Source organism: Oreochromis niloticus, linkage group LG14, assembly GCF_001858045.2.
Source record: "Oreochromis niloticus isolate F11D_XX linkage group LG14, O_niloticus_UMD_NMBU, whole genome shotgun sequence".
NCBI classification, from domain to species: Eukaryota; Metazoa; Chordata; class Actinopteri; order Cichliformes; family Cichlidae; genus Oreochromis; species Oreochromis niloticus.
The window spans coordinates 8051910-8122533 of record NC_031979.2 but is presented as its reverse complement, the minus strand read 5'-3'; the positions used below and the strand labels follow the sequence as shown (position 1 = coordinate 8122533).

The window sequence follows — 70624 nt, the reverse complement described above, 5'->3', positions numbered from 1 at the left end:
TCTGGAAGAAAAAAAGAGGACGTGGGAAGAGAACTATAGATTAGGGACCTGCTAGAGTTGCTATCAGATGTCCCATGATACATGCCAGTTTTTTCCACAGAGTATCCTGTTTGTGCATGAGATTCTTTAGTTCAACCACATGCACAGTTTTCAGCAGTTAACCATCAATATTCATCTCTTCAGTGACATTCTGGATGGATGCAAACTGCATTTCGTTGCCCTGTACCTGTGACATGTGCAATGACAATAAAGTTGAATTCTATTCTATTCTATTTGTGTCAAAGCCAGAGAGTGAAAGAGCGAAACCAAAGGCTTGGCTTAGTGGTGTCAAGTTTTATTTTCACTGCAACATGAAAGCTTCAACCACAGCATGACCGGTGGCTGACTTACTAGAAACTGTGAAAAAAACACATGCAGAAATTGCTGTCTGTGAACATTATTTACTTTGCCAACCACAGTAAATAATGCATTTAGCATTTTACACAGCGTCCCAACTTCTATGGAATTGCGGTTGTATAACTGTGAAGGTTTGTCTGCCATCTATAATCCAGTTTCTGAGATCCCTTCCCACAGGATGTGAGTGGGCGTTAAGGGGGGCCTTAACGCCCACTCACATCCTGGGCCACCTGACCTCAGAAAATCACATGATAGGGTGAGGTTAGGTTTCACAATGAGCTCACCCGAAACCTCTGCTGATTGTGACCTACACCCATCTTCAAACCTTGGCTCTTGTGATTAGGTAGAGGATCATTAGGGGGTCCATTGTCCCTCTTGGGGGGACACTCCCACAGGGCTTAAATCTGGGACTCTCCACCATTTGACCCTAGAACTGAAGAAGCTTATTTCATCTGCCTGAAACACACTGGCTTCCACAAAAGGCCTCTCTAACCTTATGGCTGCATTGGTCCAATATAGAATATTTTTTAATGCTACTTGATATTGAGGTTACTAAGGTTTCAGTTGAAACTTCTATCAATAAATGTTTCCTCAAAATAAATTTTAGTTGCAGCCCTGTGACAGACTAGTGACCTGTGTACCCGGCCTCTCACCCTATGGTAGTGTGACCAAGTGGTCGGCGGGGTTATAAAAGAAATAATAAAATGACAACGCCACCTAGGGGAATTTCACCCCCAGGAAATATATTTAAGAAAAATAGATAAAAAAGAATAAAAGGAGGCCGCACAGATTCAAGGATGCACACTGAGGCAGGTTGGCTCCAATATTAAAACAGTTTTATTTATAGTAAAAATAAATAAAATATTTAGAAACCAAGATGTAGCGTCATTGTTGACAGTGTCCTAAAGTGAAAATAAAACAAACATGGAACTTGGACTTACCAGCAGCCGTGGACCCAAAAGAAAATCACACAAAACGAAAATCACTGCAGCCCACCCGGTGCTGTACAAAAGAAAGTGTGAAAACGACCCACCACCTAAGGTCCCAGGGCCACTGGTACGTCCTCCGTTCACTAAAAGAAAACACAGAAAAATATGTTAAAAGAATAAAAGGACACTGAGCGTCAGGCTCGCTACAGATGATAAAAAGAACTAAAACACACTTTAATAAAAGAAACCACACACACACACACACACACACACACACACACACACAGGAAGGCTTGTGCCCCACGGGTCCACTCGTACTGGTAGTAATGGTCCCAGCCTCAATCGCGAGCTGGTCTGGCTCCCCACAGGCTAAGACCAGCAACGGGGGCAATTTAAAATCCCCGGCACGACACTCGGGCAAAGAATGGCTTCAGCCCGATCACAGAAGCGTGGGCACACGCCACAGTTCAGAAATAAAATAAAATAAAACCAGGCGAACCAGGAAATGGTAGGCCTACTTAATAAAACAAGATAAGACACGATAAAACAATTCAAAACCAGACAAGACAAGACAAGACAGCAGGCTCCACTGAGGAGGAGCCCTCACAACAACGGCTAGGCAGATGTCTTGATTCTTCACTTAAGGCTGAGTGAGTTGCCACGGAGGTGAAGGCAGCGCTCAAACCCTAAAACAGATAAATGTAACCTTAGCCTCTTGTAGTGGTGAATGCTAATAAAAATAATTTTAACAGCTTACCCCAGGACCGGAGGCGCTATACTCTCACTGGTGGAGGATCACACAAGCACCTCTCTCCGCAACGCCGGAACAAAACAACCTGCCGCGCTACAACAGGCCGCAAAAACTATTACAATACATTCCAATACTGAGAGGGAATCTGAGGTTAGCAAGAGCATACCTGTGGCTGTCATATGATCTACTCTTGCCGATCAGTCCGTCGCAGAGTGTCAGCATTTACTGCTGCTTTGCGCTGAATGCATGGGAGGAATAATCCAAAGAAGCACCGGCTTAGCTTTATACCTGGTGCCAGCCTGCAATCAATATGCAGGTGGGTTCCCAATTGACCTAGTTTTGCCGTAAGAGCGAGCGCAGGAGAGAGCGAGAGCAGTAGAGCGAGCGAGCGAGAGAGAGAAAAGAAAGGCGAGTAGCCCATCCGGCTACAGTAGCTAGAATAGGCAACCCTGAATTGGATAAATAGAAGTGGCTGGATGAAGATTTTAGTTGTCACTATGTGAGCCCACCTTATGGCACATCATTTAGAGAGGGAGCTGCTGCTGCTTCACTCTGTCTGGCTCCTTCTAAAATTAAGCCCATGTGTTTCATTGTGGTAATTTGTGCTGTCTAATTGTGATAGATATAGTGTCACATATAAAACTCTCCCACTGCCTGTTACAGCTGCTGACAGCTAAATCAATCTTAGCATGTTAGTTATGCTGTACTCGCCTTTCTTCTGAAAGAAATTTGTGAAGAATTGACTTCCTTTACTTGCTGCCTTTTCTCCTTTTCCTTTTGTTTTGATTCTTTGATTTTGCTTTGATTTATTTTATCCATGTACAGTGAAAATTATTTCATTTAGTTAGGTTAAATCTCCAGTAGTTAAATTTCTATTGGTACAGTTGTACAAATGTTAGCTTGTGTATGTCACAATAATGTTGGGCTTCTTCCCTAAAATATGTCAAAGTGTATAAAGATTTTAAATAACACCGATATCTGTTGTTTGTTTTCTTTTGTCTAACAACAAAATGTGCTTAACTGTCCTGTAGCTGGTGTGGTGTCTCCTGAAGGAAAAGGTTATAAATTGACCAAAAATTCTTTTTCTACAGTTAAGGCTGAAGATTCATAACAACATGCAGAAATACCAGTAAAGTTCACCACTGTTTGACTGGTGTTTGCTATACATCGTGCATTATGCAGTTTTCTGTGATGTCAGAGTTTTAAAAAATGGTGGCATGGAACAATTTAGGTTTATTTTTGAATTTTGTGCTGAATACATATGCTGTTTAACTTGGTCAACATGTGACCATGCACAGAGTGGTCAATAGAAGAAGGCTTAACTCAGCTGACAAAGCTGCAGATGAAGATGCAGATACATGGTGTGGGACTGTGAGCACGGGGCCCACTAAAGGATGTTGGAACCTTGTGCTACCTTCACGAAGCCTTTGACAGTTTGATAACTAACATGCACACAAATAGCCTGCTGGAGGTCATTCTGTGGGAGTCTGGCAGTGCTCGTCCTGTTCCTCCTAGTAGAAATGAGCAGATATTGATCTTGCCCTTTAGATTGAGGCCTTTCTATGGCCCTGCCCAACTCTCCTTGTGCAACCTCCCATCTCCTGGTATCTCCTCCACATACTCAAGACTGTGCTTGGAGACACGGCAAACCTTCTTGCATGGATGTGCCATCCTGGAGGAGCTGGACTACCTGTGCTACCGGAATTGGCTGCAGGCATCTGGGCTACCAGCAGTGACAAGGACAGTAGCTAAAAGCCAAACTAAAGAAAAATCAGTCAGGAGGGATATGTAGAGAAATAGTCTGTGGGCAACACCTACAAACATTCCCTTTTCTGAGGAATATCTTATTAATGGCTCTCCACTGCACCTGTTGCCGCTTTTATTTATCATCACCATATGTGATCCCATATGGAAAAGAAATAGAAAAAAACTTAAAAAAGACTCGCATAAGATGTGGCCTACTTCATATAGTGAATCATAAGGCTTATATGATTTACTCATGAAAGTGGCCACTTTCTCATTACTTTCATATATTGTTAAGTATCCAAAACATACAAGTTTCATTTATATAATTTTTCAAGGGATCTTATATCTCTTTTCACTCTTGTATGCTTTTCATACAAGTTTCACACAAGACAGATACAAACTTTATAAGATTTATATATATCTTTTTCATATGGGATGACAGTGCACAAGGGTCACATATTTAAATGTTTTCCAGGAAAAGACTCCAAACGAGACACATTCACTTGCTTTGTTTGTCTGTGTCCAGTCTAATCATGTATCATCACGCAGCCACATTTAAGAAATTGTTTCCTGTTCTTCTGTTTAGTTTTAGCAGGTTATCAGGTTATCTACTGTAATTGATAATTGATAATAATTGATTACACAGCAGTGTAGAGTAGACTTTATCACAGTAGATGTCTTTCTGAAAGTCCTGTAACTAAGTTTAAGAATATAATCCACCCACTGTTATCATCTTCAATAGAGCAGAGCAGCTACCTGAACACTACTCCAACAGAGGTCGATTATCTTGTTAATAATTTTACCTCCTCACTACGTACGACTCTGGATACTGTAGCTCCGGTGAAAACTAAGGTCTCAAATCAGAAGTACCTGACTCCGTGGTATAATTCTCAAACAAGTAGCCTAAAGCAGATAACTCGTAAGCTGGAGAGGAAATGGCGTGTCACAAATTTAGAGGATCATCATTTAGCCTGGAGAAATAGTTTGCTGCTTTATAAGAAAGCCCTCCGCAAAGCCAGAACATCTTACTATTCATCACTGATTGAAGGAAATAAGAACAACCCCAGGTTTCTCTTCAGCACTGTAGCCAGGCTGACAAAAAGTCAGCTCTACTGAGCCAACCATCCCTTTCACTAGTAATGACTTAATGAAATTCTTCACAAATAAAATTTTAATCATTAGAGAAAAAATTACCAATAATCATCCCACAGATGTAATATTATCTACAGCTACTTTCAGTACCATTGATGTTAAGTTAGACTCTTTTTCTCCAATTGATCTTTCTGAGTTAACTTCAATAATTAATTCCTCCAAACCATCAACGTGTCTTTTAGACCCCATTCCTACAAAACTGCTCAAAGAAGTCCTGCCATTAATTAATGCTTCAATCTTAAATATGATCAACCTATCTCTAATAATCGGCTATGTACCACAGGCCTTCAAGGTGGCTGTAGTTAAACCTTTACTTTAAAAGCCATCTCTAGACCCAGCTGTCTTAGCTAATTATAGGCCAATCTCCAACCTTCCTTTCATATCAAACATCCTTGAAAGAGTAGTTGTCAAACAGCTAACAGATCATCTGCAGAGGAATGGCTTATTTGAAGCGTTTCAGTCAAGTTTCAGAGCTCATCACAGCACAGAAACAGCTTTAGTGAAGGTTACAAATGATCTTCTTATGGCCTCTGACAGTGGACTCATCTCTGTGCTTGTCCTGCTAGACCTCAGTGCAGCGTTCGATACTGTTGACCATAATATCCTATTAGAGCGATTAGAGCATGCTGTAGGTATTACAGGTACTGCGCTGCAGTGGTTTGTATCATATCTATCTAATAGACTCCAATTTGTACATGTAAATGGAGAGTCCTCTTCACACACCAAGGTCAATTATGGAGTTCCACAGGGTTCAGTGCTAGGACCAATTCTGTTTACATTATACATGCTTCCCTTAGGCAGTATCATTAGAAGACATAGTATACATTTTCACTGCTATGCTGATGACACCCAACTCTATCTGTCCATGAAGCCAGATAACACACACCAATTAGTTAAACTGCAGGAATGTCTTAAAGACATAAAAACCTAGATGGCCGCTAACTTTCTGCTTCTTAATTCAGATAAAACTGAGGTTATTTTACTCGGCCCTGAAAATCTTAGAAACATGGTATCTAACCAGATTCTTACTCTGGATGGCATTACCTTGGCCTCCAGTAACACTGTGAGGAACCTTGGAGTCATTTTTGACCAGGACATGTCCTTCAACGCACATATTAAACAACTATGTAAGACTGCTTTCTTCCATTTGCGCAACATCTCTAAAATTAGAAACATCCTGTCTCAGAGTGACGCTGAAAAACTAGTTCATGCATTTATTACTTCCAGGCTGGACTACTGTAATTCATTATTATCAGGATGTCCTAAAAACTCGCTGAAAAGCCTTCAGTTAATCCAAAATGCTACAGCAAGAGTCCTGACAGGGACTAGAAAGAGAGAGCAGATTTCTCCTGTTTTGGCTTCCCTTCATTGGCTTCCTGTTAAATCCAGAATTGACTTCAAAATCCTGCTCCTCACATACAAGGCCTTAAATAATCAGGCCCCATCTTATCTTAATGACCTTGTAGTACCATATCACCCTATTACAGCACTTCGCTCTCGCACTGCAGGCTTACTTGTTGTTCCTAGAGTATTTAAAAGGGAGGAGAACCTTCATTTTTCAGGCCCCTCTTCTGTGGAACCAGCTTCCAGTTTGGATTCGGGAGACAGACACTATCTCTACTTTTAAGATTAGGCTTAAAACTTTCCTTTTTGCTAAAGCATATAGTTAGGGCTGGACCAGGTGACCCTGAATCCTCCCTTAGTTATGCTGCAATAGACGTAGGCTGCTGTGGGATTCCCATGATGCACTGAGTTTCTCCTTTCCAGTCACCTTTCTCACTCACTATGTGTTAATAGACCTCTCTGCATTGAATCATATCTGTTATTAATCTCTGTCTCTCTTCCACAGCATGTCTTTATTCTGTCTTCCTTCTCTATACGATTTACTGTACAATATAAAGCACCTTGAGGCGACTATATATATATAAATAATAAAACTATATAAATATAAATAAAATTGAACTGAAATGAATTGAATTGAATAACATGTCTTTATCTGTTTTTTCAAACTGATCATGTTTGTTCAAAACTTACAAACTTATTAAAGGTAACAGAAAACAAACCATCTTGCATCCATCATTGTAAATTCACGTGGGCCTAGGCCCTGTAATGTTTTATACTTTTTATTTATTTCATGTAAAATTACACTCTTTTTTTTTTTTAAACAGACCATATCTCAGTTTTATGTGTACAGCTGAACAGTGACTGAAAATGTCTTATATCAGTGTAAGATGGGGAAAATCCCCAAATTACACAATACTTAAAATAACTTGCAGTAAAAAGTCTAAAAATTGAACTGACTTGTCTGTGAAGGTTCTCAGTCATCCAGGTCATCGTAGTCAAAGGAGTTTGCAAAGAAAAGCGTCTGGACTTCTTTGAGTTGCTTGAAGACGTTTCACCTCTCATCCAAGAAGCTTCTTCAGTTCTAAGGTCAAATGGCCGAGAGTCCCAGATTTAAACCCAGTGGGAGTATCCCCCCAAAGAGGGACAAAGGACCCCCTGGTGATCCTCTAATCACATGCGCCAAGGTGTGAAAGCGGGTGTGGTACCTAATCAGCCAGGGTTTCGGGTGAGCTCATTGTGAAACCTGGCCGCACCTTGTCATGTGAATTCCTGAGGTCAGATGGCCCAGGATGTGAGTGGGCGTTAAGGCGTCTGGGGAGGGAACTCAAAACTGGATTATAGATGGCAGACAGTTGGTGTCGTAAACCGCCACCTCTGTTCAAAGATGGTCGCTCACAGTGGACATAGATGGCCTCTTTCACTCCTCTTTCAAACCATCTGTCCTCTCTGTCCAAAATGTGAACATTGGCATTCTCGAAAGAGTGACCTTTATCCTTAAGATGCAGATGGACTGCTGAGTCTTGTCCTGTGGAGGTGGCTCTTCTATGTTGTGCCATGCGCTTGTGGAGTGGCTGTTTGGTCTCTCCAATGTAGAGGTCTGGGCATTCCTCGCTGCACTGTACAGCATACACCACGTTGTTAAGTCTGTGTTTTGGAGTTTTGTCTTTCGGGTGAACCAGTTTCTGTCTGAGTGTGTTGCTGGGTCTGAAGTACACTGGGATGTCATGCTTGGAGAAAACTCTCCTGAGTTTCTCTGATACACCGGCTACATAGGGGATGACAACGTTGTTGCGTCTGTCTTTCTTATCCTCCCTCGCTGGTGTCTGATCTTCTTTTCTGTGCCTCTTTGCTGACTTTATGAACGCCCAGTTAGGATAACCGCATGTTTTGAGTGCTTCCTTTACGTGTGTGTGTTCCTTCTTTTTTCCCTCAGGCTTAGAGGGAACATGTTCTGCCCGGTGGTGTAGGGTCCTAATTACTCCAAGTTTGTGTTCCAGAGGGTGATGGGAGTCAAAGAGGAGGTACTGGTCCGTGTGTGTGGGCTTCCGGTAAACTTCGATGTTGAGGTTGCCATTCTCTTCAATGTGCACGGCGCAGTCCAGGAAAGGCAAACAGTTATCCTTTGTGTCTTCCCTGGTGAACTTGATGTTTTTATCCACGGCGTTGATGTGCGCAGTGAAGGATTCCACTTCTTGTGTCTTGATTTTGACCCAGGTGTCATCTACATATCTGTACCAGTGGCTGGGTGCTCTTCCTTTGAAAGAGCCAAGAGCCTTCCTTTCCACTTCCTCCATGTAAAGGTTGGCTACAATAGGTGACACAGGGGAGCCCATGGCACAGCCATGTTTTTGTCTGTAGAAGCCTTCGTTGTATTTGAAGTATGTTGTGGTAAGGCAGAGGTCTAACAGTGTGCAGATCTGATCGGGTGTGAAGTTGGTCCTGTCTTCCAAGGAGCTGTCTTCTTGTAGTCGTTTTCTGACAGTCTCCACTGCTTCCGTGGTGGGTATGCAAGTGAAGAGGGAGACTACATCAAAGGACACCATGGTTTCATCTGGATCCAGGGTAAGTTTCTGGACCTTGTCGGTGAAGTCGGTGGAGTTCTTGATGTGGTGTGGGGTGTTCCCCACGAGAGGTGCAAGGATGGTAGCAAGGTGTTTCGCAATGTTGTAAGTAGCTGAGTTTATGCTACTGACTATGGGTCTGAGTGGGACCCCTTTCTTGTGGATTTTAGGAAGTCCATAAATGCAGGGTATGGCATCCCCTGGATAAAGGCGGTGATATGTAATGCGGTCAATGGTTTTGTCCTTTTCAAGGTTTTGAAGGCAAGCTATAACTTTCTTCTTGTAGCTGCTTGTGGGGTCTCGCTTTAAAGCTTCGTAGGTGTTGTTGTCACTGAGGAGAGTAGTGATCTTTGTGTGGTAATCTGTTGTGTTTAGGATCACGGTGCACCTTCCCTTATCCGCTGGTAATATAGTGATGTTGTGGTCTTTGCTCAGGGAAGCGACGGCCTTCTTTTCTTGTAGTGTAAGGTTAGACGGAGGGACTTTCGCACTGGAGAGGGTGGCTGAGACTTTCATCCTGATTTGCTCTGCTTCTGTCTGTGGTAATTTATTAATCCGTATGGCGGTTTCTGTGGCTGTGATGAGGTCCACTATGGGCAACTGTTGCGGAGAAATGGCGAAATTGAGTCCTTTGGCTAAAACCCTCTTTTCAGGTTCAGTGAGATTCCGGTCTGAAAAGTTCTTTACCCATTTCTCCCGACCGTCTTCAGGTGTGTTTTCTTCTCTGAGTTGTGTGGGTTCAGACTGAGGGGTGTGGGTTTTTGAAAGCAAGGTGTGAAATTTTCTGCGTTGTCTTTCTTTTCCTTGAGAGTGTTGGGCCTTGTCCACAAGTTTGTGGACAAGGCTCAGCGGTTGGGCTCAGTGTTGGGCCCGCTGAGCCCAAGACCACAACATCACTATATTACCAGCGGATAAGGGAAGGTGCACCGTGATCCTAAACACAACAGATTACCACACAAAGATCACTACTCTCCTCAGTGACAACAACACCTACGAAGCTTTAAAGCGAGACCCCACAAGCAGCTACAAGAAGAAAGTTATAGCTTGCCTTCAAAACCTTGAAAAGGACAAAACCATTGACCGCATTACATATCACCGCCTTTATCCAGGGGATGCCATACCCTGCATTTATGGACTTCCTAAAATCCACAAGAAAGGGGTCCCACTCAGACCCATAGTCAGTAGCATAAACTCAGCTACTTACAACATTGCGAAACACCTTGCTACCATCCTTGCACCTCTCGTGGGGAACACCCCACACCACATCAAGAACTCCACCGACTTCACCGACAAGGTCCAGAAACTTACCCTGGATCCAGATGAAACCATGGTGTCCTTTGATGTAGTCTCCCTCTTCACTTGCATACCCACCACGGAAGCAGTGGAGACTGTCAGAAAACGACTACAAGAAGACAGCTCCTTGGAAGACAGGACCAACTTCACACCCGATCAGATCTGCACACTGTTAGACCTCTGCCTTACCACAACATACTTCAAATACAACGAAGGCTTCTACAGACAAAAACATGGCTGTGCCATGGGCTCCCCTGTGTCACCTATTGTAGCCAACCTTTACATGGAGGAAGTGGAAAGGAAGGCTCTTGGCTCTTTCAAAGGAAGAGCACCCAGCCACTGGTACAGATATGTAGATGACACCTGGGTCAAAATCAAGACACAAGAAGTGGAATCCTTCACTGCGCACATCAACGCCGTGGATAAAAACATCAAGTTCACCAGGGAAGACACAAAGGATAACTGTTTGCCTTTCCTGGACTGCGCCGTGCACATTGAAGAGAATGGCAACCTCAACATCGAAGTTTACCGGAAGCCCACACACACGGACCAGTACCTCCTCTTTGACTCCCATCACCCTCTGGAACACAAACTTGGAGTAATTAGGACCCTACACCACCGGGCAGAACATGTTCCCTCTAAGCCTGAGGGAAAAAAGAAGGAACACACACACGTAAAGGAAGCACTCAAAACATGCGGTTATCCTAACTGGGCGTTCATAAAGTCAGCAAAGAGGCACAGAAAAGAAGATCAGACACCAGCGAGGGAGGATAAGAAAGACAGACGCAACAACGTTGTCATCCCCTATGTAGCCGGTGTATCAGAGAAACTCAGGAGAGTTTTCTCCAAGCATGACATCCCAGTGTACTTCAGACCCAGCAACACACTCAGACAGAAACTGGTTCACCCGAAAGACAAAACTCCAAAACACAGACTTAACAACGTGGTGTATGCTGTACAGTGCAGCGAGGAATGCCCAGACCTCTACATTGGAGAGACCAAACAGCCACTCCACAAGCGCATGGCACAACATAGAAGAGCCACCTCCACAGGACAAGACTCAGCAGTCCATCTGCATCTTAAGGATAAAGGTCACTCTTTCGAGAATGCCAATGTTCACATTTTGGACAGAGAGGACAGATGGTTTGAAAGAGGAGTGAAAGAGGCCATCTATGTCCACTGTGAGCGACCATCTTTGAACAGAGGTGGCGGTTTACGACACCAACTGTCTGCCATCTATAATCCAGTTTTGAGTTCCCTCCCCAGACGCCTTAACGCCCACTCACATCCTGGGCCATCTGACCTCAGGAATTCACATGACAAGGTGCGGCCAGGTTTCACAATGAGCTCACCCGAAACCCTGGCTGATTAGGTACCACACCCGCTTTCACACCTTGGCGCATGTGATTAGAGGATCACCAGGGGGTCCTTTGTCCCTCTTTGGGGGGATACTCCCACTGGGTTTAAATCTGGGACTCTCGGCCATTTGACCTTAGAACTGAAGAAGCTTCTCGGATGAGAGGTGAAACGTCTTCAAGCAGCTCAAAGAAGTCCAGACGCTTTTCTTTGCAAACTCCTTTGATTGAACTGACTTGTTATTTGTTTTCCTTTCAGTGTTCTTGAAAGTAAACAGTGGAGTCACAGTGGTTACAATGGCCTAGACTGAAGATGTAACTCAAAGTAATGCTGTCATTTACTCTATTTCCAAACAATATCACTGTCACAATCTGAGGCTGCAGATTGTGTGAGACTAATCAGTGAGGACCAAAATGAAGATGACACAGGAGAAATTATTAAAAGAAAACGAGACGTTTATTTTGTATTTTGGCTGACACAAAAAACAAGAAAAGCCAAAATGTAACAGGGAACCTGAACTGGGAAAATACTTTATAGAAGGAAGGTTTATATTAAAAAAACCCTCCCCCAAATAAATAAACTCAGAGACATTAAAAGAACTAACCTCAAGACTAAACCATATAAAACATGAACTTAAATCATCTGAATATAGTAAAGGAAAGGATCAAGAATCTAAAAATAAACTCAAAATTCTGGGTCAAAGACCCAGCCTCATGTCAATCAGAGCTTATTAAAAATGTGTATTAGAGCAGTCTTTCTCAAATTGTGGTACCTGTACCACTAGTAATACTTTGGCTCTCTCTGGTGGAACGAGGGAAATCTCCTTTTTTTTTAAAGATTAAATAATATACCATTGCAGAGGTATGCAAAGATGACAAGAGAGTTCCCAAGGCTCTTCTGGAAGCCAGAGTCAACCAGAAAACATCTCCCTGAGCGAGAGTCCTCTGTGAAGAGTAGCCTTTCCTTATCGCCAGCGGTTGCGCCCACTACAGAGCACTGGCAGGCTCGTTTCTCTGGGCCTTAAAGCTGCAAAGGCGGCACGGCGCTGTCACATGTAAAAACACAGCCCTTTTCTGCCGTGCCACGATCCCAGCCATCATCGATGAGTCGGAGGCCTCCGGGAGAATCGGTGGGGGTGCAGGAGATGCCGTCGGTGAGTCAGGAACTATCACCTGGATGCTGAAGCTCCGGGTAATTCAATTCAGTTCAATTCAATTCAATTCAATTCAATTCAATTCAATTCAATTCAATTCAATTCAATTCAATTTTATTTATATAGTGCCAAATCACAACAACAGTCGCCTTAAGGCGCTTTATATAGGTAGATTTATATAGGTATTGTAGGTAGACCCTACAATAATACATACAAGGAAAAAAAAAACAACAAAAACAACAATCAAATGACCCCCTATGAGCAAGCACTTTGGCGACAATGGGAAGGAAAAACTCCCTTTTAACAGGAAGAAACCTCCGGCAGAACCAGGCTCAGGGAGGGGCGGGGCCATCTGCTGCGACTGGTTGGGGTGAGAGAAGGAAGACAGGATAGAAGACTTGTGTTGGAAGTGACACAGGGATTAATAACAAGTGTGATTCAGCAGAGAGGTCTATTAACACATGTTGAGTGAGAAAGGTGACTGGAAAGGAAATACTCAGTGCATCATGGAATCCCCCAGCAGTCTACACCTATTGCAGCATAACTAAGGGAGGATTCAGGGTCACCTAATCCAGCCCTAACTATATGCTTTAGCAAAGAAGAAACACAAGAAGAAAGAAGAAATCAGTCCTACATATTTGTTTAATATGTGCATTGAAGGATATATCCTGGTCAAAAATGACTCCAAGGTTCCTCACAGTGTTACTGGAGGCCAAGGTAATGCCATCCAGAGTAAGAATCTGGTTAGATACCATGTTTCTAAGATTTTCAGGGCCGAATACAAAGTTAGAGGCCATCCAGGTCTTTATGTCTTTTAGACATTCCTGCAGTTTAACTAATCTGGCAGCTGGTAGCCAGGAGAATGTGATCTGCTTCTTCTGCGAGTGAGCGGTAATCCCTGCAAGCAGCAAGGATTTGGCGATGCCAGCTCGCACCGGCAACTGTCGGAGGAAGATGTGAGTGAAAAGGAATCCGCCGTCATCCGTTCCTAGCAAGGACGGCGTGCTCTCCATGAGCTCAAGTGCGGTACCATCTCCCAGGCCTGAGAGAGAGAGAGGAGTTTCTAGCCTCACTCTGCATCAGAGAGAGAGTAGCGCCGCAGCAGCAGTTCCTTGAGAGCGGTGTATTTCCCTTGGGTGGAGGGATCCGGAAGAGAGTCATCACATGGTGGGTGGAGGCTACGACATGATGGTATTTCGTGTCGTTGGATGAAACGCCACGAAGAGAAAACTGAGCTTCGACGTGGATGAACCACGAAGGAGGGTCGTGAAGCCAAAAGTCCGTCAGCTTAACCGCCACAGCAAAAATTAAAACGTACAGTTCTGCTATCACTTTAAATGAAGACAGAAAACTAAACAGCAGTGGTGTTTGTAGGGTTACTGAAGTTGGGCTAGCTGGTATTGAAGCGAGATCATTCAACTGCAGACCAGACAACAAACGACGGAGGCTCCAGAAAAGTGCAATCAAACGATGAGTTTATTGACAACGGAGAACAACCATCAGCATATGGCTTATTTGCTCTGACAAAAATACACTGGGTTCTGGTTTTATAGCATAGAGGATCACACCCCCACATACACGTCAATACAGGTCAAAAATACATTGTGTACAGTCATTGTTTACAGACAAGGGTACATCTTGTACATCTCAGTAACTATAAACAGACATATAACTTCTCTTTTTGATAACACCTTCCTTTTAAGGTAATAACTTCAAGCTTCAGGGTCTCTAAGGGCTAATAATTGACCCTCGTCCTCAATCTCTAAGTAGACTGAATTGGCGCAGGTCTCAAATAAGAAGCAGAAGACACTCGGGCCTTCGCTCAGGCCTGCTACTAGATTTATGTGTATTGTAAGCATGCATGCAATTAACCTGCTATGTTCTCATCTTCCCTCAACATGTATCACCTGGACACTCTCACCAGTGAAGCTTAAAACCCTCTTGGATAGAACATCAACTCTAAACAAGCACAGATATGCAATGTGTATAAACTGATCATAACTACACCTGTAAATAGAAAGGTCAATGTGATGACAAACATATTCAATGCAATATGAACCCTGTAAGAAATATTACTGTTAAAATAATACTCTAAAACATGTTATTAATACATTCATCATAAGGCAGATTATATGGCAGCAATAAAAGAATCTCTGAATCCCAACAGTATATAATGATGTGCTGTGTGGTGGCTAACTACACAGCTATGGTTAGCATAATGTAAACACAGCGAAGCTGGACGATGAACGCTAACATGAGGGTTCCCGATGGTTAGGGACAAATGCAATCGGATGGCAGGATGCTGTAAACGGACCGAACTTCAGTGAGGAGAACAACTGCAATATAAGGTTAGTCATTAATATACTGCTGCATGGGCTGGGCTGTAGTTCCATCGTAAGGTTTTAAAAACTGAGCTTTAAAATGTATAGCCATGATACAAACCGAGAGAGGCTGACAGTGATCCTGGGCTTTTTTTAGATGCTTGTTCAGATTAAATAGAACAAGATACAAAGCATCTTGTATCTATCACTTGTCACATCTTGTTTATGACAGTTAAAATAAATAACATTCATATAAGAAATAAAACTGTCTGTGTAAACTGTATGTGTTGTTAAATAGGCCTATACAATTGTACTTTAATGTTGGTCATAAGGGTGGTACTTCAGCAGCCATATATTTTATGAGGTGGTACTCATTGTGAAAAGTTTGAGAACCACTGCATTAGAGGATTCGTAATTAGACCTCCTATTTTCAAAGCACAAATGTAGAGGAAGTGCTTATGAGATGAGATGAGATGAGATGAGATGAGGTTGAGTTTCCTGTGGTGTGACTACTTACTGCCACAAACTAGTCACGCCTTACTCACAAAGAAAAACCACACAAAGAGGAACCTTTGCTGCTCGGCTTCAGTACTTTAAAAAGGACGTGCAAACATTTCTTTTCTCATCATGAACACATCAAACATCACCACAGATGACCGGGTTTATGCTGGGGTCTTTGGCTGCATTATGGTGATAGGTCTGCCTCTCAACGCAGTCGCACTGTGGATTCTTCTTCGCCGCCACAGCCTCAAATCACCCAACGCTGTCTTCATGATCAATCTGGCACTCTCAGACCTGCTAGTCATCATCTCTTTGCCCATGAGGATCTACTTTCATGCAACAGGCACCGAGACTTTTGGAATTATGACCTGTCTTATTAACACAATGTTCTTTCGCAACAATATCCGCTCCAGCGCCTCCTTCATCACCTTCATAAGCGTGGACCAACTGCTGGCTGTGGTTTATCCTCTGAGGTCTCGCCATCTTCGGACCTCGTCCAATGCCTGGAAAGGAGCAGCACTCATCTGGGGAGTTTTGCTGCTGGTAAATATCCCAGAGGGCATAGGATTTTTAAAACACTTACAGAACCACACAGAACACAGTTGTTTTGAATCTCATGATTATACAAGTGTAACACGATCAGCACTTATTTACCTTCAGATTGTGTTACTGGTCACAATGCTAGCAGTCAACATTGTGTGCACCATTATGGTTTCCTGGACTCTACACAACCATCTCAGTGACTCTGCAAAGGTCAGAAACAAGGTCAACGTAATGCTGATTTTTGCCATCAACTTGGCTATGTTCTTCACATGTTTTCTGCCTGTGCCACTACACTTAGCTACAAAAAGCAATACCAGTATAACTCCACTGGTATGTCTGACTGTTTTGAGCTGCTGTCTGGATCCTCTGATCTATTTTTTTTCTTTTGACTCCTTCTGGAAGAAAAAAGAGGACTTGGGAAGAGAACTATAGATTAGGGACCTGCTAGAGTTGCTATCAGATGTCCCATGATACATGCCTATCTTTTCTACAGAGTATCCCGTTTGTGCATGAGATTCTTAATTAGTTCAACCACATGCACAGTTTTCAGCAGTTAACCATCAATATTCATCTCTTCAGTGACATTTGTGTCAAAGCCAGAAAGTGAAAGATTGAACGAGGCTTGGCTTAGTGGTTTCATGTTTTATTTTCACTGCAACATGAAAGCTTCAATAACGGAAAGAACATTGTCTCATCCGATTTACTAGAAAAGGGGGGGAAATGGCAGCTGCAACACTGCAACAAGTTCAGTCAATATCCTGATCAGTATCATGTGATAAATCTGTCAGATTTAACTGACGTGGGAAGATGTATTCAATGTATTGAATCATGAAATGTTATTTTCCCCTAAAGCCTTCTCCTGAAGGTTTTCTCATGCAGTTGAGAAAATCAGTATAGAGAAAAAAATCTTGGGTGGTAAGTCACATAATTCATTAAATCTGCTTTATATTTTGTTCACTTAAAAACTGAGGAAACAGTCTGTCTCAACCTATTAGAGAGTAAACAAATAAAAACTATTGCACGACTTCCCGAAGTCACAGCTTGTCAGAGACATGAAACAAACCACATTTTAACATACAGTTAGACGAGTACCAAATAGAATTGTATTTTTAAGCCATTTTAGTCAGGCTAGCTGGTTTGTTTTTTTATGATAATTTGTCTCCTTGTTGTAGCCTGATATTTAATCAAGAGGTATAAGTAATATCAATCTCCTCAGTTCTCTTTTGGCAAATAAAAAAGCGTATACATAAAAATAATTCTGAAGGTAGACAGATCGGTGTGTAGATGGATTAAGAATATAATCAGGCATTCAACAGAAAAGCTGGTTTAAAATTGAGTTATTACAATATTTTAAAAAATATTTTTGAAAGCATTACATACAGCACTGTTTGACGCTCATCTTTTCTGTATGTTTTAAGTGCTTTCATAAGACTCAGGCTTTTGTTTTATTTGTGAGAGCCTCACTAGTGGAGCCAAAGGCTCAAGTCCTAATTAAGTCCCACCAGATGGAAGGGTGTTGGTGTAAGCCTACAACAGACTGTAAGACGACTGATTATCTCATCTGCAGATTTGAAATGATCCAAAAGTCATCACTGAAAATGCTATTAGACACTGAAGATTGGCTGAATTTCCTAGACTGGCCATTACATTTTACTGTTGTTAATGTTAATTATTGCACACATGCTGTAAGTTGATCATGTCGAGTTCAATATAGTCATCATTTGCCAAGACCTATTAACTTCTTCTTAGTCATCATAATTGACTAAGCTGGTAGTTTCTACTTACCAGGATGTAAAGATTTGTTTGACAGCACTCACTGGACTGACCAATACTGACAACAATGGGAAAGTACCACGAACCCAGGAAAGATCTAAGAAGGAGAACTGTAGATTTGGGAAAGTCTCTTGGAGCCATTTCTAAACAACTGGAGATTCCAAGATCAGTTTAAACAGTTCATTGCATGTACAAGTTTTTTGGATGTGACACCATTTCGCCAAGTCATGGAAGAAGGCCCAAACTGTTACTCTCTGATGAGAGGAAATTGATTATTAGGTTGAGGAACAACCCAGAAACCACAAAGTTTCAACTGTGACATGAACAGGAAAGTGCTGTAACACCAGAGCCAATGTCCAGTGAGTTTTACGTCACCATGAACTGAGAAGGTTTCAGAAAGAAGCCGCTGCTACAAAATCAACACTTTAAAGCTCAACTGAAATTTGCACCTGCCCACATGAACAGGACAAATGACTTCTGGAGTTTTATCATCCAAAGAAACAATGATTGAGCTATTTGGCCACAATGGCAAAAGGTATGCTTGTTTAGGTATGTTTAAACCTGAGGCTTTCAAACCTAAGAACACTGTACCAGATATCAAGCATGGTGGTGGGAGCAGTTTAGCTGTGCATGGAGTAATGAAGGACAAAAACCAATAGTGTCATGGTCCTGTGTCTTTGACCCAGTTTGTGAGTTTATGATGGTTTTGTGACTCATTCTTAGTTATTAGTTAGTCTGTAGATTTGTATTTCCTAGTGCATCTGTGTTTAATATTTCTATTTTTTTGTTTTTGCCTGCTGTCATGTCTGTTCTGTCTTCAGTATCTCCTGCTGCTGTCTGTTCTGTGTTTTGTCACTCCAGTCTGTCATGTGTTTCCATGTTTATCCCCCGTCCTAATGTCAAGCTTTTGTGTCCTTGTCTCAGTCTCGTCTCTTGTTTTGTGTGTTTTCGAGTCTCCTGGTTCTGAGTTTCCTAGTTTAGCTTTTTACCTAAGTTCTTGTATTTTTTATATTTTTGAATTTTTTAAGTCACAGCATTAAAGTTGCTTCTTTTTTTTTCAAGTCAAATCTTCGTCTCAGAGTCCTGCATTTGGGTCCTAGTCTGCCTGCCATACAGCCGTACATGACATTCAAATTCTTCAGCTTCACCTCAAATCAACAGCTAGAGGTTTCAAACTCGGACACAGTTGGGTGTCCCAGTTGGACAATGATCTCAAAGACACATTAAAACTGGTTAATAGATAAAGCAGTCTATCATTAAGCTTCTGGAATTACCAGCACTATTGAAAATTTGTGGACTATGCTTAAAATGAACTCCATCAATCTGCCAGAATTACAATGAAAGCTTGTTCATGGCTACCAAAAGCATCTTGCCAAAGCGCAGCTTGCTAAGGACATTAATAGAGCCTGTATGTACTACAGGCTCTATTAATGTACTACTACATACTGCATGTAGTTCAATTCACTGACAAAGACAGGAAGATGTACAAAGCAACTATAAGGCACATGTGTCAAATACAAATAGCAGTTAATCACCATTTCATTATGCAAAACAAATATCCAACACATCAAACTCACCTCTTTTGCTTTAAGAAATTTCTTTTAAAAAAAATCTAGGGAAATTTTATGTTTTTGACTAATGGTGACTGGAAATGTAGTTGCTGGCAGAGCTGCAGGTTCACACGAGGATTTTACTATGGAAATGTTTAAATCAGTACAGAATACAAAATAGAAACTGTAAAATGAAAAATACTGGCAGCAGCTAGTGTTAACCCTCAGCCTCCTACTGGCTGCTCCTATAGTTTCAATTTCAAAATCCTTTGTCAGCTTTTTCTCCAGTTATTCCATTCACAGAATTTTCAAAAAAACTGACCTCCAACCTCGAAGTGTAGGTCACTGAGATTCAAACTTGTCTAAGATTTTTAGTAGATACACCTATGGTGTCACTTTGAAACTCCTGTATCACTTCTTTCTTGAGTCATCGTATTCACAAATTTGGGTGTCCACATTGCTTGCCCACCCACCTGGTTGGTGACAACAAAACCCCATTAGCCTTTTTACACTGATAAGATACTGAATGGAGGCTAGTAACATTTTAAATAAAGTAACATATGCCTCAACTCAGTCATTTTTTTACTACTTTATTCACAGACAGATTTCATTGGCAGACAAAATATACAGATCACAGTTGGTTTTGTTCATCTAACATATAATACGCTCCCTTTCACTTGTTTTGACTTTAGTCCAGTCTCTGACTCTGGACTAAGGCTTTAAACGTGGTTTTACAAAACATTCTAAGAGTGCTGTTTCTCTTATACATAAACACATGCAAGGGAAAACAAAGGTTAGTCTAAAACGATTCAGAAAAGTAGTGAGGACGAGGGGAGAAAAAAAAAAAAAAAAAAAAAAAGGTGTGACAAATTAGAGGTCAAAAAGAAATATGGGTCCATGTGTTTCAGTGGCGGAATATTATTCCCAAAGAAGAAAAATATTAAGTGTAATGCCCGATGCAGCCTTGTCTAAAGTCTACTGTGTGATAGTGCTTTTTAACAGGGTGAAGGCAGAAGCGAGGAAGCAACAGGCAAGCAAGAGGCTAAAGATGCAAGCAAGCTACTAGTCATCAACAGTTACGTTACACAGAACATGAGAAAAAAAAAAAAGAATCCATGTTTGCTCAGGAAGGCAATACCTCATGCTTTGTGTAGATAACTAAGGAAAACAACGTAACCTCAAGGGGAGCAGAACAAAACAACATGGGGAGAAAGTCGTCTCCCCCGGCAACAGTAACCATCATACAAATCCCCAAAGAGGAAGAGGACATGTCTTGAAATCATTATTATTGGCTTAAGGCCTTTGCTACATGGAAAATCCTGTGACATAACCAGCAGCTTAGTATTGCATCACACTTTAGGGTAAATATTACCTAATTCGAAACAGAATAAAGGGGAGGTACTGAAATAAAATTAAAAACAAAACAAAAACAAGTAAAGTGCAACTCAGACATGATCAGATCCACAGGAGGGTGCTACAGTGGCTGGAGACATGACTGGTGATGTGCCTTTGGGTGGGCGGGAATCTCACAGATGACAGTCGCGTTTACGCTTCATCGCAGATAACCGTCTCCACCACAAATGTATTCTCAAAGTGGCGGATGTGGTGGCAGTCCTTCGTGTCACGCTTGTTGATGCCTATGAGGGAAAATGTGGCGAGACAGAGAGCCAATCAGCCGAGTCGCTGAACTTCAGATACCATCACAGCTTAAACGATAAACCTCTTAATTCCCCAGAAGAAAACAAAAACACAGGCATGTAGCAGCTCTTTTAACGGCCCCATTAACCCCAACATACGCCTGCGGGTGACGCGGCGGTTCAGGCGGTACGTGTCCTTCCCGTTGCACAGGCGATAGATGAAAGGTCCCAGCTGACGCATGTTGTGCACTTTGCCGGTCACCACCATCTCTTCATGGATGATGTAGGTCTGAGGCAAGTATGTACCCTTCTGCAAGAGAAAGTAACAAGCTCGGTGGGAACACAAAGGGGCTAATGATGCTGGAATACTCATTCTTGAGGGGAATGACATCTGTGGAAAAGTGATTTTTAATGCTGGCAAATTCTAGTAGAGGAATATTTCCAGTTGAACAACACCAAACTGCTTTAAGAGTGCCGACCTTTGAGATGACTCGAAAAAAAATGGTGTATTAATTTTAACTTCGTCAAAAATATCAACTGCCTCAAACAGCAGCAAAGTAGGTCAATTTCTTTTTTATTAAAAAGCTAGGGAAGCTGTGACAGATTTGCTAAGCCTTGCTAGCTGTTAGTGAGGCCACTTAAGCAGTTTATCAATCATCCCAGAGTACACCAACTACATTGCAAATAAAGGACGGAAAAAAAAAGTGGGGTAGTTTTCTTCTTATTAGTTTCTTACACTGCTAAATATGTTAGCTTCCAGCATTTGGTAACAGCCGGAGACGTCGTCTAAGATTGCGACTGTGTTACCTTGACATTGATAAGCAGCTCCCAGAGGTTGCGCGGAGGCATCACAATGGTGGTGTTGAGCTCGATAACGTAGCACTTGTCCAGAGCAATGTCATGGTATGCAGTCAGTCCCTGGAAACAACAACAAAGCAATTCTAATTATGGCCAGTTCTCAATTACTGTAGTCTTTACCTCACAATGTAAAGCACCTTCAGCTGACTATAATATCATTTGGTGCTTTACAAATTAAATTAAAGTTGTAAAACTGGAATGACTGCAACCACGATGGCTGCAGAGCTGAAATACCCCAACAAATAATTCAGTGTCTAAAGATTCGATTTATACAGTAAATGAAACAACAACAACAACAACAACAGTAAATCCAACATTCTCATTTAAAAACACTTCCAGGTCAGTAGTTCACTGACTGAACTTTGATATTGAAAGTAAGTCAGTAATGTTAGCTTTTTTTGTTTTTTCTTAAGTGTATTCCGCAACTTTTGTGGCTGAAAGATAAAGCCAATGTGGAATCGGTTCCTCAAATGGCCACTTGTTTACAAAACACAGTTTTTGTAATTCGCCTGTTAAAAATTGTAAAAAGCCTTAAATATGACTGTTTATCAGGCTCACTGTATAAGTACATGTACTGAACATCAAAGCATGGGGCTGAAATTCCAGCATTTGTTTACTTATTTTCTCAGCACTAACTAGCAGATGTCTGTGTCTGCAGTGCAATAAACCCATGTAGTCTATGGATGCACTTTGGTAACCAAGCTAGTTAGCATTAGACGACAGCTTTGCACATTGGCCAAAATAGCAATTTGTGTACAGTATAGTTAGACTCCACTTTCTGCTAGCTGTATGCTTCTTTCCTGTGCTCTGCACTCACTCCTCTGATGCAGCCGAATTAGCAATGAAATCTGTCCTCATATTTTTCCATTCTTGTCACCAGACAAAGACAACGAATATGAAGTCTTGTTTTTAACGTAGCCTATGAGCTGTGTGTTCTATACTCCTGGACTGCAGATTTTCATGAACTCAGACAAAATCCATGTTCACATTTACTAGAAGAAAAAAAAAAAGAAGTTATCATACTGACAAAATGTTACAACCCACATTTTGGCTCAGATCTGCATCTATATGTGTTGTATTTGAGACTGAAACTTGAAATACACATTCTGGAGACATGTGAGTGTGGCGTTAATGTGTCTTTAAGGGGTAGAATATCAGACCTTTAAAGCAGCAGTCCACATACCAGTGCTTATTGTCCTCCATGTTATTTCTTTCTTTCTTTCTGTTTATCTATCTATCTATCTTGCATGGTAGGAAGCAGACATTCTTATTAAGCTAAAAGCAGAGTTTTTAAAGAAAGAGCCAAAAAGGAACTAAAAAAAAAGTCAAATGTAACGTGTGTATATTTGTCCTCACTCTGTGGAAATCATGGATTATATCAGCAGGGTCACTTCCTCCAAAGTGAGGCACGGGCACAGTGATCTTCTCGTAGTTGTCGGCCAGGTAGATCCCGACATTCTCCTCCAGCTCCTGACGGCCACGCAGCGGAGCATACACAGAGTCTTCATACAGCACCCTGCAGTGGAACAAGTTCTCCTCTGGGATCTACACACATGCACACAGATCAGCTTTCAATGCAACACAGCAGCCAAGAAACAAGACTGCAGCAACATGATCCATCTCAGATGGCAGTGATTACAATTATTTATTGTTTTTAAAAAGAAGGACATTTTTCCATTTATTTACTGCAGTGTTTCATTGCAAGGCCAACAACGGCACACATATGGCACACTGTAGAGCATAATCGGGTCTTACATGAGGTATGAAGTAGTAGCGGTAGACAAAGATGGAGGCTAAAACCAGACCAGCCATGAAGACCACCAGACCAAACGTCAGGCAGCACAGGCCATTGAGAGGAGACTTCTTGGGTCGCAGGGGCAGGACCAGCTCCTCCTCATCCTGGAGGACACCACAAATGCACACATTAAAACTTCAAGAAGTGCACAGAGCAGCATTTCTAGCCAGTTTCGATTCAATCGCGTGACGGGTGGCTGAAAAGAAATCTGAATTTAACTAACTGCAGGAATTAGCAGCACGGAGCTCGGCCAGGAGGAAAGGCTGACGGAGACGGCGGGTAATGAAAACTTGACTGAGATGGTGAGTAATCTTCCCAGACGCCTCCAGTCTCGCAGCCCATCTGCTGATGCCACGCGCCCAGCCAGTGTTTGGAGGGTGGCACTACACACTGTTAGTCATTATTGTTGTAAAAGGAAGTGCACACACACACAGCGAGTGGCTACTATCTGAGAACTGGCTCAGCGAATTACTGTAGATGTGCTGCAGAGTAACTACAGCAGGAGAAATTATCTTGTGAAAAGCAGACTGTAAGGAAACAAAGGGCTGCTATTCTTAGCTGGAGCTATGAAGGGGAAAAAATAACAACTGTGTGCATGTGAAAAAAAGACTCTTTGAGGATACCTCAAAGAAAAATGATGGCAACTGTGTTTGCGTATGTTCCTATTATTATTATTTTTTAAAAGGGAGATGACTTCAAAATGCTTGAAAGCTTTCACCAACCACCACCCTCACCCCACCAACAATGCGTGGTATGGCCCGAGTGCCTAATTTCAGGACACTGCCTTTGCTATGTGAGCTGAATTTGATTCTTCAAGCCTTTGTTCTTTGGAGGGAGCATTTGGAGGGTGCACGAGGACAAGGAGACAGCAGTGTATGTGTGAAGGCAGACTTTTGCAAGTTCTTTGTGTTCCTCCGTCCCACTGAGATGGGATCGCGGCAGCAGCTGAGTGCGTGTCACACCATGAGGCCTTGTCTGTCTGTCTGTCTCCTGTTCAGTACATTTGAACGAGCGCAAGTCACTCAGGGGCCGCAGATCTGCACTCCTGCGATATTCACTTCCTATGCAATGCCGGATGCCTTCTCTGTATTCTGTCGGTGTTTGTCGTCTCTGCTTCTCAGCCATGTATTTTTTAATAAGAGCGATGCAGGGGGATGCTGCAGCACAGCAAACTTCAGGACTCCGCTGCTCTGCCTCCCTTTAGAGCTGTGACAAATAATCCTGCATGCGCTGCAAGCCTCAGCAACCCATCTGCCATTTTGTCATCCCAAAGCTCTGCATTTCTTGCATTCTACCCCCGTTTTTACCCCCCTCCCCTTTTTTTGAAAGCTTGTGGGTTTTGTTTTCGGTGAATACATCAGCACTGCAGGGGAAGTCGACAGATAAACCCAGTACAAAGCTTTTAAATTGGTACATTGTGGCTTTTTGGGGGGGGCGGCAAAGCAGCCCTGATTAAAGAGCAAGCATTTTTGCACATTGGAATAACTTGCATCAAACGTGCACAGAGTGCGCTGGCGCACAGGAAAGCATCACAGCAATGACATGTTTTTGTTCCCAGCCAAATGTCGATAGATGCTGTCAAAAAAAAGAAAAAAAAAATCCCCTTGCTGCTGCTCATGACCGAGCAGGTGCAGGCTGCCCTGCGGACCGTGCAGGCTGCCCTGCGGACCGTGCAGGCTGCCCTGCGGACCGAGCAGGCAGGTGAGCCTGCTGGACACACAGCAGGCATCGCGTTCCATAAAGACCATCTATGCACATTGAGTGGATATAATGCACGATTATAATGTGTTAAATGTGAACAGGCGACTCTTTTGCTCACCATCGGATGAGGAATGAGGATCTCGGTCTTGTCGCCATCGCTCTCTTTTTCCACTTTCTGTCCCGAGACAGCCTGGAAACTGATCTTCACCATGGCTCCGGGGTAGGGAGGCGGTCACTGCTCGCCTGTCTATCCGCTGCAGGTGACTTCACTCTCGGGCTGTGTTGACGATAGCTGGCCACCTCTCTCAGACAGATCCGTTACTCTCGCTAACGGGCCGCCCTCTTCTCTGCTCTCACCACCGGGGTGCCTCTCTGTTTTTGTCTCTACCCACCGGAAGTGTGCTTTTTTTTAATCGCCCTTTAAAGGACCAATCTGCCGCTTTACTGTCTACTGTTCAGAGGAACACCTTTATTAACGAGACAAACAGTTTCCACATAAAACTAAGGCGGTAGCTATAATATTTTATAATAATGTATGCTGATATATTCAAACTTACCTACCCCTCAGCTTAAATTGTGTTCAATGTAAATTTCTGTTTAAAATTATTAAAACCTGTTAAAATTAACTAAACCTATCAACCAAATATGAAGAAACGGCTAAAGTCTGTGTGCAAAATATCCATCGATCAATAATTAACCTGACACCACTAATTGCATGTCTTTAGACTGTGGGAGCAAGCCAGAGTACCCAGCGATAACCCACGCAGACACGGGGAGAACATGCAAACTCCACATAGAAAGGCCAGATGGTGGATTCAAACCCAAGACCTTCTTTCTGTGAGGCAAAGTGGTAACCGTGCTACCCCTGTAAAATGTCTATGTATGCACTGTGTTAAAGAAGTATCGAGTGGCCGCTGTACTACCACTTTGTACCACAAGATGATGTAGTGAGTAATTATTGGCCTTTTCTCACACTTCTGGCCCCTGATGTGGTTGTCTTCATCAGTGACTGTATGAAACAGTCAGGTCTGCATTCACACAGAGCTTAACGTGTTCATGTCTCAGCGTCTCAAGCTTTGCTTTCTCAGACTGGCTCTGATTTCATGCACATACATGATCTTGAAGAGCACTTTATGGTTTGATACTTAACTTTTGACACTTAAGTAGTGATAGGTCAGCTTTCCCAACAACAGTATTTTTACACTGGAATATTGCTACATGGTGTGGTATAGGTCCTGCCTTAATATAGCAAGAAACCGGGGTTCTGTTTCTTCAGGAATAGTTCTCCAGGCTCCCTGAAGGACATTCAAAGTGCTTCTTTGTATGTTTCTGCCTTTTGGTCTGTTCTCTGTCAAGATGATCCCACACTGCTTTAGTAATGTTGAGGTCTGGGTTCTGGGGACACCAATCCATGAAATGTAGAAAAACACACAGTGGAACACTATCCAGATATGGGTTTACTGCACTGGCAGAAAAATGAAATCACTGCCAATCAGATGCTTTCCAGACAATCTTTCACAGTGGATCAAAATCTGACAGTTGTGTGTTCATAATTCTATCAATTTTGGTAAGATCACGAAATGCAGCCACAATGACAGACCCTCCACTGTGACAAAACAGACAAAACTAGACATTCACTGTTGTACCTCACGCCTGAAGCCCTCCATAATCATGGACTCAGGCTGTTTATCTGCTGTAGCGTTAAGGCCTGAAACTTCTTTCATCCTCCACTTTTCTAGCTTCCTTATTTAAGGACACCCTTCACACCATGCTGGGATATTATACATTTTGAGCTAACAGCTCTTTAGGAATCACCTTGGTGTTTCAGAAATGCTATTTTGTGTCTGTCACCATTTTATCTTTGGCAGTTTTCATAGCTTCAACTAAAGAAAGGTAACAAAGTGCCTAAAGATTCAATGAAAAATTTTGTAAGTTGTCTGTTATGCGTAGACAGTGATTCCCTTTTTTTTTATGTTAGAATGATTCATTAGTCAGTGTTAATGGTCAGGTACAAGGACTGGACTGAAAGTGAGTGGAAAATGTAGATAAGGCTATTTACAAAAACTGGTTACATTTTTTAAAATGATATTTCAAGACACTTGACTTTGTTATGCTTTTACCAAGTACCCACATGAACCTTAAAATCACAGAGTACACATACAATCAACAGCAAAGACTTTGATAGTCAGGAAGAAAGCAACAACAGGCTTTGTTTTATTCCAAATGGTTTTTTTTGTTTTTGTTTTGTTTTTATTCCTTTATTTCGATTGTAGGGCCCAAGCCTTTGACACTTTTGAAAGCACCCACACGCTCTTTGCTGAAACTGGAGTCAAAGCCAGCGTACAGCCATGTAGCCAAGAGTTCAACTGGACATTTCAATGTTGTTAAATAGCTGGAAAAACCAATTCCAGTACAACATCTTTAGTACAGCATCATGCACAGCCAGTGGAGCGACATGCTTGTTCAATGCTCATGGAGGAACTATGGGCTTCTGGTTTCTGTCTAAATTGCTTGAATGTGTTTTCCATAACACGCTGACCGAGTTCAGTGTAAATGCAGAAAAATCTGTGGTTTCATCAGTTTTGCTCAGCACCATGAGGACAATCCAAGATGCCCAAAGTACTCTGCTACCCACAATGCTTTACACTCACAATTGTACTGGAATTATATCAACCCTCTGAAGAGACAGGCTCAAACACAAGGAGAAAAAAAAAAGGGTGGAGGGGGTGGGGTAAGAATGTGGAAAGATGTGCTGAGTTTCCAAAGTCCTAATGAGATCACCCCTGAAGTACACTCACTGTGGGGCTGCACAGCACTCCAGGGCCTCATGCCAAGCAGTGAGAAAGGGGTTGAATGAAAAAAAAGTTAATGAAGAAACTGGGAAAATCATCATCACCCTAACTCCAGTTAAGTGATGCTGATCATCCAGTACTTCACAAAGTGCACAAACACACAGGCTTTAATGTTTCAGTAAATGCTCTGCGCCTACACCCCCTCCCCCCCCAGCACATATTCAGCAGTCTGAGTCTGAAATACTCAAAAATGTAGATGGAGAATAAAAAAGAAGATTAAGAGATCCAGAGCTAATACAATGACATTCCTCTGCTGGACAAATTGTTAATATCCTATAAGGTTAGCTAAATGTGAGCTGGCCCTTCAAAGTATGTACAAAGAAACCCACCAGCAATCAGCAGTAAAATGAAATGCAAAAACAATGTCACTTAACCTTTGTTGTTTTTTTTATGGTTTAGAAAGCAATTTGATTACAATTAACCGAAAACATGATGTTTAAGGTAATATATATATATAATATATATTCATATGTCAAGGTTAAACAAAAATCTACAAAGCAAAAGAAAAGAAAAAAAAAAGGCATATGTACATGTTCATCCTGTCCCAGAAAACAAAAACGCCCACGTCTTGGGCTTCACCAGAATTATACCTTTCCTGCCTCCCTGCTTTGTGCCTGTGCTTCATGTGCCCTGTGGTGACGAAGCGCACGGGAGGTAAACGGTGTGATGGCGTCTGAGAGTTTGCCCCTGTAAAATGAGCCGCTGTTGCTTTGTTGAATGAAGACATACATGTTGCTGTGATGCACACAAATTTCAGAGTTTGTGGCACTGAACGTGGGTGCCGGGCTCGGCAGGCCATCACAGAGCCGACGCCGGGCACAGCAATGGATCTGTCACATTTCGAGGCATGCAACAACCACACACACACACACACACACACCAATGTTCAACTTGCTCGTACCATTTCCAAGATGTTAGGTGACATTCTTGCAGCATGTGCGTATGCATGTGTTTTTTGTAATACGCATGTTTGTGTAAACGGGTCTATTTTTGTTGCAGGAAGTTTGCCTTACTTTAAATGCACGGACATTTTCTGCCACTATGTTTGATGGGCTGTTGTGTCAATATAATTTACCGTAAATGTCTCGATGTGCAAGAAAGCAGCAGCAACTATTATTTTCTCTTTTGAAGGAAAAAGACTGGAAGGAACAAAAAGAAAAAAGTTCTGGGGAGCAGAGGAGCTGGCGACTTCCTGACGAGTTGATACGAGTAAATTTGTTCTTTTTCTTTTTTTCCTTTTCTTTTTTTACTGTTTCCTAAATTTTGTTCAGAAACCAGAACAGCAGCTGCTGATGGGGTCCGTTAAGCAAATGTTGCCTGGATGTTGTCCAGACATGGTCCTGGTGGCTCCCCCGATAAAACCTCCGCACGCTCTTTGTCTCAGGCCTCCTGGGGTGCAGGCCTCTTAAGATCCCTGATCTGTTTGACCAGGTAAGTCTTTTCATCGTTGAACTGTTCGTCTTCTGTTCTGTCGTTTTGGAACTTGCTCAGAAACTCGATGAGTTTGGTCTGGTTCTTCAGCAGGATGTCAAGGATGGGCTGTGTCTTGTTCGGGTTGGCCACAAACACCTGAAAAAGGGGAGCAGAAAGAGGCAACTTTTCATGATTTTGTTTTCTGAAGAATCTGGATCTGTGGTGCTAGCAGGACCACATGTGCTCACAAGAAGAGGATCACCAACGCTTCACCAAATAACTTATTAAATAATAACAATTTATTGCACTACTGATTATTTTAGTAATCGAGTACTCAATCAATTAATCGAACAATCTGATAAGAAATACTTTTGTCTTATTAATGAGCAATAATACATATTTCAAAGAGGAAAAAAAGATCTTTCAGAATAAAAAGCTCGGATTTGCCAAAAAACAAAAACAACAACAACAAAAAAAAAAAAAAACTACTAAACCCTTTGACTGTATGTAGAGGTCATATTAAAATTTAATTCTTTAAAGAAAACTTTTTCTTAAATACAAAAACATAAATATCTCAAATAGGTCAGAGTTGAATAAAATTAGATACATATACAATGAGGTAGAAGAGGTGTGTGTTCATGTTCATGCGTTTTCATTGTAAGCATTTAAAGGAGAATATGGTGGCTGCAAGAAAAGCGAGCATACCAGCATTCTGAAGTTTGCTCTGTGCTTTGATGCCAAATTTTTGTACTACTGCTTGCTAGTGGCGGATTGGTCAGCCAGGACCTCTGGCTCCTGGCCGCCGCCCGGCTCACAATGCATCCGACCCCTAAGGGGCCTACTGCAGATGGTGGGCCCGCTGGAAGATGGGCCCATGTGCCTTTTTCAGCTGTGCCTGGGCCCCATGGACTAAGGCCCGGCCACCAGACACTCGCCCTCAGACACCCTCCCCTGGCCTGGCTCCAGGGCGGGGCCCCGGTAACCCTATCCCAGGCAGGGTGAACTGTTCCCTCGATGGTCTTCTCATAGGGGTCTTCTGAATCGCTCTTTGTCTGGTCCCTCACCCAGGACCAATTTGCCATGGTACACCCTACCAGGGGGCAAAAAAACCAAAAAAAAACAACAACAAAAAACCCCCCCAAAAAACAGACCACATAGCTCCTGGGATCCCTGGGACACACAAACCCCTCAACCACGATATGGTAGCGATTCGCAGAGGGAATCCAAGCCTCTGCCTTGGATATAGGGTGAGAAGCTCAGCCATCCGGGAGGGGCTCAGAGTAGAGCCGCTGCTCCTTCACATCGAAAGGAGCCTTTTGAGTTGGTTTGGGCATCTGACAAGGATGCCTCCAGGACGCCTCCTGGGTGCCTCCTGGGTGAGGTGTTCCCACCGGGAGGAGGCCCCGGGGCAGACCCTGGACACGCTGTAGAGATTATATCTCTAGGCTGGCCTGGGAATGCCTTGGTGTTCCAACGGACAAGCTGGAGGAGGTGGCTGGGGAGAGGGAGGTCAGGGCTTTTCTGCTTGGGCTGCTGCCCCACGATCGATGTATGGATGGATGATAATAAAACCAATGTGTCCAACCTAACAACCCTCAGGTCAGTGGCTCAGAGTTTTACTGGCCCATATACATTTCTATTTATTTTTATTTTTTTAAAGCTTTTTTTTTCTTATTTTTAAATATTAATGTAATTTAGTGAACACTATAATTTATATGTTTCATTTTCAATCTGAAAAATGTTTGAAATAAATATGATCTAGTACATCCCATGCCCGCCATGAGACTCACCCCATTTGCTGCACGCAAGTTAAACTGTGCCACTGTCTGTTGTGTTGTCAGTGTTTCTGTTTAAAACTCTGTGGGCTTAATGTTGTCAGACTTTTTATTCACACATTGCTCCTAAATACATTTGTACTGCAGGTCTGTTTTTAGTCACAAATGTAGGGTGAAATGCTGACGTTTACATTGTTTAACACATCGATGCGCTGCACAGCTGTGTGTTAAATGAAGCAGTGAAGTGACAAATTTGTGTCAAGAATTTTTATAATTGAATTACTCCATGAACTGGTGCAGCTCTAATACACACATATATTATATCTATCTATATCTATAGCAGCTGGATAGCGTAGTGGTTAGACTACACGCCTTTGGAGCAGAAGATCGCAAGTTCGATTCCTGCCTGGGGCGTCTGTATCCAGTAAGGGTCCTAAGGCTAGACCCCCTATGCTAAAAGTGAGCCTACCGCAGACATGAGCGAGACAGATAAATATGAAGGCATGCCGGCTCGGACGTCGCCCGGATCAACAAGGTCCGCGTCAGGTGTTGAGGAACCAGGGCACCCTGACGACAAGTGGGCTACTGGAACAAGAAGGCATCGGTGGGCAAGAGACGAAAACAGGGCGTTGTTGGAATGCTACTACGCAAGTAACCCTGGCGGAAGGGGTTACATGAATAGGATGAGGGACCTATGGATTCTTCGATACCCAACATCCACAATGACGGCGAAACAACTAGTAGCTCAGTGTTCCAACATTCGAAAGAAGGGACTGCTCTCACAGCTAGAGATTGACGAGGTACAACATAAATGCTACGGCAAGGAGGAGTCAGGACGCCAGGTCAGGGGGGAGATATCATCACCCCCACCCGAGATTGGGTACATAGCCCCAAGTGCGATAGGAGAAGGATCGTTGAGTGCGAGAGGAACTGACCTGAAAGATAGGATCATGGCCAAGCTTGAAACCTGGACCCCCCCTAGCCGGTTACCAAGATTACGTGAAGTACCCTCAGAAGGTCTGCTAGATGATGTTAATGCAGCACTACGGATGATACCTACAACCACGATTACCGACACTGATCTACACTACGGCAGCAGTGATCAGTGAGATGCTTGGCTACAAGTTGAACAGCCACAAGGGGCAGTACCCTCCATGGAGAAGGAGGCTAGAGGGCAAGATCAAAGTAGCACGGAGGGAGGTTAGCCAACTAACGGAGTTGCAGAAAGGCACGACAAAGAAGGTGCATAAGAAATACAGCAAGCTGTCCATACCTGAGGCCTTGGAAACTGCCAAGCAAAGACTCACAGCCTTGGCCAGCCGCTTGAGGAGGTACACCAGAGAGATAGAAGGCAGGAGAATAAACCAGCTGTTCTCCACAGAACCAGCAAAGGTGTACTCTCAGTGGCAAGGGAACAATAACAGAACAGCACCACCAAGGCTGTAAGACGGAGCAATACTGGAAGAGCATATGGGAGAAGGACGCAACCCATAACGGCAATGCTCAGTGGCTAGTGGATCTGAGGGCAGACCATAGCGACCTCCCTGAACAGGGTCCAGTAACCATCACAGTGGCAGATATCCAAGAAAGGGTCTCCAGTATGAAGAGTTGGACAGCACCAGGGCCCGACATGGTTCACGCCTACTGGCTGAAGAAGCTGACTGCACTCCACGAGCGTCTGGCAGCACAAATGAACCAGCTGCTAGTTAACGAGAGACACCCGGAATGGCTAACCGAAGGTCGGACGGTCCTGATCCCCAAGGACCCCAAGAAGGGACGGGTCCCATCCAACTACCGACCAATAACCTGCCTCAGTACTACATGGAAGATGGCTAAGATGAACAGGCACATGGCTCAATACATGAGCGGGGCACAGAAAGGGATTGGCAAGAATACCAGAGGCGCAAAACACCAGCTACTGGTAGACAGAACAGTCAGCCGAGACTGCAAGACCAGGCTGACCAACCTGTGCACTGCCTGGATTGATTACAAGAAGGCCTATGACTCAATGCCCCACAGCTGGATACTGGAATGCCTAGAATTGTACAAGATCAACAGGACCCTAAGAGCCTTCATCAGGAACTCAATGGGAATGTGTTGTGTGCCACATAGAGGCCAACTCCAAGCCCATAGCACAAGTCACCATCAAGTGCGGGATCTACCAAGGAGATGCTCTGTCCCCACTGCTGTTCTGCATAGGCCTGAACCCCCTCAGTGAGATCATTAACAAGACTGGCTACGGATACCGACTACGGAACGGAGCGGTTGTCAGCCACCTCCTGTACATGGATGACATCAAGCTGTATGCCAAGAGTGAACGAGACATCGATTCACTGATACACACTACCAGGCTATACAGCAATGACATTGGAATGTCATTCGGGCTGGAGAAGTGTAGTCGGATGGTAACAAAGAGAGGGAAGGTAGTCAGAACTGAGGGGATTGAACTACCAGAAGGCAACATTGCAGACATAGAGGACAGTTACAAGTACCTGGGGATCCCACAGGCGAATGGGAACCATGAAGAGGCCGCTAGGAAAGCTGCAACCACCAAGTACCTGCAGAGGGTCAGGCAAGTCCTGAGGAGTCAGCTGAACGGTAAGAACAAGATCCGGGCTATCAACACCTACGCCCTGCCCGTGATCAGGTACCCTGCTGGGGTAATAGGCTGGCCAAAGGAGGAGATAGAAGCCACTGACATCAAGACAAGAAAGCTCCTTACCATGCATGGAGGGTTTCACCCCAAGTCCAGCACCCTGAGGTTGTACGCTAAGCGGAAGGAAGGGGGCCGGGGACTGGTGAGTGTCAGCACCACAGTCCAGGATGAGACAAGAAACATCCACGAATACATCACGAAGATGGCCCCAGCTGACAGTGTGCTCAGTGAATACCTCAGGCAGCAGAAACCCAAGAAAGAAGAGGAAGGCGAGGAACCATCATGGAAGGACAGGCCCCTGCACGGTATGTACCACCGGCAGATAGAGGAGGTGGCTGATATCCAGAAATCCTACCAGTGGCTGGACAAAGCTGGACTGAAAGACAGCACAGAGGCACTAATCATGGCAGCACAAGAACAAGCTCTGAGTACAAGATCCATAGAGGCTGGGGTCTATCACACCAGGCAAGACCCCAGGTGCAGGCTGTGTAAAGATGCCCCAGAGACAATCCAGCACATAACAGCAGGGTGCAAGATGCTAGCAGGCAAGGCATACATGGAACGCCATAACCAAGTGGCCGGCATAGTGTACAGGAACATCTGTGCCGAGTATAACCTGGAAGTCCCAAGGTCAAAATGGGAGACGCCCCCAAGGGTGATGGAGAATGACCGAGCTAAGATCCTGTGGGACTTCCAGATACAGACGGACAAAATGGTGGTGGCTAACCAACCAGACATAGTGGTGGTAGACAAACAGAAGAAGACGGCTGTAGTGATCGATGTAGCGGTTCCGAATGACAGCAATATCAGGAAGAAGGAACACGAGAAGCTGGAGAAATACCAAGGGCTCAGAGAAGAGCTCGAGAGGATGTGGAGGGTGAAGGTAACTGTGGTCCCCGTGGTAATCGGAGCACTAGGTGCGGTGACTCCCAAGCTAGGCGAGTGGCTCCAGCAGATCCCGGGAACAACATCGGAGATCTCTGTCCAGAAGAGCGCAGTCCTGGGAACAGCTAAGATACTGCGCAGGACCCTCAAGCTCCCAGGCCTCTGGTAGAGGACCCGAGCTTGAAGGATAAACCGCCCGCAGGGGCGTGCTGGGTGTTTTATATATCTATATATATCTATATCTATATCTATATATCTATATCTATATCATATATATATATATATATATATATATATATATATATATATATATATATATATATACATACACACACACACACACATATACATACACACACAGTTTTGTGACAATAAATAGTAATCAGCCGTCAAGTGCCTCACTAGTAAGTTCCTCATCCAGTGGAGGAACTAAAAACCCCACTGTCTTGAACTGCAGGCAGCGACAGTAGTCTGTGCTCTGCATTGCAGGCTCAGTGAATCCAGCGTATTGGCACATGAATCAGCTCTCTACCTGCTGCTTCTTCCACTAAGCAAAAGAAAGCAGAACAGAACAAAGGCTATGATCACCAGTTTCAGTCCACAACAGTGGAGTGAGTGTGACCGCATGATAGCACCTGAAAGACAACTATGACCACAACAAAAGCGACATGATCAGCCTGCGGGAAGGGAAACACAAGAAGGGAAAGGCAGAAGCAGAACTTTCCATAGAAGAACAGAGGAACTGTGCTCACATGAAAAATGAAGAAATTCTAAAATGACTTGTAAATGTACTTTGGGCAGTCAACCCAAGTAAGAGCACTGTATAGTAGAGCACTGCTGCCCGTCTATTTTCAGTGACTGTGTGCTAAAATGACCAAACTTTTGAAAGATGTGCTGATCATTGCTGTAAAAGATGAAGTAAAAACAACACAAGCAAAATACCAGTTCTACTTTATCTTTTAGGTTTCATAATTTATCTGATCATTTTGTAAGCTACTGTGCCGTTTACTTCTTACTGCACTGTACACCCAAGCACTCGCCTTTCCTCAAGATTGCCTCAAGTTCTCCATTTAACGTGTTAGGGTGTAAATATAATATTAACCCTCTGGGGTCCAGGGTATAATTGGCCTTTTCTTGACTATTTTTGATTTGACCTCTAATTTCCACCTTTATAAACTGTTTATCTTGCTTTGTTTGGTATCATTCTTTTCAGCACACCCTCACATATCTGAATTTGGAGTTATTTTTTCATTTTGACATACTGTATTAGTACAATTGATCTAAAAATCCGAGTAGAAAAAAAGTTATATTTTTTACTGTAACAAAAAACAAAGTAAAGAAAGAAAACACAGTTTTTACCATTTCTGTGTTTTATTCAGAAAAAACATTGCGTTTTATATCATAACTCTGGTTTTAGGTGGCCTATCAACACAATTTAGAAACCGGTATATAGTTTGAAGTCTGGGTTTTCGACACAAGCTGAAATGGAGACTCTGGGTCGCTGCATCTTGTTGCTGTGTCATCTTATATTGGTCATGTGATTTAGACGCCCCAGCGTGTCCCTCGACCCCAAAGGGTTAAACAGGAGTAGTCATTTTTTATTTTACTTGTAATTACTTCATAATGGAAATGACTCCAAAACTAGAAATGATCCACATGAAAAGTAGAAAAAATAAGTCTGCCTGATGTCTTGAATAATTTACACAACACTATTAAACACTATTAAATCAGGAAGTGCATTAAGCACCGTAATATTTTCTTTACCCCCTCAAGCCTTCCCTCTTCTGTAGAAAGGACTAGCATACAGTGCTTTGATTCTACCTTAAAAACGTGGAAAGCCTCAAACTGGATGTTGCGGCTCTTGTCCCGTAGCAGGTTCATCATGAGTTTGAGATTCTCTGGCTTGCTGATGTATTTTGTCATGATGGTAAAGTTGTGCCGGTCGAGGAGCAACTCCCCCAACAACTACAGTGAGAAAAGAAATAAAAATGTATTCCATCAGTGCATTTCTTTTACTATATTTAAATAAGTAGTCATGCGTTACTCGTTTGTATATAATCATTAGTGATCATGATTAAGGTAATAAAAATGTGTTTAAGAATCACCAGTGGTCAAACATCTGGATTACAGATTTAGTCATCAAGTACCTCAGTCTTCAGACTGAAATCAAATTAAACACTCCAAACATAAGGCCAGTGAAGGAGCCATTAAAGCTCTTTAAATAACCACATAAGTTTGTGGTCTAACCACTAGATGGCAGTCATGTTAAGAGTGATTCAGAGAAACCCAACACTAGAAACCATTTTTAAATAGCTCTCTGAATAGAGTTGCACCACTACTTGAAACCTCTTTACTGGCACAATCCTGGGCTCTTACCTTGAGGGACTGCCTTTTAGTCACGTAGTTTTCTGAGTGGAGCAGCTTCTCATATTCACTAAAGAACTAGAGCAGCAGAGAAAGAGGCAGTGAGGCAGACAAAATACAAGTGGTCAGCAAGAGAGGGAGTCATCTAAATGCTTCAAGCGGTGTTTTCACAATTACATCTGTATCTTGTATCAAAACACTGTGACAGGAAAATGAGAGCTTTTCCTCTCACGGACTGACAGCTATGTTGTGTTCCCAGCCTGCAAATTATCTCCCAAATGGCTGGTTTGATGTTGTTCGAAAAACAGACTGACTGACAGAGACAGACTTAATTCACATCTAACTGGTCAAAAGAAACAGTTTTTGTTTTTTAATCTGAAGTTTATAGTTTTGTCAAACGATATCCTTGGTCGGGGTAAGGCTATATGGTTTATTTAAGAGTATATTCTTTACATGTTTTCCAATCTAATCTAGATATTTTTAGTTAAATGTGAACTTACTCTGTCATAATGTTGTTCCAGAAACTCTGCGCTGAGTAGCTTGTGTCTTGTAAGGAGGTCCTGGAAACAGACAAAGGCAACTATCAGCGACACATTCAGACCTGACAGCTATGACTAGGTCCCATCTGTCTCCTATTTGTACAGCACAGATACAAACCACAACCCAGAGAAATCCATTTACGTTTTGCCACTAAATGAACCACTATGAAGCTAAAAATTAGCGAGAAAAGACATGTCAGATTACTGTTTGATGACTGAAACTGTTCCAAGACAGCAGACAAATGGTTTATTACAAAGGTTTATCAAAGTTATCTTTTGCTGGATGGAATAAACACGTTTACTGTCAAGTCTGGCCTGTCATCCCCCTCCTGAAAAAATACCATCTTAAACATGAGCTGCTCCAATGGGACCCTGAAGTAGCAAACTACAAGAAAGGTTTACATAATAATATAAACAGCTATTTAAACTGTCATAAACATGAAAGCATGACCAGGTTTTCCCTTTTGAATCTAAGAGGCAGATCATGAGAGCTGAAGTGTTGAGATCTGGTTTTTAATTCAAGGCATTACTTTCATCTTTCCTGTTATAACAGCAGCAGCAGCAGCAGACGCACTTTTGGTGCCTGTGCTTTATCAAGTCTGTTTTCTTTAAGCTGTTTAGGCAGTTACAGCTATGAGGAACCACAGATGTTTTTAGAGCATTACTTCAATAGATAAACAACTTTGCTCACTTACTTTGAAAGTGGCAAATGCGTCTGAGGCGATGTCGAATGTGGACATCTCCACATATCTGAAGAAGTCGTAGAATTGTTCTGACCACAGTGTGATTTTGGCCAGTGGCTCATGTCTGATGCACTCCCTCAGCATGATACCGCAGTTCAGTGCAATCTCTGGAGACTCATACCTGCATATAACATCAAGGAAAATGATTTCTCATTTTGCATTTCACATGCGCGCAAACACAAGCGGCAGAAGGATGGATGGTTTCCTGAAAACCTGAAACAAGAACACAGTGAGCTGCAAAATGTTTGGCATAATAATGGTGTACAGTACTACAAAGTACACATTAAGTCATTAATAAAGGTAACAATTTAGCAAATATGGCATTTCTGCAAAGATCTTACTGCACATTGGGTGCAGTTTTTTTTATGTTTCCCTTCTATTTTATGGCACTTAAAACAACCATTTCGTATCAACAAACAGGAGGGTAACGTCATTTAAAAATGTGCAATTGCTTTATTTAAATGAAACCATCTTATCTTCATGTCAGCAATTTCACATAAAACAGACTTCCAGTGTTTAAACTGAGTGTAATCTGTAGCAGCTAGCCAAAGATCCTTCAGTTTTCAGGAAAGACAAAGCAGGGATAGTGACTGAGCCGGGTGAAAGCTTATGATGTTTACACAACTGATAATGAGGATCAATTCCACTGTGCGACACAAAACAAGGGAAATCCTCATTAGTCCTATCACAATGGGAGTATGCGCACAAGATGTATGTTCTGTCAGAGCACCACTTTACTGCAGACATTTAAATAGTTTCCCTTGAGATTAACTGAACAAACAAAGAATAGAACGCTTCAGTCACATCAAGCTGTGCAAAATAAGACGTGCCAATCTGAGAACTAAATGTTACACTCTGAAGCATTAAAATGCTGGAAAATGGGAATAGTAGTGCATCTATTCACCGTGCCCCTGGCACAAAATGACTGATGCTCGTGCCGTGTGCTTGGTTTTCACAAAACAGGTTTAAGAAGAGCTTTTTAAATCCTTTGGAGTCACTAGGATTTCTGCACCGGTGACTCCAAATATTCTCATATCTTCATCCAAGTCACAAAGACAGAAACAATCTGACAACACAAAAACAGTTGGGCTTCTCATGTGTTGTATAGCCTCTCCAGTTACCTTTTTAAACCTTCACTGAACTATTGAATCTGAGAAGTGCAGACCTCCAGTGGTATCTAACTGAAACACCTGACATTATGAGCACAGTGATTCACAAACTTATTCCAGCCTGGACTTTGCATGTAACTTGTTGTACTCTAAAAAACAAAAAAAGTGTAACTGTTTATGTTACTAGTAGTTGCTCTGTTACTGCAAAATGAGACGGGTGTGAAGGGTAGATCAGGGGATATCTGTAAGCGTGGATGAGGTGCACAGAAACAAGCCCCTTTCCACAAGCCGTAGTAGCACTCTAGGACGCCTTATACTGGTGTTTTTATAATCTTTAGTGAACTAGACTGCGTGCTCTATTTTTACTTTTCTTATATAGGCAGCAGATCTCATTTCCCTTTATGCTAGGAAGTTACTCGGGAAATTCCTTGGTCTTTTCAATACCAAGTACTGTTAACAACAACAATTATAATGAAATAATCATGGGGGGGGGGGCAGGATTACTCTGTGTGTATGCTCTTACCCTTTAAGCAGCATGAAGAGAATATTCTGCTGGGTGCAAAGATACTCCACCGTGGGTGTCCGAGTACCGATCTGACGCCTCAGGATGTTGTTGAAAATCTGAGCCACATCTTTTTTACCCTGGCGGTGACAGAAAAATACCACATGAAGGCTTAGACAGAACAGAAATACACAATAGAGAATTTGTACATGAAGTCATTTTACAGCAGGCTCTCTGGGTGGAAAGCAAAATTGTAAATGTAAGGTGTGGTGCTTTATTACATAACAGCTAATGAACGGCTAGGAATCTGCTGCATTCTTAATTTTCTGCAGTGTGGCAATAAAACCTTGATGAAAGATCCGTTCTCTTGAGGTTTAAACATATTGACAGTAGAGCTGGGCGATAGAACGATAACGATATGTATTGCAAAATAACTTTTTCTCGATAGAAAAATTAGACTATTGCGATAGGCCTCATCTCTCTTGCGCTCTTAAAAAAAAGAAAGAAAAAAAAAAAAAAGAACAGCCAATCCAAATTAAGTAGCGCAGAGCCGAACCAATCACAGCCGCAGCGTCACGTCACGTGACTTGTTACGTACAGCACAAGTGCCAAGCCGCACGTGTGTATCTGTTTGGGAAGCAGCCAGCTGCCGTACCGCCCGGGTAATGGAGGAAATGAGTGTGCCGACTAGAGAAAAATCAACCGAGAGCGTGACCGAAGGTTATCGAAGAGAAAACAGATGATGGTTCCAATGCCGGAGAGATTGTCGAACGGAAAGGCCATAGAAGTTCCGTAGTGTGAAGGTATTTCGGCTATTTCAAGTCTGACAAAAAACAGAGTAGCGCGCACTGTAAATTGTGCCGAAAGCAAGTCTGGAAATACAATAAAGCGGTGCATGCTCAATCTCTGACTGAAAGCGCTAATTCGTCATTCGGCTTTTGTCAGACTAAAGTAACTGTTAAAACTGTTTGAAAAGCTAAGCTATACAACAAGGAGAGATTGAGAATTTCCTTTTAGTTTCTCAGTCTATTTGATATTGACAAAAGTTAGTCAATTTTGTCTGTTCTTCTGTAAAACGAACTAAGATTTATTTTTTTAGAATTAATATTTTGTTTCTAAGTGGAATTGACAATTTAGTCTGTTTTGTTTGTTCTATTTTGAAACTTAAACGCTTTAGCGGCTGCCTTTTGTGTAGTTTGCAATATTTGCCTTTATTTATCTGAAAAAGTCTCATGTTCCTTAAGTACATCTACCCTGTTGAACTTATGGGAAATAAATATTTAAATCAAAACAAGCTGCTGATTATTTCAAATATAGTTATTTGGCTTATATCGTGATATATATCGTTATCGCCTGAAATGAAAAAAAACATATCGTGATATGAAAAAATCTTATATCGCCCAGCTCTAATTGACAGGAAACAGCACTAAACATAGGAGCCAAAAAGAGAGACACTGTCATATACTGGCAAAACTGAACATATAAAAGTGTGCAAAGTTATCAGAAATATCAAATCACTGTCAAACTTCGATATTGGACTCTTGTGCTTTGCAACTGTTCACCAGACTTTTCTTTTGAGCAAGTAGGCAGTATGAGCGAGGGTAAAAGAGGAAGAAGGATCACACAGCACAGTGAGTCATACTGTGATGGGGTGAGTCAGGGAAGCCTGCAGTGGTTACCACACACCACTAGTCTGACATATTGCAGCGAGACATGAGTTTGCTCACATATCACAACAGGCAGGTTTGTCATGAATAGCAAGCTGTCAGCCCACGTGCACTTTTTCGAAACATCCTGCTTTTTCCTTCTCATACATAGTTCAGTTCCTGCACCATTGTTTAAAAAACAAAATGCTTTTAAAAACCTTTAAAGACAAACAAACAAACAAAAAAAACAGTACCACAGTACTTTTTTTTAAAACCACAGTTAACAGTGAGTGAATTTCTGCAGATTTTGCACTGCTGGTCAAACTGAACAAGAGCTTTAAAAACATCACTTTGGAATGTGGTTTGTACCATTTACTGTGCAGGGCCGCTACCAGTCTGTTCCACATCAAGGAATTTTATATTTTTAGCATTTATTGTTAAGCAATCAATTACATATTTACAAGATGCATACTTAAATAATTTATTTACCCAAGTTCAGGAACCTAATTTAATTTCCAGACCGGAATATTGCATTTTATCCATGCATTCATTCTCTCCCCTGATCCTTATCAGGGTCGCGGGGGGGCTGGAGCCTACTCCAGGTATTATAGGGAAAGAGGCAGGTTAAACCCTAGACAGGTTCTCCTTTGACACCAACACAGAGGGCATTTTATATTTAGTTATATTATTTGCTATATTGCATTTGATTTGTGCATTTGCTACTGTGCATTACTGCAAAATAAAAAAATAAAAAATCATCAGTGAGTGTAAAGTTACTGCGAGTCCACAGGCAACACACAATGATGACCAACAGAACACTGACATGTTAAACATCATTTATGATCTTGCACATGTGTCTGTCTGGGTACACTTTGGTGTTTGGATGGGAGGGGGAGGGGTTTTCACCCATGGCAGATGCACTCCTGTGCAGTCCTCCTAAATCCTGACTGCGTGTTGCTGGAAGCAGATGACACATGCTTCTGCCAAATGCCAATTGGTTGACAAGTAGACTGGAATAGGCAATGGAGCAACAGCGGAGTTAACCGGGAACTGCAGAACCGCAGAAAGAAATTCAAAGATTTTAAAAAAAGAAAAGAAAAGAAATAGCATGAAAAGCACAGACAGTGCTGAAGTGACACTTTTCATAGTTTTTAACACTCTGTTTCACTTCAGCTCTTTGTTTATTGGAACTTCACTCTTCTCCACAGCTGGCAGACGGACAAAAGCATAAGCAACAGTGGTCCACACAACGACTGTACCGTGTACTGTAACTGTCTCCATCGACAACAGAGCTCTCTGCAGGCAGATTGGACATCCCCAAAGCGCCAGCAGACCACAAACGCAATAATATTTTTTTAATTTTCATTTACTGTTTCTGTTTTGTGAATCAAAGTAAGGCACATAAGACAACATAAAGTGATTCTACAACTAAAAACAACACCTGAAACAATTAGTGGATCAACAAAGTTCCTAAAATAAATAGCAAGAATGGGACAAACATTATGACTTAACACTGTTTTGCTTTCAGATGATCAATATCCACTTATACTGACTGATTAATGTAGGCTTAATTCCTTGCTGTTAGTGAACAGGGTTAACGTTAGTGCTCTCTAGTTGGTTTTATTGTGCCTGCCCTTTATGTTTGCAGTGAGAAATAAAATGTCTCCACACCTTTTCAAACTTTCTCACCACAATCTGAATCCTCTACATTATGTGTGCTAAGTGGCTGCTAACTGCAGATATTTTATTAGGTTAGTGCCCCTGTAAGACACATTCTTGCAATGCTTGCACACCTTGGATAAATTGAGACCACTGTTCAATGTCTACCACTACTTCCTGTTCTTTCAACTTCACATCAAAAGTCTCACCTCAAAGTCGATGAGCTGCAGGTCTGCTATCAGGGTGCTGAGTAATCCACTGTTGTAGAGTTCCTGGGCGAGCTGGGCCACTGCTTCTGTCTGGGGCTCTTTTTCATTAGTCCCATACAAGATCTCCTTCATGGCCACGAGACTCTTTGACACCTCCTCTGTAGCCTGAATACACAAATTAATCCAGGGCACAACATCAACACATCAGATTATTTCAAAGTTCAAAAGAATTCCTTCAAATTCGTGTTACTGAATACAGTGAAATCTCTTAGGTGACGGACACTGCACCTGACAGATGAAGAGATTCACCCTACCTTCTCTGCCTTTTTGTCCGAGATGTCGTGCTTCTCGAGCACCGTCATGCTGTCCTTAAGATTCTTGACGATGTCCGCTGGCGACTTGTGGGACTTGCCAAAGGGGAAAGGCATGGCGGAGAGTTACCACGAGTGACCAGGCAGCCGACTGTCCACCTGAGGAAAGAAATGTAAAATGTAAAACAAATCCACCTTTCAAGATCAAGTACGTTCACAGAAATGATATAACGAGCAGACACAAAACCCTGAACAGGAGAAGTTTGAAAGGTTAAATACCGCAGAAACAGGAAATGTATTGACTGCTGCACTTACAGGTGTGCATGGTAGCGGTAAATCTCTCTCTCTCTCTACTTGTTAATGTATTCAAGACAAGAAGAGATTTTTCTCATCTTATGAATTAGCATTTTTGGCAAATGTTCATTTCTCTCGTGGGATAAGCAGAAATGTTGCTCAAGTCATCACTCTGGATTGAGCCTTTGATGAAGTTGTTTTGTTATGCAACTTTGAGCTGAGAAGTAGAAGTTGGGTGGGGGCAGGGAGGTGGTGCACTCCATATATCCTGTAACAAACACTAACCTATGTATCAAGTCCCAAAGAAGCTTTCAATACTAATAAAAGTCAAGCTCATGTTAGTTATAGAAATAAGTTTGTGGAAATATTATGATTTTAATGATTTGCACATATCTAGATCTGACCTTTAAGGCTTCATTGAGCAGCTGTAAAAGCTTGTGAAGTTTTTTGGTCATTATTAGTAAATGATTAACTGTGAAATCAGCTTACTATGACGCAGGCCCACATGAATGAAGACACCACATCAGACCTTTGTATGCCCGACTCCTTCACTTCAATAACATACTTAAACAGACACTAGGTGACATTGCCAAATATACTTTATCAGTTCACATTTAGGTTTATAAACACACCCTTTGAGTCACAAATCTATAAAACTAAATCCTCAAACGATACCGAAAAAATAAACACTAAAGACCCTAGCAAGGCCACGGGTGATGCAATCGACAGATGTCACCATCTCATATCTCACTGCTGCTCCTGTTTAACTGTATGACTTAACAAGGACCCCTTTCTAAGAAATTCTCCAACCCACCCAACAACCTTAAGTTCACAGGGCAGGGCAAAAGTCAAAGTTTCATGAACAATCACGAAGAGACAACACCACGCCAGTAAACTGTAATCCCCTTCTCATGATCAGGTTAGCTGGAGGAAACACAGAAAGCGTGCTGCACTTTTAGGACATATTTCCACTTGATGTTTGGTGAATTTAGTGACCTAAAGGTACAAATCAGGCACTGCCACCAACCTGTTTTCCAGCCAGGATCCTCTAAACTGTGCACACAAATACTGGAGCTGTCACACACTTCCTCTTATATCTTGGCAGGGAGTCCACATTTAGAAAGCAATGCTGGAGCCAGGAATATAAAACCGAGCACCAACCAAAGTGGGGTGGCAGGCTGCTGCTGTTGCCCACCATTCATATATGATGTGTCATGTGTGACAGAGCTGAAACAGGAGAGCCTTATGTTCCCAAGCGGATGGTTTTTGCTTGCTCACAGCTTCATTACGCTTCAGCTTTGCCAGGTGGCCAAATGCGTCTTTCGCGCAGGCTAATGCTCGTTAAAGTAGGCAGCAGAAGCGCCTCTCTGCTCCTGACCTGATACAGTACCAGTGACGCAAATAGGAGGGAAATACATATGGTGCGTTCAAAATCGGTAGATCACATCTAACCCACAACGACTCCGGTACTAATCAGGAGTCCGAGTAAAATTGTGCCAACAAATGTCAACCTGACGTCTGTACAACCTGTCCTAACAGAGACAAAAAAAAGAAAAAAGGATAAAAGAAACCCGCTCCACCTCTTTTTGGGTAAATTAGTCTAGAAAGACTTGTCATGGCAAGTGACAGTGAATCCTGACCTATAAGTACCTACCAGAACACAAACAATACAGTGCCATAGAACAGCTCAACGTTAACCTCACCATCTCTCTCTCAGTCCAGACAGCAGCGGGTGCCCTGCTACCATCTGAAGGTAAGCTAGCAACCGCTACTCGCTGCTAGCGGGTGCTAGTCAAGTCCCCTGATTTATTTACACATTTACCCAAGCGATATATTAAAAAATATCTTATACACACCAACACATCTATTTAATGAAAGTATTGCCACTCGTACAACTTAAAAGCTAATTGCAAACCTACGGTCCAATAAGCTGTGCAACATAAACCTGACAGTGAGCACCGCCCATCTCTGTTATCCATGCCTGGTTTGTGATGGTGTGAAGTCTGCCAACTTTGCGCAATGTTAACAAAATGGATACTGAATAACATGGAGTCTAGCAAACAAAAGAGCGTTTACCGCAAAGCTGGAACAATATACCACTTAGCTTTCTTTCATTTCTACAGGACAGCGAACTTTATTTGTTTGCAAGGTAGCGTGGCCTATAGTTGTTCAATCACAGTCCACTAAACAACCGTGCTACTGTTGGCTGGCTTGTGGAAGTGTGTATGTGACTGTGTGTGTGCTGTCGACACACGGGAGGCCTCGGCAGGCCCACTGCTTACAAGCATTTTCCAGCTGCTAAACCTTCATTTAAAGCTGCTAGGAGTTGTGGCAATATATTACCAACTCACCAGCTATCATAAGGCAAAAGTGGCTACGTTAATTAGCTGACTCGGCCTAACGTTAGCCAGGCCTGACTGGGGCTGCTCGCGTTAGTGCTGTGAAAACCATGCCTGGCTTTAGCAACAATCAGCAGCAGGCTAGGTTCAGCTAAACCGTTTCCACTTGCTCAGAGCTGCTCAGAAAGCTATGCCTGCAAACCATAATTCATAGGATAATATTCACAACACAATACCTTGCAAACGGCGTTTTCACTCGTTTCTCCCGGTTTGTAAAGACAGCAAAAGGCAACTCAGGTGCTCCTCGGAACAAAAACCGCTTTGTTTTCCCTGCTCGTGTTGCCTCTCCTTGTTTGTACTGTTGTTAATTGTGCAGCCCCTGTTTCCTCCTAGTGCTTTCTCTGAGCCCGACTGGTAACGTTAGCAGAGAGCGGCTGTCACTGCAGTGTCGTCTAGCGCCTCCGGTGGTCGCCTCGTGCAACAACAGTGGGGGGTTACACTGCAGGGACATGCGAGATCACCGCACGAGGGCGCGCTTAACCCATAGACAGATCGTGGGACCTATAAGATGAATTAGGTAGACAATGTACCTGCAAATAAATGTACGTATTAGGTTTCTTAACAGCTTAAAAGCACTGATTCCTTTAGCAACAACGACATTTCACTTGCACTGAACCATATGATCCCACTTCTACAGTTTCCCTGCAACTGTCCTGTGTGCAATATGAATATGAACATCGGTCACAATCTGTACATGCAACAAAATTGAATAGAAATATGTTTTCTTGCCTATAAATATCTTCATGTCCTCTGATCAGTAATAAAACGTTCAAGATATTTTACTTTATTACAAACTTTAAGATTGCTGACTTAAAATCAGGAAACTTGAAATATTTGTCTTCCTCTTATAACTATTTCAGTGTACAGAGAGCATATTTGGAACGAAACCTTAGCACCCCATTTAAGGTTAGAAACCAAGGCATTTTAGGATGCAGTTAGCCTTAATCTGGAGTACACTGTATCAAATGTCACCTGAAGGAAATATTGTACTTACAGGTTATGATTTGAACTCAAAGCATTATTATTTCATCCAGTTTTGACAAATGAAATGATCTACATTAACTGCAGACCCCATTAACAAACATAGCAGCTGGACTGATACACCTTTACAAATCGGTTTAATAATTCAACGATAGCCTTTAATATTAGAACATCAGTGACAATGGTGGTGGTGGGGGTGATGGGGGGCACATTTGAAATCTACATTTTGCTTGAAATAAGTCAACTTTTTCCTTGAATTGTCTAAATTTCCTTCATATTAGAATACATTTTGCTTGAAATAAAACTGAACTTTGCTTGAAATGTTTTTTTTAAGTTATGTGGTACTGTTCTCTCTATGAGCACAAACACTTCCTTAACTCTGAACAAAACAAGGATTTGAAACAATAGAAGAATGCATTGCATTCTTCCAAATTTCTAAATTAATTCGTTGTACTTTAAGTTGTTTTCTAAGTGATGATGCATAGTATTGCCAACAGCCAGAGTATTTTAAGGCCTCTTGTATAGGAAAAATGTTTTATTAATGTACAATACACAAAACTATTCATTCCTTAGATACTAAGTTAAGACTGTGCAGGCAGTGGCTTGGGAAGCAGGCAGCTGTGATTCACTTTAATAAGCAAAGCCTCAGGCGAGAGCTAACAGAAGCAGGAAGAGGCTTTAATTTTACAGCTGTCTGTTTAGCTGCATCAAGAGAGTTTAGCAGCTGTTAGCTCCAAACTCTGTTTTTCATCAAAAGGTGTAGTAAGGGTTTACCTAGAACTGGAAGTTACATGTTGGGGGCTGAGACTGAAGAACAAGAGAACAAGAGAAGCCTCAGGTGGAGGATAGTGGCTGGATATGTGGCTGACTATCAAAAAGTAATTGCAGCAAATATGGCCCCCTCATCAAGTATGGTCTGCTTTTGCTGACAAACTTCTAACAATATATGAAACCTTGTTTCATCATTTCATCAAATGTTCATCATCATCAGATTTGATCTTAACCTGTAAACAGTTAACTGATAAAGTCAATTGCAACATAAAATTCAAAGCAACTACATGGTTTGAGATACCCACTCCCCACAGAGAACACTGATGGGATTGGCAGTCCTGCATTTCAAGCCTTGCATACAGGTAACATACATGGTGTATTTGTGCAGTCTGTTATAAATACTATAACAATGCAGATCCTCTGTGTTATTGATTCCAGTAGAATTCAGAATTCAGCAGTACTGACATTACACTGGCTGACCATGCTGGTGCAGGGTCGGACTTCAGAATTGCTTTAACTCTGCACAGTTTCCATTCCACCACAACCCAGAGGTGCTCTGGTGGACTGAGATCTGGTGGCTCATCCTCCTGGTCAAGAAACCAGTTTGAGATTATTTGAGCTTTGGGACATGGTGTGTTATCCTGCTCCAAGAAGCCATCAGGTGATGGTCATGGGATGGACATGGACAGCAACAATACTCAGGTAGACTGTGAGGAAAGTTACACTCCTACCAGCATTCTGAACCACTGATACAATGCAGATGGATAGATGCTCTCATGTTGTTCATACCAAATTGTGCCCCTACAGTAGATCAGCAGTTTCTAAGATACTCTGACTTGTCTATCTCGGTAGCTCATGAGCTGTTTCGGGGCTTATTTTGCCTTTGTTTTTGCCACTGTGTGCCATTAAACACTGGAAAAGGGTGGATCTGTAATATTAAAACTCTATTACTAACACTTTAGTGCGACAACAGCCCCACAGTGGCTTCAAAATCCCCTCCCTTTAAAAATACAGACGCCTACCTAATGCTTCTCTGAGGTTATGATCTGATTGATGTACTTGGATTGGTTGCCATGTGTTACACCTGTCCTCGTCACCGGCTATCTACTGGTCACTTGCCAAAGGCCGAGCCTCCTCCTCCTCGTCCTCCTCTGGTCGGACCCTGTGTGAAGGTTATTACTCACTTCATGCTGATTAGGTTTGGGTGAATAGCGCTCTTTGTCCGGCCTCGATTCCCACGACCCGGCATTCGCCTGGCAGTCGCGTGGCTCTGAAACAAGGACTCCCACTTCAGGGGACCCAAAAGGTAGGAGGACGGGGAGGGAGAGAGAGAGAGTGGAAGGGGGGAGGGGGCATCTGGTCAATCTGACATCTGCTCGTAAACAGTTAACAGCAGATGTCTCACATTTTAAAAACACCGAATGTGATCAAAGCAGGCTAAACACACAGCGTGTTTTTCCCAACTCTTCTGCGCTTCCACAAAAGTACAACCTCTCCCAGTGCAACCAGCTGCTGTTAACGTGATTCAGAGGATTTTTAAGGATATGAATATGAACTATAACAGGTGACAGAAATATATTCTCAGGTGATTTGTCAGCCTTTTTGTGTCGTCCCGTGAGCTCTGAGGAAATAGGTTTGGTCTTTTTTGCAGGTAGTGTAATGTTGCCCTTGTATAGAATAGACGTGGGGGTCCCTGGAGTAAAGCACGGTAATTGCACACTCTTGTTCATGCCTGGGAGAAGAGGAAACTGCAGTTTTTCGGTGTTATTGTCGGGTGAAGAGGGTGGAGAGAGGGGGGTGTAGCGCAATGGTTTCAGGCTGGACATCTGTCGCTTGTGAGCTTTTTTTTTTTTTTTTTTCTAGGCCGGGTCTCTCAGTTATTCAATGGAGCCAGTGACCTGTCAGTCTTGACTGATGGGACCCCGTGTGTGGGAAAATCCCGCAGCCAAAGAGTTGGCGCATTCACATGCTAATTGCGCCCTATAAATAAGAGGGTCGCGCCGCGCCGAGGACCCTAGAGACGAACTGAGATTCAGAGGAGAAGGGACAAAAAAGCGCGCACACAAACACACACACATACACACACACCATCACACACCACAGGTTAAAACATGACTGCTTCATCCATGGCGCACAACCTGGGGAAACATCCTAGCGCAAAGGAGGAAAGAAAGGTACTGGGCATACTGAAGACGGGTTTCTTTTTGACCAATTTTTTTAAATGAATCCAGCATGGTGCCTCTTCATCTTGTTTTTCCTGCTCTTACCTAATTTGTTTACTTTTTTACAGCTCAGAAAGCCGCTCATTGAGAGAAAGCGACGGGAGAGGATCAACAACTGTTTGGATCAGCTCAAAGAAACCGTGATCGGAGCGTTCAGGCTGGACGTGAGTATTGTCCTCACGTGTCTCCTCTGAGCAAACAGCGAGGGCTCAATAATAACTGTGAGGCTTCTCCTCTCTCGACAGCAATCCAAACTGGAGAAAGCGGATATTTTGGAGATGACGGTGAAACATCTGCAGAACATCCAGAACAATAAAGTTAACGGTAAGGAGCCGGGCACTTGATTGATTACGATATTACGAGTTTGTTACTGCTGTTATTCACCGTTGTATTAAAAGATATTTATATCTCCGTTTTACTAATTTGGTTAGGCGTAATGAACCGATAATGCGTGAGAATGAAAATCCACTGACCTATTTGGCATTAGGCAGCAGGGGGCAGCATCAGCACATATCATGGCATATGTTGGAGGTCTGACAACGTTTTCACTGGGTGGTGGTTAGAGCAGTGTGGTGTGTGGAGCTGCTGGATGGGTGAAAGTGGAAAAATTAGAAAATGATGGCTGTCTGAGGTGCTGAGCCATGGATGGAAATATAATTGTAGCCAACCGGTTGTGATGGTTGTGCTGTTACCTGTTACCACCAGGGGTCGCTGTGAAACATGCATCTTTTTCTCTCTTCATTCAGACCCCACGTTAGGCCTCGAGGCCCAGCAGAGATACAGCACGGGCTACATCCAGTGCATGCACGAGGTTCACAACATGCTCCTGACCTGTGATTGGATGGACAAAACTCTGGGTTCCCGTCTGCTCAACCACCTCCTCAAGTCCCTGCCTAGGTCTACCGATGAGCGCCCCCTCACCCTGCCCACACCCAGACTCGATGCTGCTCTTCCAGCCACCCAAGCCGTCCCAGGGACCCCCCTCAGAGTAGAGCAGTTCCAGAGAGAGGCTGGACCTCAGGAAAGGCCAGCACTCCACAGCTCCCACCTGGGGATGCTTGAGATGTGGAGGCCCTGGTGAACTGCTGGATTGATGATCTTGGTTGTCCATTCTGTTAGACCATCCTCTGTTATGTATCTTATAGATATGCTGCTCAGAAGACAAACATGTGGGGCGGTTTTTGTTCCAGTGATTATTATTGTAGGTGTGCTATAATGATTCTATACAGACCTTTTCTCAGTACTTCCCTTCAGAAGTTGACCTCTTGTAGCCTGCATTATAGAAGGCTCTTATTAATCTTCCGTGTATTTATTGTATTAACAGCTTTATTTATTGTTATTATAAGGCATGACTTTGCTTCTTAGACTGCCTGCTTGGCCTTTGCATAGATTCCTCCTTTGCTGTACTATTAACCTAAACATTAATAATAATAAAACTTATTATGCACTCAGATTGTATGATCTTTGTGAACAGCCATGTTTGTGTGCAGGTGCTCTTTTCTGTTGGATATTGACAGGAGTACTTTAAGGTCTTACAAACACAAAGCATAAGAGGCCTACAAGTCCATCCATCCATTCGCTTCCGCTTATCCTTTTCAGGGTCACGGGGGACGCTGGAGCCTATCCCAGCTGTCATAGGGCGAGAGGCGGGGTACACCCTGGACAGGTCGCCAGTCTGTCGCAGGGCCAAAACAGGGACAGACAACCATTCACACTCACATTCACTCGCACATTCACACCTAGTGACAATTTCGATTATCCAATTAGCCTATCCCCACAAGCTGCATGTCAGGGGATAGGCCTACAAGTGTTTATTGTAATATGATATTACAGTAATATGGATTAAGAATTTTGGGGATTACACAGCATTTGACTCAGGTGTGAAAGACTATAACTTCTATCATCATAAAAACATTTTGGAGAGCATTTAGAAGCTAAATTCACTGATGAGTGCCATTACACAAACAAAAAGATGCGTTGATGCACTGTTAGCACTGCTGGATCCCAGCAAGAAGATGCTTGGTTTGGAACTCCTGGGCGGGAGGGGCCTTTCTGTGTGGAGTTTGCATGCGTTACCATTGCCCTGTCATCCCAATCTGCTCACATGGTACAAAGACATTCCTGTTTGGATAAACGTTGACTTAAAATTGGCTGAAGCTGTGGATGTGAGTGTGTGGCTGACTGTCTCTCTGTTGTAATCCTGTCATAGACTGGTGACCTGTCCAGGTGTACACTGCCCCTCATCCAGTGACAGCTGGGATAGGTTCCAGCCCTCTTGTGGCTCTGGATGCGATAAACTAGGAAAATGGATTCATGGATGGACTATTGTCATGTAACGGACATGAAACAAGTCAAATAAAGTGACGCAGCATTCCTGTCACAACTGGGGCAGCAGTCGTGTGATGAATAAATGAGGACCCAAGATGCAGACGGAGATGGAGATGCGAGTGGAGGTTTATTTACAGTGAAAATAACAGAAGTGAGGGCAGGACTGAACATAAACCTAAACTGGGTGAAACTAACAAACAAACCTGGACATAAGGTCAGCAGGAGAAACTCAGAGATGGCAGATGAGGACGGCAGAACAGGGAGACGGAGAGAAACATAGGGAATGAACACAGACGACGCGACGAGGAGCACAGGCAGACACGCAGTATAAATACACACATCAGGTAATCAGGAAATGGCACACAGGAGGGGACACAGCTGGAACTAATGGACATAACGAGACACAAACCTACAAAGTAAAACAGGAAACTCACAGACTGTTTTACACAACCAACAGGGGACACGAAAAGGAGAGGCACAGGTAGGAATGAAAGAAACACACAACTCAAACCCTAAGAACAAATACAAAATCAGAATAAACTAGAAAAAGGATAATAATAAACTTAAAGCGCTCGGTCACAGACCCAGGACCATGACAATTCCAGTGCTAAACTCAACTGCCTAATAAAAACGTGACAAAGTCTGAAAGAAAACACTTAAGTACTATGTAGACTCATATCTTTACACTTAGTTGTAGTTTAGCTGATTAAACAGAACAGAGAAGCAGCTAATATTTGGACTTTTCATGAAGGGGTGAGAACAGATGTCAAAAATAACATAGAAGATGAGTCTGGACTTTCATTTCCACTGTCCCAGTAAGCTAATATGGCTAACATGAACACCCTGGGACCAACTAATCTACAAACTGGATACCATAAAATCTGGCATGCTGCATAAAATGTAAATAAAAATAGAATGCAGTGATCTACACCCTAATTTTATTCACAATAGAGCTTAGAAAATATATCAAATGCTTAAACAGAGAAATTATATTGACAAATATTAACTTGTTTTGAACTTTATGACAGTCATACATCTTAAAAAAAAAAAAAAAAAAAAAAAAAAAAAAAAGGTAAAATAAAAAAGAAAAGTAAGTGACACTAACACTAAAGAGCTGGAAAAACATGTGAAATCGTTAGGTTAGCAGGTCAGTAACATGACTGGGTAGAAAAAGAGCATCTTTGAAAGGCAGAGTTTCACCAATCTGTAAAAACTGCCTCTGCAAATCAGGGGAAAATTTCAGAGTAATGTTCTTGAATATAAAATTGCAAACATTTCAAATATGTAATGATCTACATCTACATCATGTCATGAAGAGAATGTGTAGAAATCTCTATGCGCATTAGGCAAGGCCCAAAATCACTACTTGATCTTCGGGCCCTCACACAGCACTGTATTAAATCATGGGAATAAGTGCAAGGGCCTAAGAAAACTTCCAGGAATCACTGTCTGTGAGTACAATTTATACTGCCATCCACAAATTCAGGTTAAAGCTCTATCGTGCACAGGAGAAGCCATTCCTGATCATGATCAGAAAATTCTGCCATCTTCTCTGAGCCAAGGTTCATTTAAAATCCACCGAGGTAAAGTAGAAAACTGGTCTGTGATCAGACAAATAAAAATCTCAAATTCTTGTGTCATCTGGACTAAAGAGAAGACGGACCATCCTGCTTGTTATCAGTTTTCAATTCAAAATCTCTGATGGTATGGAGGTGCATTAGGGGGATGAGAAGCTGGCACATCTGAAAAGGCACCATCAATGCTAAAAGGTATATACAGATTTTAGAGCAACATATGCTCTCATCCAGATAACCTCTTTTTCCTGGAACGCTTTTCATTTTTCAGCAAGACAACGCTAAACCGCTACTGCGCTTATTACAACAGCAAGTCCAGGTGCTGATGTGGTCTGCCAGCAGACATTTAAAGCATGATAAAAGGAAAAAAGGATGACAAATAAGACCCTGGACTGCACTTAGAATTTCCTATTAAACAAGAATGAGAGAGTCCTCTCCCCAAAGTCCCACAGCTGCCTTTCCTCAGTTCCCAGATTCTTACAGACTGTTGTTAAAAGAAGAGGGATGCTACACAGTAGAAAACATGATCCCGTCCCAACATTTCTACATAATGTTGCATCAAATTGAAAACAAGCTTTTTTTTTTCTCTTAAAATTGTACATTTTCTCAGTTTAAATATTGGATATGATTTTTAGATTCTTTCATGAATCAACTGTGAGTTTATGAGATTTGCAAATCATTGCATGCTGTTTTTATTTACATTTTACACAGCATGCTAACTTTTTGGAATTGGGATAGTAAATGGAATAGACAACATGAGCTAACATGAGCTAAAATAACTTTGAGTAATATATATTAGGGGTTGAGCTTTTTCTTTTTTTTTCCCCACTTACAACTACAGTTAGTGCACCCAAATCATAACACAACCATTTCCTGGCTCACCTCTAATTGTGCAAAGCAGATTCCAGCATGCAACTCAAATTCTGCTGAGGTATCCCCCCCACCCCCTCATATAAGACATTTCTAATAGGTCATGGCAATAAAAGACGTGTGAAAAAATAGTCATTTTTAATGTTTCTTTATTAGAACCGCTTCCAATGAAACCTCTTTGCAGAAGGTCTGTGGATTATTCTGCGTGAGATGGAGGAAGCTGCTCGAGATATTTGTTCCATTGGACTTTATCCAGATACACCTGAACTCTGTATGTTTGTGGGGGGAAAAACTCAGTCATAACGATTGTTTCTTTATGATTTGATGATTTGGGAGGAAATGACACATAGATAAGCACCCAGCAACACTTATCACTTATGTGCAGGAGGTTTGCCTGGCTAGCACGATTTGTAATTATAAATGATGCAAGCATTGTCTTTGTGAGATGAGAGGACAAGCTTATTTATGCTTCACGCTATGCCGCTTTATTAGCCTCGTTCAGAGTTTGTTACATTACAATAAGAGAAGCAGATAAATAACCCAGTGAGGATCTAAACGAGTTGTGTGGGGGGGGGTTAAATAGCCATCTGGAAGCAAAAGAAACGTGTCAGGAGATGGCTCATGCATTCACGTTTTAATAAAGATGCAATTCATTATAAGCTTCTGAGAAGTGCAAACGTGTGAGTGTCCCATTCCCCAGCTATTATAGTCCCTGTGATTGGCCGCCACATGGAGCCAGGCGGCTGGTCTGAAGAGAGAGGGAGAGAGGGAGACAGAAAGGGGGACGCCTCGTCCCTCGGCGGAGCTCGCCAACAAAAGCGAGCCGAGACAGCTGCTCTCTCCACAGTCCACACCATTAAAGCTCTCTGGAACAAGAGATCTGGGGGTGGCGAGGTGCCAAAAAAAAAAACTTCACTTCAAAGGTCTGAAGGGCTTCATTCATTCATTCATTCATTCGGGGCACGGGGCTTCAGTGGCGCGTCTTAGCGGAAATGCTGCTGCGCAATTATGGAAACAGCGCGTAAAACACGAACTTAACACGCAGCCCTGCATTTACCTGGAAGCTTTCACAGATGCACGCTGACCCAGCCGCTCTGCTCTGCTGTGAGGGTGATCTGAATAAAAATGACGTCAACAAAGCATGTAATAACCAGGCCAGAGGGCTCTGTCAATGCGCCATATGCACGCTCACCAGCAAAGCACCCTAACGAATTCCAGGCGAATGAAATCATCAAAATTGGTATCATGAGAACAGCTTCTTTTTTTTTTTCTTTTACTTATTCACAGTAGTGCAAATGTGTATATTGCAGCGTGTTTGCACACAGATAAAAAAAAAAAAAAAAAAAAGGGGGGGGGGGGAACGTTGCACAGCAGCCAATGTGAGAATGCAGTTGCGCACAAATCAGAAGTCACAACAACAACGGGGAGAACAAACGAGGCGCAGGCCAACACCTGTCGCTTTCTTTGGAGAAGGGCCCTTAATTCCCCGAACTGATTCAGTTTTGGCCGAGGGGCCGCCAGCAGCAGCAGCTGCCAACTGAAGGCATCGCGTTACATCCGCCAAACAGACGGGTAAATCTGCTGAGGCTCGGACACAAAAGCCAGCAGAGAGGAAAAGAGGTCGGGCAGAAAAGAGACGGGGGCAGGGTTTAAATGCCTCGATGTGGTGTAGAATAGCATCATGCTGCAATAATTTTGGTTGGACTGGTTTGAATAAGTAACTGACTGGTTTATATTTGATAGCCTAAAGAGTTTCATTTTTTTCTTCAGTTAAACTTATATTTGAGGCTTCTTCTAACATATGAACAGTCATACTTAAAATGAAAATAAAAATCAACGGCACTACTCTAGCACTCTACTCTGTGTCTGTGTGCTGATTAATTTTGTGCAGCTGAATTATAAGTGCGAGCAGTTCACTGAAATTAACTGAAAGGGGGACAAAAAAAACGAGCGTTCGCTCCCCTAACCCAAAAAATTGTCTGATTAAAGCCAGTCCAGCTCCTCGGGGCGCAGACCTGGGCTGACCGCAGACAAAGGGGGAGAGCGCTCATTGGCTCCGACCGTGTGCGCTCTGTTGTCCCCCAGCGAGAGCAGCACAGCCCCTATTCACATGTTAATAAGCCCCTATAAATACTAACAACAGCCACTCAGCGCCAGCAGCACGTCTGACTAGGATTACACAATAAACAGAGGGCGCCTCGCCTCGCCTACGAGTTTGTCGATTTTTTTTTCTGCCTCTAACCGGTTCCGTTTGCCAGCTGCCCCTCGAGGACCACTCAGGAGGTACGAGCAGCGGTGGGAGAAGCCACAGTAACGGCGATCCAACCAACATGGCCCCCTCGGCTCGGCCAAACGGCCTCGGACTTGATGTGAAAGATGAAGATGAGTCCTACTGCGGGAAACAGAAAGCGGATAGAAAGGTGGGGGACCGGTCGAGGCACTGTCCGGAGACACTTGGCAGTGACGCACTTGTCACCCCGCTTTAACGCTGCGTGTGCACAGTTATGAGGCAGGGATGGTTATTTTGAGAGGAAATCCTCAATGATTCAAAGTTAGTTACATGCTTTAGTGAGAGAAGAATGACGCTGGGTTGCCTTTGCGCACCAACCGCGGACAGGTGGACGCTTATGGCTTTGAATGGTGCTTCTTTCCTCATGTCACTGAAGTGCTTTCTTTCTGTGCTCCCGCAGACGAGGAAACCTCTGGTGGAGAAGAAGAGGCGAGCTCGCATCAACGAGAGTTTGCAGGAGCTGCGGACTTTGCTGGCAGACACAGACGTGAGTACGGAGCGCACACAGCTCCTGCACTGGAGTTTCACTTTTGCTCTGCGCCACAATGAAGGCGTAAACTGTTGTCTTGGTGGTGCTCATCTGTTTTCTTTCCTACAGTTTCATTCCAAGATGGAGAACGCAGAGGTGCTGGAGCTGACCGTGAAAAAGGTGGAGGATATACTGAAGAACCGGAAGCAAGGTGTGCCCAAATTTATTCAGCCTGTGTAACTATAAAAGAGTAAAGCTCTGTTTTGTTGCGCGCTCAGAGTGCCAAATAATGCAATACTCAAGCGTTTTATTATTGATAGAGTTACTGTCATTATGGCAAGACAGGCGTTCATTTTCACCCTGCTCTAATACAAGAGCATGTGAAGAGTCAGGAAATGTTTGATTAAAAATATAGACAGTGATGAGCAAACAAGGGCTCAGTGGGGTCTTTTAAATCACAATGTCCGTGTGTCTCATACCATTAACTCTCATCTAAATATCTTATACAGTATTTTATAAGAAAAAGCACTTTTTCTGCAGAATGGTCACCGTCAGAGGTTTGTATCAACATGCTTATATGTAGAGCTAGAGCAATTTGCAATTATCTTATAAGAGGAAGTCATATTTTATCACACAAAAGGCTGAAAAGTAACATTTCTAGCTGTTAAGTAATTGTAGTGTAGTGAAGGAGAAACATTTAGCTGTCACGTGTCTGGACTCAATAAAGTAGGAGTCCTTCAGTCTTGTATTATCAATGCTTTGGATGCTGAGCAGTCGTGTCTCTCCTCTCACAGAGGCAGAGACACTAAACCGAGAAGCCAACGAGCGGTTTGCAGCTGGTTACATCCAGTGCATGCACGAGGTCCACATGTTTGTGTCCAGCTGTCCTGGGATAGATGCGACGGTGGCGGCTGAGCTCCTCAACCATCTCCTGGAGTGCATGCCCCTCAATGAGGACCACCTCCAGGACATGCTGACGGATCTAATCACGGACACTTCTGAGGGCAACAGCAGCAGCAGCAGCAGCACTTGGCACGGAGGCAGCGAGGCGCTCTGCGCTTCTCTCGCTTCTCCTGGTGAACGAAGTTTCTCCTGTGGGTCATCTTCTGCCCTCTCCCCGGCCCCTTCCTCCATGTCCAGTGAAGACTTGTGCTCTGACTTGGATGAGACTGACAGTGATCACAACCAGAGCTCTACAGAGGGCATGGAGAACAGGGAGCCTCCCAGCATGCCCACCATGACCTACCCCCGGTCTATGTGGAGACCTTGGTAGAGTAGTGGTGGTAGTTTGGATGGAACACAGTTGGGATGTGTTGAAAAGGGGATTATGGGCTTTCATTTTTATGGTGTGACACAGCACGTCCCACTGAAAGAGAAAATTCCACCCTACAATACAAGAGGATTTTGTGGCTGTACCAGTTTTGGCCTCCTGTAAGACCAGCTAAGAAGGCTGACTACATGCATGGATTTTTTTCTTAGGCCTCCTGAACTCATGGCACTGATGTCCAATAATTAAAGTGTGTTCTATAAGAGACCAACTGAGGCATCAACAAAAGCCTCAGCTGTTCACTCTGCAGTGATTCTGAATACCGGCGTACAGATGGATTTTCTTCACAGTCACAGATGAATACAAGTTTACAGAGATTTCCCCCAATTCTTGGAAATGTTTGGAATCAGAAAATGTAAGAGAACATTTCATCAGAAGTCATTCCTGGAGTACTTTGGACATTTATATATATTTAAAATTAAAAGTGGATTCTCCTTTATGCCATCAGAGGGATCTGCTACTCTCGGGTCCCTTTCAGCTGGAGGATCAGAAAAATAGCCCTCCTTTTCTTTTCAGTAGTAACACCCTGGCTTTGAGTCCTCTTGTGACTTCTCTTTACACCTGGAGAAACAAAAAGCAATCCCTCTCAACACACTCACCGCCCGACAAAGCACAGAAAAGGCAACAGTGCAGGACTCTCCCTCTTGTTTGGTCTATACTTCAGTGTAAATAGGATTTGTACAAGGAGAAAAGCTCTTTTTAGAAACTGAGAAGTCTGGCGATGCCCCAATTAATATAAATATTTCTATTGTATTTCAGAGGTTCCTGTAGTGTATCGGACCAGTAGTTCCTTTAAGAATGACCATTTTATGTTGTAAAGGTGTTTAGAAATGTCTTGCGAATAAAATGTCTGAATTTTTCTAAATAAAATAACGTAACTAAAAACTTCTTTGTCTGACATGACTCCAGCTTTAGGACAGAAGAGATAAACTGGGTCAACGTGTTTGTGTCTGAAAATACTGATAAAGCAAACCGTTTCTGTAAGCAGCAGCAAACCGAAACACTTGAATAAGTAGCCCAGTGGATTCAAAAGGAAAAGTATGTCCTCCACATACACTTTCATGGATTCATACAGTGCGTGCATGCGCGGCTGCGCGCGTAAAGCAGTCGCACCTCTCCGAAAGTGTCTTCGCTCTCACCTCGGTCACAATGACCGTGTTAACAAATGCGTGTTAGATCCTGTCTGGACCAGTCACCCAGACGCACCGTCGGAGGTCCTCACAAAGCGGCACGTCCCCTCACCCGTCCGCATGCAGTAAGAGCCGGGTGTTGTGCCAGAAAGCGATTTCCGGTATTTGCCAAAAAAAAAAAAAAAATGATTTTCCCCATTTAAACAGCTGTAAATGACTTGCTGGCGCATCATCTGTCAAACATATCTGTCATCACACCAACAACAACAACAAGTCATTCTTAGCCACAATCAACGTTTCTGTCACCAGGTAGAAGCTGAAATAGGTTTTTGGCAAAGTGATATTTATATATCCTTTATTTATGCGGCTAAAAAAAAAAAAAGTCTCGTTGACATGAAAATGCCTTTTTAACGAGTGATCTGGCCAAAAGGGCAGCAAAAATTGCAACAGATATAACACAAGACTTCTATAAAGATATTTTCATCCGCCAAAAACGACTGGATTGATTATAGTATAGGTATAATTACGCAGAGCCATAAAGATACTTGCACCTGTTTCTACTCGTAAAAGTAAATAACATCTCTTATTTCACAACGTTGCGACCATTAGGTTACAGCTAATAACCTGGGGGGGCGCACGTTGAGCATGTTGTTCACTGTCTGATGATCCTGGATTACTGGAGGAGGAGGCAGGCTAATTATCAACCCCCGGTGGAGTAGGTGGAGGGGGCTTGGAGGCTCAGGGTGTGAGCGTCGGAGGAAACAAATGCGAAGAGGAACTGATCAAAGCTTTGAGCCACTGTTTGACAGAGGAGCGTCAAAGTGTGTGGAGGTTTGGGGGGGGGTTACTAAAAGGGTCCAAGTGTATACTCAGATTCTTCACCAGGGCTCAGCCATCACATACACACACACACACACACACTTGCAGGGATATCTGTGTGAGGACGTCTTTTGACACAGTGCACTCCTTTCCCCAATCGTAGCAAATGCCATATTCTAACCCTAAAACCTCCTAATTCTCAAAGACGAGGTGTGGAACAGGAAAATGATCTAACAATGTTATGATCTAAAGGTTATAGACCGAAATGAAACAAATGAATCACACTAGAATCAAACTCAGACAACTGCACTTGTGCTAGTTAGCTTTCACTTTACTGGTTTCACTCCCTGTTGTCTGGTATTTCTGTTCCTCTCAGTATTATTTTGTGTGATCTAACAGATTCAGCTAAAACATGATGAGGGGGTCAAATTATCTTTAAAATAAGGAAAATTAGGAGCAGGCTGTTTCACAAGCTAGCTAGCACAAAAATGGCTTTAAGATATTCAATATACAGAAAATGTTTCTGTGCTTGTGACTTATGTTTAACAGACCAAAACCTATCATGTTATGATAAATCCAGTGCCTGTCTAATGTAGGACTGTTAGCCAGTCATATCTGGTTTCAGACAGTCCATAAATGTATGCTTGTTACCCAAACACACCTTTAAGATGTTATCAAAGGCACTTAGACACATTAAATTACACCCACACACCCATTCTGTCTACCACAGGACTCCACAGAAATCCCCAAAGCCTTCAGTTAAACAAAACGTACCTGATGCAAACTCACAGCATCATAGGAAATGTACATTTTTAGTCAGATATTTCCAGTAATGAGGTCAGTGTACGTACGAGTAACCACTGTGAATCAAAAGCTCAGACTTAAGACTTTGTCCTTGGGCAAGATACTAACCCCAGGTTTCTCTCTAATGCATCCATCAGAGTTTGAATGTGTGTGAATGTTAGACAGAAGCACTTGCATAGAAAAAAAAGCATAGAAAAAGTGCTTGCATGAACAGGTGTGAGTGGGTGTAAGAGGAAAGTTGCATAAAGCACTTTTGAGTGCTGAATTAGAGTAGGGAAAAAAAGAACCTGTCCACATACCATTCAGATATTACACATCGTGAATGTGTGGTAGGATTTTATGCTGACACCAGAATTAACCCCTGCACACTGCCTCAATCTGCTAACGGAAAATGACAGCTGATAGGCCGACAACATTAAGGGAGGGGAGGGAAGACGATCAGTCATGAGGAAGACTTATCTGACCAAATCCATCAGCTGTGGGTTTGCGATTGCGCTTATGAATTCTGAGGTTAAAGGTCAGTGCAGTGCAACAGTTGGTGTGAGAGAGGTTCAACAGCAGAAGAGAGCATATGGTGCTGAAACAGATCCCAGGGGACCCTGAAAAACACCCTCAGGAGTCTCAACTGTTTTTGACTGTTTGAGAGAACAATCGCCTCTGTGTCCCATGTAAGACACAAATTTATCACATTATGCATTTGCTTTTTAAAATAAATGTCAAAATGTCCTTGGAGCCCTTATGCTGCTACGATCAAACCTAATTATTCAGATTTCCAGCTCTAATAGAGGATTGTTACATGAGTTACAGACCCCCTCCCTTCCCTCCCAAATTCACCTGCTTGTCTGAAATGATGTATTTCAGTTTCTCTCCATTTAAGACAGTTTGCTTGGCTGCCCTTTGCAAGTTAAAGGTTTGAACAGCAAGTGGTTGGAGCTGTGAAGCTGAGATGAACGTATTAGGGCAGTGGTTCCCAAACTTTTTTTGCCAGGCCCCCCTTTTTTTTTACAAGAAAAATGTTCGCGCCCCCCCCCAAACACATCCTCCAAACTCCAAACACACACACACCCATATTTTGTTTACAAACTCCATTGCGGTTTATTTCACACCTCAAACATTTAGTAAACAATTAAGCAAATACAAGTAAACGGCAATAAATTACAGGTAGTAATAAAATATACTACTAACTCTTTTACGCTACGTCCACACCTACACGGGTATTTTTGAAAACGCAGCTGTTTCTATGCGTTTGGGCTTTTCGTCAACAGGTAAACGGCGTTGCGATTCACCGAAAACGGAGATTATTTAAAACTCCTTTTTTGCGTTTACGTGTGGACGAGGATTACAGAGTTCGTCACGCAACGTCAAAGGTATGTGCCTCTTTTCACGTCACGCTGTGCGCCACGTTATTGTTTACATGAGATGAATTGCAGAATGGCAGATAGAGACAAAATACTGTTACTGTTAATCTGACTATCTTCAGGTTTTACACGCTTACATATACACACGCAGTTACTGTCCCTCCATTTAGAAAGGCAGAGGCGTCACGGTGTAATTATTTTACGTGTAGTTGTTTTTTTTTCCTGTGTAATAATATTCAACATTGCTGTTGTGAAATCTGTTTATGTTGTTCTAGTAAGGCTACCATGGGGGCAGCCACTAGAGGTCGCTAGAATACTGTTTTATATATGTTTGCTTCCGGAATTGATGTAGGCACGTACGCTGCTGCTACAATTCAATAAAAGCGGTTTGTGCTTGAGAACGCTGCGTCTTATTGCCTCCGATCATGACATGGTGTCAGAATTGAGGACTTCACGCCGAGTTACACGGAGAAATGGCTAAATTTGGACCTCCGGAGCCGTTCGACTTTACACAGCCGGCGGAGTGGCCGATATGGCGGCAGAGATTCTCCCGTTTTCGAGTGGCGTCCAAGCTAGCGCTGGAGAGCGGCGAAGTGCAGGTGAACTCGCTCCTTTACTCCATGGGGAGAGATGCTGAACCAATATATGGCTCATTTGTGTTTCCTGCTGCTACAGAGGCCAGGCCAAGTCCACAGTTTGAGTACGATCTGGTTTTACAGAAGTTCGATGAGCACTTCGTCCCAAAGAGAAACGTTATCCACGACCGCGCCTGTTTTCACAAACGGAGCCAGAGGGCCGGGGAGACGGTCGAGGCTTTCGTGCGGAGCCTGTACGAGCTCGCGCAGCACTGCGAGTTCGGCGGCAGTAAAGACGAGCAGATCCGGGACCGTATCGTCATTGGATTAATTGACAAAGATGTTTCACAAAAACTGCAGCTGGAGGGGGACCTAACTCTGGATAGAGCCATTCAACTGGCACGCCAGAGTGAACAAGTCAAACAGCAAAGTGCGGAGCGAGTGGAAAGCACTGTGAATGAGGTGAAACAGAGGCATTATAACAGCATGAGAAGGAGTTACTACCAACCTCGTCAGGTACGTGAGCAACAACATAGTGAGAGTAAACCAAAGTGCCAAAGATGCAACAGGGTGCATGACAAAAGAGAAAACTGCCCAGCCCGCAATAAAAGATGCAAAAAGTGCAACAAGCTGGGACACTTTGAAATGGTATGCAAAACCAAAATGCTAAAAGAGGTCAGGGCTGAGGCTGTAGAGGATTCAGATGAGGATTCATTCTTCATAGGGGAGCTTTTCCTGGGAGTAGTAACTGAGCCAAAAACTACAGTCATTGGGGAGTCAGGCTCAGATGCCGACTGGGACATTGAGCTACTAGTAAATGGCAGTCCAGTTGATTTCAAAATTGATACAGGCGCAGACACCACTGTTATGACAGAAACGACCTTTAATAAGCTACAACAGAGACCCAAACTTATCCAGTGTAAGCCAACTGTGTACAGCCCTGGTGGAAAAGTCAAGTGCATGGGTAAATTCCTTGCTACTACGGTGTACAAAGGCCAAAAGTACCAGTACTCGATTACAGTTATAAAAGGGCAGTACGCTAGTAACCTACTGGGAAAGACAGTGGCGAAGCGCATGGGACTAGTTGCTAGAGTTAACAAAATCAGTAGTGACTTAACAGAGGATGTGTTTGGAGAAATTGGCCTGCTGAACTGTGAACCTGTAAAAATTGAGCTGACCGAAGATGCAGTGCCGTACAGTGTAACCACCCCACGCCGGGTGCCTTTTCCTCTCCTCCCAAAGGTGGAAAGGGAAATAAAGCGCATGCTCAAACTTGGCATCATTGAGGAAGTCACCGAGCCAACAGACTGGTGTGCACCAATGGTGCCTGCTCCAAAGCGCAACAAGGATGAGGTCAGAGTGTGTGTGGACTTAAAACGTCTGAATAAGGGAGTAAAGCGTGAACGGTACATCTTGCCCACATTGGATGACATAACTCCCAAGTTAGCAGGGGCTAAAGTTTTCTCCACTTTGGATGCCTCCAGTGGGTTCTGGCAAATACCACTGGAACCCAGCTGCCAAAAACTAACCACGTTCATAACTCCCATGGGCAGGTTTTGCTTCAGACGCCTGCCATTTGGCATAACTTCAGCACCCGAGATCTTCCAGCGGCTCATGAGCACCTTGCTCAAGGGCCTAGAGGGGACTGTCGTCGTGATGGATGACATACTGGTTTTCGGGGCTAACAAAGAGGAGCATGACCGACGCTTAGATGCAGTATTACAGACAATCAAAGCATCAGGCCTTAAGCTTAACAGGTCCAAGTGCCACTTCGGAAAGAATGAACTACAGTTCTTCGGTCACATCATCAGTGCGGATGGTGTGAAACCTGATGATGGCAAGGTGGAGGCTATTGCTAGGATGCCCAGCCCCACCAATGTAGAACAACTCAGGCAGGTACTCGGATTAATAAACTATGTTGGAAAATTCCTGCCGGGCCTGTCCACGGTGCTGCACCCCCTCTCAAATCTTCTCAAGAAGGAGACTATATGGGTGTGGGGCGAGCCTCAGGAGCAAGCATTCAACAAAGCGAAAGCAATGCTCGTGGCTGCACCAGCACTTTGTTATTATGATGCAGGCCGACCAACAGTTGTCAGTGCGGACGCCAGCAGCTATGGTCTGGGTGCTGCACTGTTACAGGACCATGAGGGGGAGTTACGGCCTGTTGCTTTTTGTTCTCGCACGCTCACAGACGCAGAGAAAAGATATTCGCAGATCGAAAAAGAGTGTTTAGCATCTGTCTGGGCCTGTGAACGTTTTGCCCGCTACATCCAAGGCATGGGTCAGGTACGCCTACAAACTGACCATAAGCCCTTGGTGCCTTTGATCAACTCATACGACCTTGATAAAACGCCACTGAGATGTCAGAGACTGCTGATGCGGCTGATGCGATTCAATGTCACTGCTGAGCATGTTCCCGGTAAACAGTTAGTGGTGGCAGACGCACTCTCCAGACATCCACTGCACGGATGCTACCCGTCCGAGACAGACAGCCAGGTCAAGGCATATGTGAGCAACGTAGTGACAAGCAAACCTATCAAGTCACATAAGTTGGAGGAAATTCGTAGAGCTACACAGAGGGACCCAGAGCTTCAAAAAGCAATCATCTTCATCAGACAAGGGTGGCCTCGGAGAATGGCAAAGAACTCACCACTGCAAGGTTTTTATGCAGCCAGAAGCCACCTTTCAGAATCAGATGGTCTAGTGCTCTACCACGATCGCATCGTAATTCCTACAGCACTCAGACCCAGTGTCCTTGACCAATTACATGAAGGCCACCAAGGGCTAACTAAATGTAGGGAGCGCGCAAGATCAACAGTGTGGTGGCCCAACATTGGACTTCAAATAACACACAAGGTGAGGTCATGCATCTTTTGTAGAGAGCACAAGCCTACACAGCGACGGGAACCCCTTGTGACTACTCCTTTGCCCAATGGCCCCTGGCAAAAGATTGCAGCTGATCTGTGCGAGCTCGAGGGTAAGAACTTTCTTGTCGTTGTTGACTATTTTTCAAGAGACATTGAGATTGCTTCCCTCACTACAACAACAAGCAGACAGGTCATTAACAAGCTCAAACATATGTTCGTTAGATGGGGCATCCCATTAGAACTGGTCAGTGATAATGGGACGCAGTTCACGTCATCGGAGTTCCAAGACTTCAAACTGAGTTATGGCTTCACCCACACTACGTCGAGCCCTCATTACCCCCAGTCAAATGGAGCTGCTGAAAGAGCTGTCCAAACAGCCAAGTTCATTCTCAAACAGCCTGACCCCTGCTTAGCCTTAATGAGTTACCGCTCTACACCAATTGCAGCAACCGGTGCAAGCCCAGCTCAACTTATGACAGGACGTCAAATCCGCACCACCGTCCCAGTACTCGAACAGACATTGCTGCCCAGTCCAGTCAATAGGGACACGGTGTGCCAAAGGGATGCTGCAGCTAAGAACTCTTACAGATTCTTCTACAACCGCAGACATTCAGCTCGTCCACTTCCTGAGCTTCTCCCAGGCCAGGATGTTGTAGTGAAGCTGGACGGGGAAAAGGGGTGGACGACTCCAGCCAAGGTCATCAGTAAGTCTAAAGAGCCGAGATCCTATTTGGTGGAGATGGCGAATGGGAACGTGACTCGCCGCAACAGACGACACCTTCAGCCTGTCCCAGGCACCGCTGATCCTGAGGAGCCGCAGCAGAGCACTGTTCCAGCTACACCGACTACTCCAACTAAAGTGGCGGTTGCTTCCCAGGAACCACCAGTAAGGCAGGCATTGCCAGTCCCTGCCCCGGGGTCTCCTCTCCGCCCTACCACACCTGTGAGAGTGACTTCCAGGGGGCGGGAGATTAAAGTACCTCTCAGATTCAGAGACTGAGACCTATCTCCTTTCTATGTTCTAAGGGCAGAATAATCCCTTATCAGGACTGAGGGTAGTCTACCCCTGTGATGTCCTGCGTCCTGACAACACTGTTTTATGTTGAAAGTACTTTTGTTAAAGGGGGAGATGTTGTGAAATCTGTTTATGTTGTTCTAGTAAGGCTACCATGGGGGCAGCCACTAGAGGTCGCTAGAATACTGTTTTATATATGTTTGCTTCCGGAATTGATGTAGGCACGTACGCTGCTGCTACAATTCAATAAAAGCGGTTTGTGCTTGAGAACGCTGCGTCTTATTGCCTCCGATCATGACAATTGCTATCAATACATTTTTCAAAAAATGTCTCTCTGTGCAAAATGGGTTTAAACAGATAAACAGCTGTGGGATACTGTTTGTCCGTGATTTGAACCGGGGGAACAAATTACGGCAGGATCAGCCTGATATTATTTGTATCCCACTGTAACTTTACTGCATAAAGAGCTAACATGTCCAAAATGTCAGGAGTAGTTAGTTATTACAAGAAGTGTTTGTGAACTAAAAATCAAGAATGTGGGATACTGTTTGTCCGTGATTTGGAGAGCCCCGCGCTGCTCCCGACGCAGGGAAACTAATTTTGCAGGGGAGACCTACCATGGTACAGACTGGCGACCTGTCCAGGGTGTACCCCGCCTCTCGCCCTATGACATCTGGGATAGGCTCCAGCGCCCCCTGCGACCCTGGAAAGGATAAGCGGAAGCGAATGGATGGATGGATGGACCTACCATGGCACTTGTGCAGGTGAAGCCAAAGGGAAGATATGCTTCACCATATTTTCTAGTCTTTGGCTTGGAAGGAAGTTGTTTTGGAAACATATTTGGCGATGCTTCATCTCCTGCTTCGCGTTTGTGTGGGAGCCCCGTCAAAAACCTGTCCACAGTGTCCAAGCGCTCTTTTTTTTTTTTTTTTTCCTTTTCATACCGCGCCCCCCCTGCAATGGCCCTGCGCCCCCCCTAGGGGGCGGGCCCCACACTTTGGGAACCTCACTCTTCTTGACATTATACAGAGCCAGGAGTAGGGAAAAAAAAAAACTTGGTGTTAAGAGCAGTCTAAACTCTTAAGTTTGAGCTTTTGATTCACAGGGGTTACTCGTACATACACAGACCTCATTACTGAACATTTTAGACATGCTTAATATGAGCATCCACCACCGTAACAGCATGTTTATGACAGGAAATAAGGAAACACATAGGTCCCCTTCAAATTACTTAACTTTTACAGGCTCAAGTAGGATATTTTGGAGTAATCGTACAGTGTGTCGTGATGAGAACAGTGCATATATATGTATTTATCCAACTTCTGGAGGGTTGGAGCCCGTTTCAGCTGTCAGCGTGGCAACACAATGCAAAGATAAAATTTTTATTTTCTCTACTTAAAAAAAAAAAAAAAAAAAAAAAAGGATTTTAAATCATTCAACATTTTGCAACAAGTGAATTTTGATGCACGTTTGTTTCAAGTGTTCACTGAAGCATTAAAAAGGGGTCAAACAATATTTTTTCGAGAATTTAAATGCGATTTGTGTGAATGCCAAACACGAAAAGCCATTTAACTGGGCTCCATGTGCCCTCTTTAGGGTTTAGCTTTATGTATAATAAAGGAACAGAGAAAACAGAGTGGTTCCATTTTTGCAGCTTTATTTCACAATCCCACTTTCCAAAAATGTTCGAACACTGCATAAAACAAAATAAAAACAAAAGCTACACATTTAAATTTTCTCTCTCTCTCCCTCTCTCTCGATATATATATATAAGAGTACAAAGACAACATATTTAATGTTAAAACGGACACATATCATAGTTCAGAAAAGAAAATGCAACATTTTGAATTTGTCTCTAGGATTTGCAGGTCCGTGCTTTAAGTTTTTATTTTAAATTTTATGCCACATCCCAACGTTTTTGGAAATGGGGCTGTTCAGCATCTGTCAAACAAGACATCTCACCTCAAAATAAAAAAAATAAAAATTAAAAAAAAATAATAATAGAAGCACAGAAATGTGCCAGATTCTTATACCACAGACTCACAGTGGTAATGAGACAGATTTATATAACCATACACGACATCACGTGCCGGTACTGTGTGTACGCATTTACAGGTCAAGGAACGTCCAACAGGTCACCAGTGTTTAAAATCCGTCTCCCTCTTTATGGAGACTTATGAAACAAAGTCAGTTTTAAACATGACTTGAGACATATCCGGTCTTTTATACACAGGTGAGCGTTGCAGGCTCCTTGGAGATATTTTGCACAGAAAAAGAGATTAATGACAGAGAAAGATGCAGTTACTAAAGGTGGTGAGAGGCGCCGGTACTCTCCTCAGGAGCAGTCCATAAACCTCTGCCAGTCCGAGGCAAAGAGTCTCCGTACGAGCCCTCAGTCACTGGAATCACTCAAAGTATCTGACCGCTCTGTCCATTGCGCTTTGCCCACAGGTGCACACACATTCCACATACGCTCTGCTTACAGTAACATAAACCTGGGATTTATAA

General features: G+C 43.1%; 6 protein-coding genes and 1 pseudogene across 6 annotated transcripts in view; 4 read left to right on the top strand and 3 right to left on the bottom strand.

The window, feature by feature from the left end:
* LOC102081485 (lysophosphatidic acid receptor 6-like) overlaps positions 1–44 on the top strand; it is a 3601-nt pseudogene extending 3557 nt beyond the window's left edge.
* Positions 45–15543: 15499 nt separating this feature from the next.
* Positions 15544–17284, top strand: LOC100692946 (lysophosphatidic acid receptor 6). The gene has a single exon (XM_005465109.4). It carries the CDS (start codon positions 15630–15632, stop codon positions 16476–16478), a length of 849 nt encoding a protein of 282 aa, XP_005465166.2. The 5' UTR covers positions 15544–15629; the 3' UTR covers positions 16479–17284.
* Positions 17285–19943: 2659 nt separating this feature from the next.
* Positions 19944–25749, bottom strand: itm2ca (integral membrane protein 2Ca). Its single transcript, XM_003459521.5, has 6 exons — positions 25479–25749; positions 23620–23763; positions 23221–23409; positions 21814–21924; positions 21166–21316; positions 19944–21006 (listed from the first exon to the last, which is right to left on the bottom strand). The coding sequence occupies exons 1-6, from the start codon at positions 25569–25571 to the stop codon at positions 20915–20917; spliced, it is 780 nt and encodes a 259-aa protein (XP_003459569.1). The 5' UTR covers positions 25572–25749; the 3' UTR covers positions 19944–20914.
* Positions 25750–27568: 1819 nt separating this feature from the next.
* On the bottom strand, positions 27569–47121 carry cab39 (calcium binding protein 39). The gene is made up of 9 exons (XM_003459518.5): positions 46893–47121; positions 44027–44182; positions 43713–43877; positions 40220–40338; positions 38540–38708; positions 37806–37865; positions 37318–37383; positions 36763–36906; positions 27569–29781 (listed from the first exon to the last, which is right to left on the bottom strand). Exons 2-9 carry the CDS (start codon positions 44138–44140, stop codon positions 29593–29595), a joined length of 1026 nt encoding a protein of 341 aa, XP_003459566.1. The 5' UTR covers positions 44141–44182; positions 46893–47121; the 3' UTR covers positions 27569–29592.
* Positions 47122–50338: 3217 nt separating this feature from the next.
* On the top strand, positions 50339–52143 carry her8.2 (hairy-related 8.2). Its single transcript, XM_025898134.1, has 4 exons — positions 50339–50642; positions 50759–50854; positions 50936–51014; positions 51437–52143. Exons 1-4 carry the CDS (start codon positions 50580–50582, stop codon positions 51769–51771), a joined length of 573 nt encoding a protein of 190 aa, XP_025753919.1. The 5' UTR covers positions 50339–50579; the 3' UTR covers positions 51772–52143.
* Positions 52144–53416: 1273 nt separating this feature from the next.
* Positions 53417–60218, top strand: her13 (hairy-related 13). The gene is made up of 5 exons (XM_005465108.4): positions 53417–53499; positions 57721–57882; positions 58153–58239; positions 58351–58432; positions 59016–60218. Exons 2-5 carry the CDS (start codon positions 57793–57795, stop codon positions 59492–59494), a joined length of 738 nt encoding a protein of 245 aa, XP_005465165.1. The 5' UTR covers positions 53417–53499; positions 57721–57792; the 3' UTR covers positions 59495–60218.
* A 9535-nt stretch (positions 60219–69753) lies between these two features.
* LOC100692129 (period circadian protein homolog 2) overlaps positions 69754–70624 on the bottom strand; it is a 20023-nt gene continuing 19152 nt past the window's right edge. Inside the window, 1 exon segment of the mRNA XM_013267165.3 lies at positions 69754–70624. This exon segment is cut by the window's right edge and continues 2176 nt beyond it. The gene's annotated coding sequence lies outside the window, so the exon portion shown is untranslated.

What these genes read in the sequence shown, in the direction of transcription:
- cab39 (XM_003459518.5), bottom strand. Translation starts at nt 44,140, where the DNA reads ATGCCTTTCCCCTTTGGCAAGTCCCACAAGTCGCCAGCGGACATCGTC. An exon ending in CTAAAAGGCAGTCCCTCAAG is followed by an intron (nt 36,907 to 37,317) that starts GTAAGAGCCCAG and finishes TTCTCACTGTAG; the next exon opens with TTGTTGGGGGAGTTGCTCCT. An exon ending in AGGCTTTCCACGTTTTTAAG is followed by an intron (nt 29,782 to 36,762) that starts GTAGAATCAAAG and finishes CCCCTTTTTCAG; the next exon opens with GTGTTTGTGGCCAACCCGAA.
- her8.2 (XM_025898134.1), top strand. Translation starts at nt 50,580, where the DNA reads ATGACTGCTTCATCCATGGCGCACAACCTGGGGAAACATCCTAGCGCA. An exon ending in GCGCAAAGGAGGAAAGAAAG is followed by an intron (nt 50,643 to 50,758) that starts GTACTGGGCATA and finishes ACTTTTTTACAG; the next exon opens with CTCAGAAAGCCGCTCATTGA. An exon ending in CCAGAACAATAAAGTTAACG is followed by an intron (nt 51,015 to 51,436) that starts GTAAGGAGCCGG and finishes CTCTTCATTCAG; the next exon opens with ACCCCACGTTAGGCCTCGAG.
- LOC100692946 (XM_005465109.4), top strand. Translation starts at nt 15,630, where the DNA reads ATGAACACATCAAACATCACCACAGATGACCGGGTTTATGCTGGGGTC.
- itm2ca (XM_003459521.5), bottom strand. Translation starts at nt 25,571, where the DNA reads ATGGTGAAGATCAGTTTCCAGGCTGTCTCGGGACAGAAAGTGGAAAAA. An exon ending in TAATCCATGATTTCCACAGA is followed by an intron (nt 21,925 to 23,220) that starts GTGAGGACAAAT and finishes TGTTGTTTCCAG; the next exon opens with GGACTGACTGCATACCATGA. An exon ending in AGCTGCTTATCAATGTCAAG is followed by an intron (nt 21,317 to 21,813) that starts GTAACACAGTCG and finishes TTTCTCTTGCAG; the next exon opens with AAGGGTACATACTTGCCTCA.
- her13 (XM_005465108.4), top strand. Translation starts at nt 57,793, where the DNA reads ATGGCCCCCTCGGCTCGGCCAAACGGCCTCGGACTTGATGTGAAAGAT. An exon ending in AACAGAAAGCGGATAGAAAG is followed by an intron (nt 57,883 to 58,152) that starts GTGGGGGACCGG and finishes GTGCTCCCGCAG; the next exon opens with ACGAGGAAACCTCTGGTGGA. An exon ending in CTTTGCTGGCAGACACAGAC is followed by an intron (nt 58,240 to 58,350) that starts GTGAGTACGGAG and finishes TCTTTCCTACAG; the next exon opens with TTTCATTCCAAGATGGAGAA.